Below are 72,089 nucleotides of genomic sequence, written 5' to 3' on the forward strand. Positions count from 1 at the left end.
GACATCAACAAAATATATTTAAATAAGTTTCAATTGTAACAGTGGCATGTGGCTCAATTAAATTCCTACACATGGTCTAATCAATTTTTGCTCAATCAAATTCCGCCACATGGTCTAATCAAATTACACCACAAAACTAGTGTGATTGGTGGTGGCCCTGATCCGCTGAATCTGCAATCACCATATATGACTTCAAATCTATTTAGTAGATACTACATCTACCCTTCTGATATGTTGGCCCCGCTATGGGGAACACCTAATGCAGAAATTAGCCCCATGTGCTTATTAGGTGGACCACACCATAAAAATAAAGACTATCCATTGATAAGGAGCATGATACAAGCAAGGTCGATGAGTGGATGCAGCTGATTTTTGCACCAGGAGATCCTTGCGACCGAGCCAAACCATTGGACGGGTTGGATGTTGCAAACACATGAAAGGTTGAGAAGTTAGGAAGCGGCGAGTGGACTGTGACTTGTAGTTTTCAGACCTTCTCATGTATGATGATCTTTAAATTGTCCATATTTTCCCACATGTGCGGTCCGCCTGATTGCCGAAGTAACTCGATCTACTTTATAAACGCTGGGGCCGACTGGATGAACGGCCGAGATCAAGATGCTGGCACGTGTGGTGAGAGAGATTTGGACCAGCTTCGCAATTTCGCATTTCCATCTATGTGCACAGTAAATGCGGGAGCGGATTAGGTGGGACTCGGATCCACCCCCTGACTGTGGGGCCTACTGTGATGTATGTGACTACATCCTCACCGTCCATCCATATTGAAAGCTCATTTTAGGGCATGATCCAAAAAATGAAGCAGTTCCAAGTCCCAGATGGACCATGGTACACGAAACAATGGTGACTGACTATTAAAAACTTATTATGGGCCACAAAAGCTTTGGATCAAGATAATATTTGTGTGGTCTCTTCATCAGTGTGTTTGTTACCTTATCAACAGGTTGGATGGCAAATAAATATTACGGTGGAATCTATGAAGATTTTAATGGTGAGGATTCAATCACGGCTGTTTCCTGTGGTGTGGTCCAGCGAAGATTTGAGCCAGATTCATTTTTGTCATAATGACCTAAAATGAGCTTTCAAAATGGTTGGACGGTGTGGATTTAAGGTATATACGTCACTGTCAGCTCCACAGTCAGGGTGCCCACCCACTTAGGTGGATCAGGGTTCTCCCCTAATCCGCTCCCAGTAAATGCGGGTTTCATCTCTGAAAAGTGGGGCAATGCTTCAATAATCGGGACCACTGCACTCTTGTGTCCCACGATCATCCTCATCAGTGACCTACAAATGGACGGTTACGAAGAGAAATAAAGCAACCGTCCAGATTCGATTAAAAATGTACAAATGAAGAGGCTCGGATCTTCAGATCTTCGAGATTCTTATAGCACGGTCCATCCATGGTGGGACCCAACAGACTCCTGGTCTGGATTACCGAAGCATGGTCAGCTTGCCCGATCGAAAACCGAAAACCCGCGCATATTGTGCGGTCGCGGATCGCATAAGTCCTCCGTCGTTTCAACCGAAGAACGAACGAAGGTAGGGGCGAGCTACTATTCTCTTCCAATGCTTTTGCATTTTCTTCTGTTCTTGTGATTGAAAACTCGCCGACGGAGTCTAGACCCTTCTCGATTAGCCCACGAGCATCGCGAAATAAAGAAGAAGAGCTTCTTCCACCTCTCTCTCTCTCCTTGTCGACAGGTAATCTCTTCGAAATCTCTTGCATTTTAAAATCGATGCAACTGGTTTTGGATTGGGCATTCTCGAAGGTTTTTTTTTTTTTTTTTCTCCTATTCGTATTGGAATTGAATCAAAGGTATCTTGATGGGGGGCTGAAGATCGAAACCAAAGAATGCAGAGATAATCGGGGTTAATTCAAATTGTTTTGAATTGCGAATGTCTTGAGCTTTTTTTGATGGTTTGATGTATGAGGATCATAATGGAAATAATTTAGAGATTCGTTTCTTTTTTATTTTTTTCATGGGATTCAATACCTTTTGCTGCTAATTTGCTTTCTTTTTTATTGGAATGTCTTGAATTGAAAAAAAGAAGAAGAAGTGAATTTGTCGAGTGTAAGTTGAAGTCAGAGCAATCGGGGATTTGGGTTCTCTTTACGTTTGTTTTTTCAATGGTTTTTCTTTCTGAATTGATCACGGTTATTTATTTATTTATTTATTTTTTAAAAATTTTTAAAATTTTTTTTAATGCTTTTTAATTATGGGTTTGGTGAATTAAATTTCAAAATCAAGGCAATTAGAGATTTGGGTTCTTTTTTGCTTTTGTCATTGCCGTAACTTTTCTTATTCAATTGCTCTACGGGGCCTATGTTTGGGGCTCCGAATTTGTGAATCTCTGGATTTTTTTTTTTTTTTTTTTTGAATTTAAATTCTAAAGATATTCTCTTGAGCTCTTTTTCTTTTGGCTTTTTCTTTTTGAAGATTGTCTCTTGAACTCCTTTTAATTTATGAGATTGAAAATCTGAGTCAGCAAGGTCTTGGCTTTATTCAATATTTCAATTCCTGTTTTTTTTTTTTCTCTACTTATAGTTATTATCAGTATCTTTCCTCAACATTTATAGGGGAGATGTCTAATGCTTTGAATTGTGAATCTTTTGAGCTGCTTTTGATGGGTTTGGTGAGTGAGAGTTCAAAATCAAGGAAAGGAGGGTTGGGTTCTATTTTTTTTTTTTGGTTTTCGTTTTCGTGCCTTCTTCTTGATAAGCTGCCTACAGTGGTGATGTTTGATGCTCTGAATTATGATTCTCTCGAGTGTTCGTTATGGCGTCAGAGTCGAAATCAGAGCATTTGTAATTTTGAGTTTTGTTCCCTCTCCCCCCCCCTGCCCCCCCCCCCCTTTTCCCCGTATAGTTTTCAATTGTTTAGGGGTGATGTTTCGTGCTTTGAGTTTTGAACTCTTGAGATACTTTTGATGGGTTTGATGAATTTGTTGTTTAGTTGAGAAAGAATTGATGATTTGATTGATATTAGCCCTCAATTTCAATTATTGATGCAATGCCTTATGTCTTGATCTTCTCCTTTTGACTAATATCAAAATCACAATCTTTCAACATATAAAAAAACCTCAAAAACTTGTGGAGGTCATGCATTTGAGAGATCTTTCTAGTACATCTGTTGGTTGTAACTCTTGGAGCTAGACTGAAGATTGAAACTTTATTTCTAAATAAGAAAAAAAATGTTAGCTGAAATTGTGGTTGGTCTAAATTTTCTAGGTGTAGCGAGTGGAAGTACAAAGAGTATGGCTAATGCTGCAGAGTGCGTCGAAAGGGCAACCAGTGACATGCTGATTGGTCCGGACTGGGGAGTCAATATTGAGATCTGTGACATTATTAACATGGATCCAGGGTATATACTTCTTGCACCCTGCCTTTTCTTTTGATGCACATACTATCGTTGATGGCATGGACACCTTTCTCTCTATTGTGTTAAGTTTCGTTCTGTCTCTTTGTCTGTTTCTGATTTCATTTATTCTTGTTTAGTTTTAGCCGACACCAAACAGCTGGGACAAGGTGTTATGATAGTGATGATGTTCTGGTTTTAGTTTCTTAGAATAAATTGTGTAGATGTGTGCTTTGCATTAATTGTTTTCTTTTGATCCTGAATTTGTTTGAGACTGCAGGCAAGCTAAGGATGCCATGAAGGTGCTTAAGAAGCAGCTATTAAGTAAAAACCCCCAAATACAACTTCTGGCTCTTGTTGTGAGTTTTTATCACTTTACCACTGTCTTGCAGTTTTGTCCTTTGAAGATGGACAGTTGCAAGTTTTTTTCAATATATTTATTATGTTAGATTTGTAAGAAATTTTATAATAAAAATAAGCTGATCCCAATTAGTTGGGAGAAGCTTAGATGTTGATGGTGTTTATATTAGAAAGAAGTTATGTTACAGTTGATAAGATCATAAGCAAGAAACTCCTACATTCAGCAACAAAATTTTCACTCTTGAAAAAAGAAGCAAGTGCTAATGGAATATGAATCTAGTAGGCTTTCATTTCCTAGAAGGGATTAAACTCTAAAGCCACCATTCTCCTGCTTTCCTTTATTTGTGGCACTGGTTTCCACAAGGTAGTGGTGTGCTTACTCTTTAACAGGTTTTCTAGGAAGAATGGGTACTATAGCTTATATTGGATATTTTATATTCTATGGTGTTCTCTTAGTTGTAGATGTTTGTTTTGGGAAATGATGATTCAGGTGATAGAGACTCTCACCAAAAATTGTGGGGACAGCGTGCATGTTGAGATCATTGAATGTGATATCTTAAATGAAATGGTGAACATAGTGAAGAAAAAGGTTATCTAGTTCCTCCTTGCATTCATTTATAATTGTACATTGTAACCATTTATGTGCTTTTGCGTATCTGAGCTCTGTTTTCTGTACTGATTCCTCCAAATTTGTCCTGCAGCCAGCCTTAAATGTAAGGGAGAAGATATTGATTCTCATAGATACGTGGCAAGCTGCTTTTGGGGGAGCCAGAGGGAAGTATCCCCAGTACGACGCTGCATATAATGAATTGAAGGTGCACACTTGAGCTCCATCATCATCATCTTAGCTTGATTTAAGGAAAAAAAAAGGCTTGATTGCATGTTGGATTTTTACAATTGGGTTTATAGCTCAAATAGATTGTATATGCTCTATCACAAACATGTTTGGTGTTGAAATTGATATCTTTAAAGCTTTACCCTAAAATATGGACTGAAGCAAGTCAACCAGGACTGAGTCAGGGAGACTTAAATGTGTCAAACTGATTCTGGATTGGGTGAAGATTGAAGAAAGCAATGGCTGAACTCCATTGCCTTTTCCCCATCTAGCCTATCTGGAACTGTTCAAAAAATGACAAAAAGAACCCCCCACCCCCACGGCTCTCGAACGCATTAGCTGTCCGCTCTGTGGTAGAAGCATACTTGAGTTTGTGGCTGAGTTGAATTGAGTTTCGTGCATTACTGATTAGGTGAAGTCAAGTTTTCAGACCTTGCTCTGGTCAATGAACAATTAAAACGAACGGAGTATCCAACGAAGGTCTATTGAGATCATCAAGTTATAGGCAACGGATTGCCTTGTGCACTGTGTTGTCAAAGAAAATGTTGGCTACGGTTCCCGAACTAATAATACATTGTGTTCTGTGGTAATAATTTATCCTGTGGCTAGAATTGCATATTGCAAACAAGCACACTGGTGAAGGACCTACCAAGACACCCATAGGTGTTGCAGTCTTGGATTGTAATGGAATCCCAGTATGCTTGCATGCTCTCTCAATGAAGTATAGTGTTTGTCAGTAGTCATCTTGAGGGGTAATATCAAACTATATCATATTATGTATTTTCCTTATCTTTCTGCCTCTATTTATCTTATCACTTCTTGCATTTTCCATCATGGTCTTGCTACTTGAAAATATCACAGCATTGACACAGCATTTTCAATCTTTGCTCTATTGATATCTATCTGCATACCCTTGTAATACCCTTGTGTGTTCTTTGTTTTTTGTATTTGAATGTACTCAATTATTCAATCTTTTTGTTTTCTTCTTTCTGAGGCTTGCCTTTTAACCTTTTACTTGGAAAAGCTTTGCATTGATTCCAAATGACATTTTGACAAAATAGTGTGACGATGACCTCGCTCCTGAATAATATGATCCGGCGGATAGCTGTCTTGTATCAACATCTAAGCATGTGGATTGGATGACCATAACATGCTCCTTTTCTTTCATGCAAGCATAGTTAAGAACACATTGCAGGCTTAATGTTAAGGAACTGTTTATTTATTTTCTCACCATGATCAGGATCAGTTCTTATTGATAATTGACAGTCTGCTGGAGTAGATTTTCCACCCCGTGCAGAGAACACTGTACCCTTGTTTACTCCTCCCCACACCCAGCCTAGCAGACACCATTCTGATGCTTCAACATACAATGCTACTGCTTTTGAAGCTTCCATTCCATCGAATTCGTCTGCTCTCAGGTAAGTTCGCACAACATCCAGTACTGAGTTTTATTGATATGAATTTCGTATGTCAAGTGTTGCAAGAGCCTTCCATTTTTCTCTTCTCTCAGTTTTGGAGGGAGGGAGGGACGAGTTGCACAGGCAATTTAGCTGAGTTGTGCCTGACTCAGCTGATAAATGCATGACTTGGCTGGTACAAGACACACTTGTTGTGACTCAGTGAATATGGTGGAGTCCTGGTCGGCCTTGTTTTTAATCCTTGGCTGCCATTTTTAGGCACATGAAGTTGAAGTTTATATCACGACGACACAGCCATGGATGTGGGTTTACACTGTGCAACTCAGTAAGCTACACTTCTGTGAAGCTGTTAGACAGTAACTATTCCACATGGCTATTCATCTTTATATCTCATCTTATTCAATAAGGCCTTGTAAGAAGCCAACGAAATTCTCTCTCTTCTTAGCAAGTTTCTTCCATGATGTTAATTTCTTCTTAATACGCATTCTTATATTCTGTCAGTCTTCAAAAATGCAAAAAGTCACATTTTCAATCTCATTTTTGCCATCACTTTTTGTGCCATCGACACCATGCCAGCCTGTTTAGTACTTGATTTCATGGTGTAGAAGCTACACCATTATTAATGTTGACTTGAGAAATCTGTGAATACATGACGGGGGGTGCTTGTGTACACATATATATGGGGAATTGTGCTATGAGGTTAACCTCATGGGAAGATATATATGGGAAAGGGTACTATGAGGTCGACCTCATGGGAGCTTCCCATGAGGTCAGGCTCTATGGGCCACACTATGATCTGTGTCAGACATCCACCCCATCAATTAGATGCACCCTTCCATGGTGGGCCGTGGACCTAAAAATCAGGCCAATCCATGACTTAGGGGGGCCACACCGCAGACAACAGTTGAGAGTGGATACCCACCTATTAAAACCTTCATCATTGTTTATAGGGCCCATTGAGATGTGGTCCAGACATACAACCCATCCATTATGTGTCCCACTTGGATGGGGGTTCACACAATGTCAGTTGTATCCAAAACTCAGGTGGGCCTCACCAAGTGCTTTTAGATTTTTTAGATATGATTTCACATGGTTTTAGATGGTGTGGCCCACTTGAGTTCCGGATATGGCCGATTTTTGGGATATCCCATAACCTAGAGGGGACGCACCAAATGCATGGTGTGGATTTCTGACATTGATCACGGTGGGGCCCATAGAGCTTGACCTCATGGGAAGCTCCCATGAGATTGACCTTATAGTACCATTTCCCGTGTGTGTGTGTGCGTGTGTGCATGCGGCAGTGTCTTTTTTCCCCAAGTAAGTGTGTGTGTGTGTGTGTGTGTGTGTGTGTGTGTGTGTGCATGCGGGTGTGTGACTTTTTTCCCCAAGTGACCTTTTAAGGTTTCCTATGTAAAAAAGATATTGGTCTCATTTCGATCATCTTACTAAAGTTGTTTGTAATGTAGCATGGCAGAGATTCAAAATGCTCGGGGAATTGTAGATGTCTTGACGGAAATGTTTAGAGCCTTAGATCCTCATAGTTCCGAGGTAATCCCTTTGCTTTGATCACTTTAAAGGATTTCAAAAGATCATCAAAATGCAGCTATTGCTTCTCCGGAGATTTGACTTGAACTCCCATTCTATTGCTAGAATTATTTGTACTGAGAAATGGAATGTAAATGTTGGATGTATTATTCGTATTCACCCAACTTTATGTCTTTTCATGTGTTTGTGTATAAATCCAAGGGTATTTTAGTCACTAATTGTTGGGCTGTAGTATTTTATGGGCAAGATGTGCCCCAAATGAAATTGCTTATTCTCTTGGAGAAACCATATGGCTCTTTGGAACGCCCTCTCTCTTCTCTCACTATTCTTGTATCATGGCATTTAGGCAAATCTCAGCTGACTTCACTGCATTTCACTGATTTTATCATGGTATTCCATTCCCTCCATTTTCTCTGTTCTCTGTTTGAAGCTTGCAGCTGCAAGTATTAATTTTCTTAGTTATTTTCTTCTGCCTTAAAAAACCCTGAGAATCTTTGTGAAGAAGGCAAGCACATTATCGGTTTTTCTTTTCATAACCTTCAATTGGGACTTCAGGTGCATTTCTGACATCCCAAGTTCCTGAAATGATGCTTGGCTATTTTGTAGGCATTGGAGCTGCATTATTTCTTGCTGAAGCACATGACCTTTTTGTGTTGTCTCATGTGTACCTTTTGGTTTCCTGATTTATTAATTGATCTGATCTCAAACTTGTTGGCCAAAAAGGTCCTTTCGAACTCATTAACTGATCTGATTTCTGTCCAAACATGTTGGCCAAAAATGTCTTAGCATCTTTTCTACAGCTGTGTTTAGGATCTAGTGACAATTTGATACAGTGCATCACGTGGTTTGTTTCTTCTATCTAGACTACATGTGCAGTGTATCCATCTCCCTAACACATTTGCCAAGCTATTTAAGTGTGGTTAACATATACCCAGTTATGCTACTAAAGCTGTTCTCAAATCCACAAACATCCCCTTAAACATATATTTACAACTAGCTCAAATAGCGGTAACCTGATTCTCATCCACTGCTTGCTAAACCAGTACACATCTCTGTAAATTCATGGTGCTTAGATCCAAGAACCGATCCCCATAAATAACTGAAGGATGATGAAGATTTGTGACTAGTAGATTTATTTGGCTTTTCTAGAGTTTATCAATTGCTTCTGATGGTTAATATCATCTGGTGCTTACTAGTTTTCCACGTTATTGCAAGACATGTGAATAGAGAGGGCTGCATCGTTTTCTTTGTTAACTAAGTGCAAAGAAGCTCTTAGAATCTTGTCTTGAATGAGTCTTTTTGGTAATCTGAGCATGTTACAGGCACGCACTCCTCTCCCATGATAATTAAATGATATATTGATGGGGTATGATTGGAAAATGTGGAAACCCCAATGCTAGCTGTCTAGATCATTTAATTAAATTGAACTAAACTAGGAGGGTCTTGACTCCACACTCCAACCTGTAGCCTCCATTATAGCCAAAATCTCAAACCACACTCCTTATGGGGTGCAGAAATTGAGTTCTATCATATGGGATCTCTCTGACATGAAATCCATTTTCCGTTTGTGTGTGTGTGTGTGTGTGTGTGTGTGTGTGTGTGTGTGTGTGTGTGAGAGAGAGAGAGAGAGAGAGAGAGAGAGAGAGAGAGAGAGAGAGAGAGAGAGAGAGAAATTTGATTTCCGCAACTTTATTACCCATGTTTTGATGAGCTCCTTTGCCCATCTAATCCGTAATCTAATTTTGAACTACCATAGAATTTTCTAAGTCCTCTTCAACCCATTAGAACATGGAATGTGTCCCTTAGCCTAAAAGCCTTCCTAATATACCAAGAAACCATCCAAAAGTCTATTAATAGACCCTTCTCTCTTGAGAAAAGGTCTTTGGCTCTTGTTCCCCTCAACCCCTTCTTGTCCGCCTTTCTTCCTACCTTCAACCCGTCCCTCACTAGATAAACCCTGCAAAATAGTGTAAAGAAACAAACGGAACAGAAGGAAGTGTGCTTGAGTGCAGAATACCATAGGATTCAATAACTCTTGAACCTTCCCTCAATCAATAGTGACTAAGGAGAATGCTGTAGCCCACCCTGGGTGGAGAAATGATTCCTGTAACCACTGACAAGAGAGAATTCAAGTAGTCTTTCTTCCTTCCTAAGGCTCCAAATCTCGCCTGCATGGAGAACATTGCAACTCAAGACCTTCCATCGAATCGAGCAAGATGGAGTTCCCGGCACAAGACTTGCCACATCTCTTTGTTTATCAGCGACTTCTGATTCTTATTTCTTATTTTCTTATTCCTGTGAATTTGATTCCAAGGATTTTATTTCCCTCTTAAGTGGAGACTGTAGACCAAGGTATTTGATAACAGTAATGGTGGCCATAACGGCCGTTATGGATATATATATATATATATATATATATATATATATATTTGAAAAAATCTATTTCAGTCCCATAACAGCCCGTTACGGCTGTTATAGGACTGTTACGAGGTCGTTAGGGGTCAATTTTTTCACGGCTATTACATAACCGTTTTGGAATACCTTGTTGTAGACTCAAGTGGAGAAGGTGCCTGACCTCTTCTCTGTCTCTGAGATCCTTATCTGTTTATTGGGGAAGGGACCATTTAAAACATTATTCAGTCAACAATAATTTTCACTTAGAAATTGACTGAATGGTTTTCTAGCCATCCATGGGAGTTTAAATCTCAAAATCTAGCTAATGGTGACTCCTCCTGATTCCTATTATGCCTATGATCTTGCGGCAGATTTTCTGGTATGTTTCACAGAAACTTAAAATGATTGTGGCAAATCACATTCAGTAACCTTATTCTTCTTACAGTTTTGTTTTTGTGCTGGTTAGTAATAGTAGTGAGAAATAATTAAATTACCGCAAGGGCTAATAATGAATGCATGAATGGAACTCTTCTTCTGGCTCTAATTGTGCTTCTCATGGGCAGGGTGTAAATCAAGAAATAATTGTTGAACTCGTGGAGCAGTGCCAATCTTACCAAAAGAATGTCACGCTTCTTGTGAGCAGTACAGAGTATGGATATGTTCAGAATCTTTAATGGGTTCTCATCATTAGTTAGAAGAATGATTTACCCACTAACTATGCCGAGTTAATTTACCTTACAGAGATGAGGAACTGCTGCGTCAGGGTTTGACATTGAATGACAACTTGCAGCGTGTGCTTCGCCAACATGATGATATATTGAAAGGAATCTATCCAACAGGCACTAGAGCGACGGAAACTTCAGTTGCACCTCTTGCTAATGTAAACCATGAGGATGATGAGTCAGATGATGAATTTTCACAGTTAGCTCACAGGTAGGGTAATTCTGAGGTTGCCATTTTCTCACACCATCAAACCTACTAAATGCTACTTTCCACTTTCTATGCAAATAAAAGCTTTGGTGAACTGGCAATTATGATTGCGATGTCTGATCAGGAGTGGCAATGGCCCGGGTTTGGGCCAGGCCAGGCTAGGCCCTGGCGGCCTCGCCTGACATTTAATACCCAGACTCAAGTCTAGGCAAGCCCCACATGGGCATATCATAGCAGGCCGAAGCCCAAGTCTAAAAAAATTAGTTGGGCCAGTGCCTTGCCTGACCTGGTTCAGCCTCAAATTTGATAAAATCCCAGTTTCCCACTTAAATTTCCTAATCCACCCATTGATCAAGTGGGTCACACATGTGCAAAGAACTTGACATTTTAGAGGAATGAAAACAACAGTTTGCATGCTTACAATGGATTGGAATGGCATATTTGTGGGATATACCCTAGGCACGTATAAAGTCAGGTCGGGTTGGGCTAAAATGATTTGAGCTCCGGCCCGACCTGAAAATTGATCAGCCTTGCATGGTGTCATGATTCCAAGGGTTTAATAGCCTAGTTTGACGCGTTCCATCAGTTTTGTGGCTTTTGACGTATTGGTTGGGTTCTTAACCATTGGTATTAGAGCTAACATCACGTCCCGTGTTCGAGTCACGGAAGGGGCAACCTGTGGAAAGGGCAACCTAGACCAGAGTGAAAGCCATCACGGCATGGAAAAGACTACCTGGACAACCAGAGTGCAGCCGCCAAGTGGAAAGGGCTACCTGGATAGTAAGAGTGCAACTGCCATGGCTTGGAAAGGGCTACCTGGAAAAGAGGCTAGAATGAGTGCCGCTGGAGAGTGAGCCACCACAGTCATCGGCTGTGGAGCATGGTGAAATGTTACAATCCCAAGGGTTTAATAGCCTATTTTGATGCGTTCGATTAGTCTTGGGGCTTTTGGTGCATTGGTTAGGTTCTTAACAATTGGTATCAGAGTCAATATACCAAAACCTCAGGACTAATGGAACCCGTCAAGCTAGGCTCTTTAAACCGTTGGGATTGTAACATTCCACCATGCTAAGCAGCTGATGTCTGCTGCGGTCCACTCTATGGTGGCACTCACTGTGGCCTCTTTGCTAGGTAGCCCTTTCCAGGGCATTGAGGCTGCCCTTTGGTTTTCTAGGTAGCCTTTTCCACTTGGTGGCTACACTTTGGTTGTTTAGGTTGCCCTCTCCACGCGATGGTGGCTTTTAGTTTGGCCCAGGTTGCCCTTTCCACAGGTTACCTCTTCCATGACTTGAGCACAAGACGTGGTGTTGGCTCTGATACCAATTGTTAAGAATCTAACTAATGTGCCAAAAGCCTGAGGACTGATGGAATGCGTCAAACTAAGCTATTAAACCCTTGGGATCATAACACATGAGAGCGAAGCCCGGCCCGTGGGCCAAGCTAGTAGGTCCAAGCCCATCCCATGGGCCAAGCTAGTGGGTCCAAGCTTGGCCCAAGGCTGGGTTGGTGAAGTGGGCTACCGGTCCATTGCCACCACTAGTGAATCCCGCAAAAAATATGAAAAAGGGTGTTATGCATTGCTGATAGATACCCAGGCTTGCTATGGTGGATCTTTTGAAATTAAAAGTCTCTCGTTGATTGGTGCTTCGTCTGCTATTCATTCCTCATTATATTACTTTTGCTTATTAATAAATTAATTACTTGAAGGAGAATATGTAAAATCTGAACAACTTGCAAAACCACTATATAGTTGAAGATCAGAAAGCTCTGACCATGATACATACGCATTGCATTAGCCATAATGTGCACCAAAGAGTGGTGCAGCCCTCAAAAATCCTAGAAAAGAAGCTTCCTGAAAGACAAACTACTATCTGGGAAAATATTAAAATAGAAAGGCCCAAATCAGGTGGGAGTTCATAAGGAAAATGAGTTCCTCAAGGCAATCGCACCATGGGCCCAATATTCCACAAGGTTTTAGGTAGGGGTTTTAACTAGTGAAAGGCGAGTTTTAAGATTTCTCTAGTCGGGTGCTCGAAGTTCAGGTAAAACTTTAGAAAACCTTGAAGACAATATTCAGCAGTAAAATCTTCTTAGATACTCTCTTTAATTAATTAATTTATTTATTTAAATGAAGGCAACTTCATTGACGAGCAAGGTGCAGCAAAAATGAGAAGATATCAATGTTGATCTCTTGATCGTTTTTGTAACTGACAGCCCAAAAGAAGACCTCCAACCAATTAAAAAAAAACTATAGTTAACAATACCCAGGCACCATGCAGTATTACCAAATTGCCCTCATCTCAAAGCAGAGACCATCTCAAATCTTTCTTCTATGGATGGGTGACAAAAGATTTATTTGAAGATATACAAAAATCACGTCAAGGCCTGTTTGATAGGCAGTAATTCTAAGAAAAAGAAACAAACTTAATCCTGATTTTCACAGGTGATTTCATAAGAAATCAAAGGATTCCACATTTAGGGGTTTGTTTTACAGTTGGAAACTGCATATGCATGAGGTAATAGTCATCTTGTTTCCTGTGCCTGAGAAATTCAAGAATGGAAAAAGGCTAATGATTACTTGCTGGAATCCATAGTTTTCCAAACATTTCAACAGATGGAAAATCTCTTGTCAAACAGAACTCGTTTCTTTTACTTGGGATTCCTGCTTGTCGAACAGGCCCCAAAGGAAATGAATTTCCATTACAAAGCGAAGATTCCTGATCACCATCAACACAATTGAGATGGGCCCAACATTTATTTTCTTGGTGTCAAAGGGGAATGGAACATTGGTCTTAGAAGGTATTTGGTCTTGTCACACAAGAAAGCAAGGTGCCTCTGCCATGGTTTGACTACCTCCCCCTAACCCATAGAGGAATTAGTTTGGGTCCAAATTTCACATGAAGTGATCTGGGCCGCAAGCAAGTGCAGGCCATTGCCAAGTGCTCTCACTTTCACTCTTGACAGACAAATCTAAGCATGCCGGAGTATCTACGGTACTTACCAATACAGACATGAACTAGTTGGCATTGGCGACCTCAAGAACCTAAGAAATGAAATAATTGAAATGGCTTATAATGTCACTATAATTGATATTTCTCCCAGATGTCTAGTAACAGATTAGAGCTTTTCCACCCTCCATTCATTAGTACAACGTGTCTTTTACGGTTCCTCTAGGATCTCTGTTATGCTGAATTTCTTCATGTTTTACTAGCTATGTTTCAATCATGATATGACAGGTCTTCAAGGAACAGTAGGCATGGACAAGACAGCAAACCCGCCGATGCTAGGAACAAACAAACATATGTTACTCCACTGATTCCTCCGCCACCATCATCAAAGAAGGCCACCCCGGATACCAGTTCAGTCGATTATCTCAGTGGTGATGCCTACAGATCTGAACAACCGTTTGAACTGCCAAAAACGACGACTTTTGGAGATCCACTTTATCCAAGTGCAAGTGTGAGCCCATATTCAACACCCACACCACCTCCATCTTCACCTCCCTCTCGCAGAAACGACTCGACCCCTTCACCACTCACTCCGCAGCTTCCTGATCATGTCAAAGTCGAACCATTGCGAACAGAAAAATCCACTGAGTGGCTCCCATTGTCCGCTTGGGAGGCCCAGTCTTCTGGCTCCTTACTTCCCCCACCATCTAAATCTGATCAGAGACATCAGTTCATCGGGCAACAGCAGCAAGGCTCACAAGGCAGAGTCTTCCACTCCAGTGGGTCAGGATCATCTGACGATGGATTAGCAGGACGGACCCAGAATCTCTCTCTTCATCAGACATCCCAGCCTTCGGTACCACAAGATTCATCACCCTTGACCATGCAAAACAAACCAGAGGACTCCCTATTTAAAGATCTGTTTGATTTTGCAAAGGTAAAATCATCTTCTTCAGCCAAACCCGGTGGTCATTGAACATATGAGTTGCTTTTCTCAGCTAGTGTGGATTATTTGTGTTCTTGCTTCATTCTTTGGTTGTTCACTCATTTGTCAGGCATTATTTGAATTGAAGACTTAGGTGCACTTGAATAAGCTCATTCGCTGGGCATTATTTGAGCAGAAGACTCGGTGCACTTGAATAAGGACCTTTAATAGTAAGGGAGGGAGGGTTGGCCCAGTTAATAATGGCATAGTATCCATGGGAATAGGCCAAATTCAAGCATATCTTGTACCATTACCCTAAGGGAAAGAATTGTGTGCTGAGAGTCAGTGAACTCCATCTCACACCATTCACAGACTGTAGGTAGGAAATCTTAACACCATTTTCAATATTGAAATTTGAATTCTCAAAATGTGAAATGTAGATAGATTCCTCCCTACCATCATTAAATGGTTGGAGATATGGTTGCATAACTTTGGATGAGCTATGCGTGCACCATAAGTTATCTTTAGGGTACATGTAGATTTTTGTAGCCATGATGTTGTCATGTGTGCTTGTTAGATGTGATCCTTATGGTATAAAGAAAAAAATTCTCTTGAATGAAATGGTGCCTTTGTTTTTACTTGGTACTTTTTTTATTCTCCTGCTGACCTGATGCAGGCAATCTGTGCCCCTATCTCTAGTACATATAACTATCCTGCAGCCCTAATGCAGGCAATCTGTGTCACCTATCTCTACTACATATAACGTAAGTGGCCATGGGCAAAATTTTCTAAGCAATTAGTTTTGGTGAAAATTTTGGGTTATAAAGGAGATCATCGGCATCATCATCCAAGCCTTATCCTAGAGTAGTTTGTTGTTTGCATGAGTATTGTTATGCCATTCCACTTTATCAAGGACCATCTCCTCAGTTGAACTATAGTTGTCGAGTCTTCTTGCATGATTTTTTTTTTTTTTTGCCCTTTTAAATCAATGGATGAGCATTTATGTTATTTTATAGAGCTGCGCGCGCACATGGTTGTTGGACAATGGGTTTTCCCTTTTCCCTTTAGAGAGGTAAGTAATCCACATATCATTGATAGAGATAAGTTGCAGTCCCCAAATCAGATTGGTTGAACAATCCCGACCTCTCATTTGTTAGAGCTAAGTTGTGTTTTCCTTTTTACCTTTACAGAGGTAAGTAATCCGCATTTCATTAATTAATGCTCACCGTTGAAAACTTCGTAGGGGCTCAAGTTTTTTATTAACTTTATATTTGTGTTTTCCCTTATGAACTGGTTGGATGGCAAGTCTCAGTGACCTTGTGAACAGGTTGAATGGCAAATAAGACATCATGGTAGGCTATCGGAAGTGTTCAACGGTGGGCATTAAATCCCCACTGTTTTCTTTGGTGTGGTCCAATTGAGCTTTGGATCTACATCATCTTTGAGCTCATGCCCTAAAATGAGCTGGACTAACGGATAGACGGCATGTATAAAATGGATAAAACACATACATCACGGTAGGCCCCATAGAGCTTGGGCCACGTTGTGGCGTGTGCTGCAGGCAATCTACTTCTATGTGGACCTGGCGCAGACGCAGACCTGACATTAGAGTTAATACCAAATCCGGATATGTTTGAGTCATGTTAGGGAGGATACAGCTGTGGGGAGTGCAGTGGAATGTTATAATCCCACTTAACTTTACCTGTTCCATCAGGGGCTTTTGACCTATCGGTTTGGTTCTTGACAGGGCCCCCACGCGATTAGGTAGTCCTGGACACAATTTGTCATTGTTTGTGAGCCATTCATTAGGTAGGGTACACTACAGACATGCCACGGACTATAACTAATGTTGGTAGGCCGACCAGAAATGCATACGGACATTGCGGTGGGCCCCATGGGAAAAAATGGATGGCTAGAAAGAAAGAAAAAAGTCTGGCAATCCAAATTCACTGTATATTTTTGGTATGGGGCATGGTCACGGTGGCACTAGTTAATGGATGGCTCAGATCTCTGATACGTGCGCCATCCGACATGGGAACCAAGATCGCACGGCGTCTATCAAGTGGGCGCAGCATTCTATAGAAACCTTTGATACGGCGATTCCCAACCAAAGTTACCAAATTACCCTTTCATTAGAAATGGACTGATTTGGAAGACGAGAACTATGATTACGTGTTGAAATTGACAAACCGCATCTGAGTACGGTGGAAACATGCCATTCTTAATTAATTAAATGTATAATTATAAACACCTCCCTTCAAATTTCTGACACTTATAAACACCTCCCCTCACACGAGTCGTGTTAGTACAGTCATCTTGCTCACTCGCCTCGGCTCAAAATTGTATTTGGAGCAAGCGAGCTGGTTTTTGGAGCTTGAAAAAAACTTTTGAGTCGAGTTTGAACCTGCCCGAGCTTTGACTCGACTTGATCAAACCTCAGCTCGAATTGACTCGGCTTGGTGACTCGGTTATTTTGATATTGATGCTGCTCACCGAGTGTCTAACGAAATGACTTAACAAAGTGTTGTTTTGGGTGTTTACATTCTCCGCGGGATTGTGGGTGGCAAGGAAAGAATAGAAATGAAATAAATCATAACAAAAATAAAAAAAATAACTTTACATTATAAGACTGCCGCTCATATTTTGATATTGATATTGCCTGCCGAGTATTTGATGAAATATTGTAAAGTATTGTTAATGTTTTGCATTTTATGAAAAATTGATGATGCACTTTGCTTGAACGGGCCTGAGCGGAGCTGGCTAGTTAAGCTTGAGGACTGAGCCGAGCCGAGTTTGAGCTCAAGTTAGCTATTGGCTGAGCTGAGCCGAGCTCTGCCAAGCTCGACTCGGTTTGACTAGTGTAGAATTACCCTCCCCTCTGGTTTGGATTTTTTTTTTTTTTTTTAAAAATTGTTTAAAACCCTTATTTTTAAAGTTTGTTTTGAATATGTGTGTGGTCCACCATTATGTATAGTCTGACGGTGTCCTTCAACTATAAATATTAGACGCTAAAAAAATCAAGTTAATCCAATCACCAGTTGGGCCACTGCTCCCCAAAACACCCCAAATTTACATGGCGGATCACCTTGTGGTTGGATTAGCCTGTTTTCAGGGTCTGTTAGTGTCCTGTTGTCGTGACCATTTTAAATGGGTTAGATGGTATACATGCACTTAAATGATATACATGCACTATCGTAGGTCCACAAGTCTACAACTAATATTAACTTGAGAGTTTGGTAAAACAGTTAAAATTTTCAAAGATAACTTTACTAATAAAGGTTTCCCAATCAGTTTCAGTATACCATATCAGTCACCACTTGTATATCACCCCATAGTAGATGTCTTTAGGGTCAATACAAATGTATTGTTCATGCCCAATACAAGGTGATACATGATGGTTTCAGACATTAGGTTCAACCATGGCACTATAAACCAATGTGGAGGTTCTTGCAATAATCCAACTCAAGGTGAGGTATTTACAATTACCCCTTTGATTAACCTAAATAACGGCTTCTAGAAACTTTCCATGAAAGGAATACTAAATCATTGGCAAGAGAAAGAAACAAGCACTACCGTGAGTACAAACTTTGAGAGAGAGAGAGAGAGAGAGAGAGAGAGAGAGAGAGAGGTGGTGCATGTTTATTTTTGCCGTCCATTTTATAGTGAAGATCAGTGGTCCCATCCATTGATGGATGATCATCACCGTCCATTTCATGAAACCCAGCAATCTATGCCCATTGATCATAATCATCGGTGGACCATGTTCCATTGTTATTGAATTAGACAATTTCCATTAAGAAAGATAATAATACATACAAGAGATGGGCAGTCTTAACAAATTTACACGTATCTATTTCTAACATGTACAACAGTCCATACATATCTTATACTCTTAACATATATATTCTAACGCTTGCTACACATTAGCAGTGACTTCAACAACTAAAAGACTACATTTCATAGAAACTGAAAAGACACAAGAAAAAAAAAAAAGATAAAAAAAAGCGCTGTTTACATGCATATGAACGTGCCAAACACAAGGCGATAAAACCCACAATATCACAGACGCCGTAGCCGTAGCTAGCCTTCATATTCCTCCCAATCCCATAGTATAAAATGAACGATGGATGGTTCGAGCCATGATCTTCAACTTCCGAAACAAACGTTTAAAAATCCGGCGCTTGATGGCGCCTCTGGCGGGGATTGCACGTCTGTTGTTAGGATCCCCTGCAGCCTCGATCGCAAGTGGGCCATGGACCGAGCCATCTATATTCTCCATGGTTGCACCTGCAAGACCAAAACAAGAGTCTCGATGATTGGATTTGATTGAGTAAAAGCATATATAGAGAATGTGAAAACGTAAGATAGGATTGAATGGCCCATATTGAAAGTAGGTACAAAAAGACGGTGCTTTCAGGAGACTAAAGTAGACAAAAAAAGAACAAAAGTCTTTGAAAGTGGGTACAAAAAGGCGGTGCTTTCAGGAGACTAAAGTAGACAAAAAAAGAACAAAAGTCTTTGATTTTGATGCTATTTATCTAATCCTTATCAAAGAATTATTTTTTCGCTAGGCTCTGATTATTAGTGGAGAGAAGTAAACTTATCTATGAAAAGAAGAATCCACGTGGACACAACGTTCCAAGGTGGATCACATGCGCGAGATCTCAGCTTTCTATCTGAGCTGGAATTTGGAAATTCTGCTTGCATCTTCTGACTCGAGATTCAGGGAAATTCTCTGACTCGAGATTCAGGGAAATTCATTCCTGAGGTGGACCGCAATTACACATAGGGAACTGATGGTTGGAAAACTTTCTTTTCCACCCGTCCTATCGTTTTCTATGGTCTGGCCCACTTAAGGTATGAAGCGCGCTTCTTCCCGACGGTGGGGATAACGTTGTTCTTGTGTCCGAATGTTATATTTATCTACCAATCAGGTCTATTTATTTGCTGGGCACTGGTGTGGATGGCACGTGTATAAAAAATTTACAGCTATTAAACGATCTCTATCTATCTGATCGATGGGTATTAAAGCAACGGTAGATACCGAAAGTAGTTAATAATTAGAAGGAAATAGATGTTTCGGATCGTATTTTATGATGGATGGACCCCAGTTCATCATGCCATGTCTGCGGTTCTCTACTGGTTAGTAATGATCGGCGCCATCCATGATGTTGTGATCTTGATCGTTGATTTTTGAGTTAAAGATGGACGGTAGAAAAGAATATGATAAGTGCTGGCACGGAACTGGAAAAGCTCCGCCAATTGAATGGAAGGATCTTCCATCAATCAAGTCATTTCTGAACACTGCTATCCCAGGTGGGTGTACCAAAACGAACAGTCTAGATATGAATCCATGCATCCAATTCAGGTGCGTCGCACCAGGTCAGGTAATTAGACGGCTCAGATTAAATCTCTCTCCATTACAAGATGGTTGAGTCGGTAATGTGAACAGTGTGATAGTGCCCCAGTTTGTACACGTAGTGCATAAAGTTAGTTCCAACCCGCAAAGGGTCCCAGATCAGACGGTTCTAAACGTAGGATCAGTAGCCTACGTATGAACGGTTAGGGAGGAAACGGAACAACAGTCCAAAATAACATTCATTGATGAGATGGGTGGAATCATCTAATGTAAAGGATTACTGGAGCATAATCCATCCATTGTTAGGTCCATTATATCGATGGTTTGGATCACAGAAACGCGTGCCCAGCTCGTAGAAAATAGATGCATCAGTGGTACCCTATGCACGTTCTGATGCATCAGGACCGTATGGTTCCACCGTGGGATGCAAGAATTTGAGGTCCGTTTGGTAGAAGATGCATGCACAGCTGCAAATCTTATTCTCGGCTATTTCTCGCTCACTGAGTTAGTTAGGAGACGCTACGATTTTGACGTTTTTCTTGGTATAAATAGAGCTGTACACGATTTGAGTTAGCTTGGTCGGCTCGACTCGACTGGGAAAAGCCCTACTTGTCTCGACATGAAATTGGATTCGAACCGAATTTGGGCTGAATTTTGGAGCTTGAGGAACTCTGAGTTGAGTTTGAGCTTGCTTGTGCTTAACTTGACTCGGATTGAACCTCAACTCGAATTGAATAGGCTCGGTGACTCAGTTATTTTAATATTGAGGCTGCTCACCAAGTGTTTGATGAAATCACTCAATGAAATATTATTTTGGGTGCATACATTCTCTATGGTATCAGTTGGGGTCAAAAAAGGAATTAGTACGAAACAAATCACTAGAAAAAACTTTACATTATAAAGCTGTCCTCAAATCTTAATTTTGATACTGATTGTCAAGCGTTTGATAAAATATCTGTAATTGTTGTTGCTGTTTTGCATTATGTGAGAAATTGAAAATGTGCTTTATGTATTTGACAAAATGTCGCATAAGCTCAAATTTGACTCAAACTTGCCCGAGCTGTTAACTAAATCGAGTTGATTTGGCTTGTCAGGCCCTAGGATCAAGCCGAGCCAAGTTCAAGCTAAGGTTAACTACTGGCCGAGCCAAACTGTGCTGTACCAAGCTCGACTCGGTTCAACTCATGTACAACTTTAGGTATAAAAAATCTCGTTGAAAATAAAAAAATTTAAAAGAATTTAATATATATCACTAAGGGTTGTTTGAATGTTTATAAATGAGACATATTGTAAATTACACTAAAAAGATGGGATTTCATTTATAAGCATTTCATATAGAGTTAATTATTATATTTTTAAAGATTGGCTTTTCATTCATGAGACTTAAACAATTTAAAAGCTATTCCAACAATGATGATCATTAATTTACTTATAAATCATTTTCGTAATGTGACTAAGAAAAACGAATTATAAATTGTTTACACTTATAAATTATTTACCACTTGAATCATGTATGGACATTCAAATGACTCATAAGGATGTGTTTGGTTGCACCAAATATCACAAAATTTCCTGATTTTTTTCTGATAAAGTTCATGGTATCTGGGGCAACCAAATGCCTCCTAAACCATTTTAAAATTTAATAATACAAATTGAAGTATTTTAACTTCTAAATAAAATTTCTCTTAAAGTTGTGATAATTTCACCGTAAAATCACAAAAAGAAAAAAAAAAGAACTGCCGAGATTTTGAACATGTTGTGATGATATCGTTTAATCAAGATTCCGCAAAAATAGTAATATTCTCAGAATCTGGGCCATAGTTGTCAACGCGGTTTCTTGGGTCGCAAGTGGTGGAGAACAAGTTAAAGAAATGAGATTGACATAATTAAAGATTGATACTTTAGTTTTTTCTTTTAATGACACGTGGTATCTTAGAATTTCAACATATAAGCCAAGATGAAGTAATTACAAACAGTAATACGTGTTATTCTGTCAGCTCTTGGAAGTATACAACAGAAGCCCAATGTAGTAGTTGGGATCTACCTGCCTTTTGTCCACCTCAATATTGACCAATGACTTTGCTTAAATCTCCTCCTCCCCATACATTTGTCTTCATCTCTCCTTTTTATTTTTTATCTGGCTTTGACATAAACCCCTTTCCCTTTTCGCCTATCCTCAAACACTGCTACTTTCATGTATTTCTAAATATGCTAGCATGGGCCGCATGGCGGAGAACTCAAAAAATCATTTGTTAGTAAAAGGAAATGACTATTTTGCCTTTAGTCTCTACTAAGATAATGACAAAAAAAGAAGAAGAAGAGCTTTTAAAGGTGAAATTCCTCTAATGATACACAAACCCACACAATAATTGATTTTGACCATTGGTTATGTGATTGGACGTAGTAAGCACATTCCCAGATCAATAAGTGGCATGTGGGACCATGTTAATTGATCTGGATCATTGGTTGATGGTCTAGACCGATCTAGAGACTCTAGACCATCTTCTTGATAATACACTAATAGTACCTAAGGCTCAGTGATGAGAAGGGTTTGTGTAATGGACGAGTAAGTCAGGGTTTATTTAAAAATATTTAAAAGATAAGGGATATTTGGGTATAGGTGAAAAGGCAAGGGGTTTATGTCTCAAAAAGCACTTTTATTTATTTATTTATTTTATTTTTATCATTTGCTAGTATGGTGTAAACTGATCATAGGTCCAATATTGTTAGTTAGTACATTGAGATGGGTCCCACACTGCTGTGTCAGTGGAGGATAAAGATCATTTATTTGGTGGGCCTTGTGGATGGCACATGATCGAAACATGGCACTGGTCCAACAGTCTAGGGAACATTTGGTGGGTCCCACCAGTGATGGGACACTGTCAACGTATCAGACGGAGCGGGCAGTAGTCAGCAATTAAGGATTAATTAACAAACAAACATACGCTCTCTCCGTTGCTTCCACCACTTTATTAATAACCGTGTCTTCCAGACATTATAAGTTTTCAATTCTTAAGAGATGACAAGGTTTATATATATATATTAAATTGAAGGATCGAAACGCGTGGTAGTTGGACAGTGCATTTTCCCTGTTCTGCCTTTATAGATCGGTAAGTCATCCACGTATCATTGATAGAGCTAAGCAGTCTCAAAACCAGATTCGTTGAAGAATATTCCTAACCTCTTATTTACAGATACTTGATTGCAGAAGTAGCACCGTTGGATATTTTAGCTTTTAAATAATTCAATAAATGTCCACGATTCCAATAGTGTAGTTTTGTTTGACTTAATTATTTGCCATCTATGTAATTTCTAAGTGCTTGCGCATCATCCATCGTATTCTTCCAGAGTATCCAAAATTTCCTGGAAAGGGAACGCCACTTTCCTTTGCTCTCCGCCTGTCTACATCAATGTCCATGGCACATCCCAAAGCGGATTGCCTACAGCACCCACAGGATATCCCGGTCCACAGGCTGTGGGGCCCACTGTGATGTATGTGTTTTATCCCTGCCGTCCCATAAATGATGGGGATTGAAAACTCAAGTAAACCACACCAACACCCGGATCCATAGCTCAAGTGGTAGACTGGGTGAAAGATACCTCGTTTCAACATTGAGGTCGTGGCATTGATTCACTAGTGGGGGTGGCAAACAGTGAAGTGTGGACTAACAGTGGGTGTACTAACAAGCTAACCAAAAAAAAAAAGATAAAGAAAAAAAAAGTGGACCACACCACATGGGATAGCGGGGATCGACCACTCACTGTTGAAAACTTTTCGGGGCACAAAAGTTTTAGTCAAGCTTATGTTTAAATTTTCTCTTCACTCAGGTCTAAGCAACCCTTATGAACAGATTAGATTGCAAATAAAACATCACAGTGGGTCCTATGAAGTTTTTAACAGTGGGTGTTCAATTCCTACTGTCTTCTCTGGTGCAGTTCACTTGGGTTTTGGATTTGCATCATTTTTAAGATCATGACCTGATAAAATGGATAGATGGTGTTAATAAAACACATACATCGCAGTGGGCCTCACAGAACTTGGGCACGCCCATGAGAAAAATGGATGGTCAGAAAAAAAAAAGTCCGGCAATCGAAATTCACTGCATATTTTTGGCACGGGGCATGTTCACGGTGGGCACTACCTAATGGATGACTCAGATATCTGATACGTGCGCCATCCGACATGGGAACCAGGCTCGCATGGGAGCTATCATGTGGGCTCAGCATTCTTTGGAAACCTTTTATACGACTATTACCAACAAAAGTTACCAAGTTACCCTTCCAAGACAAATTGACGAAGTTGGAAGACGAGAACCATGATTACGTGGGTGTCTAACATTGAGTGTGGGTACTGACATGGGTGTCTACTAAGAAGCTAACCACAAAAAGAAAAAAGAAAAAAAAGAAGAACCATGATTACGTGTTGAAATTGACAAACCACATGTGAGTGCGGTGGAAACATGTCATTCTTTAATTAAAAATTTACCCCTATTTTAAGAGTTTGTTTTGTCCATTTGCGGCCCACCATTATGTATAAATGGCAATCACCCCCCTCTGATAGTGTCTCTCCACTATGAATATTGGATGCAAAAAATAAAAAAGAAAATCAGGTGAATACAATCATTAATTGGGCCACAGCCACCCAAAACATCCAAATTTACATGGCAGGTTACCTTATGGTTTGATCAGCCTAAATTTTGAGGTCTTTTATTTCCATGTTGGAGTGAGCATGTTGAATGGGTTAGATGACATACATGCATTATGGAAAGTCCACATGTCTACAACTAATTACTCAAGAGAGTGATAAAATCTCATTTTTTTCAAAGATAAATGTACCAATTAAGGTTTCCAATCAGTTTTGGTGTGCGTACTAGAGTCGGTTGCCACTTGAATGATAACTAAAGATGGTACAAGAAAATCGGCAATGGATCAATAAACTAAAAGGGAGATATTTGCAATAATCCAATTCAAGACTGGTATTTACAATTTCCCCTTTAATTAACCTAAATAACGACTTCTAGAAACTTCCCATGAAAGGAATGCTAAATCATTGGCAAGAGAAAGAAACAAGTACTACCGTTTACATTGAAACAAAAGTAGGACCCACACGGCTGCTTGCCTATGTGTACACGCGTTGTACGGCCGACGTGGCATACAAACTTCAGAGAGAGAGAGAGAGAGAGAGAGAGGTGGCATGTATTTATCTTGGTCGTCCATTTTATAGTGAAGATCTATGGTCCCATCCATCGATGGATGATCATCACCATCCATTTCACGAAACCCAACAATCCATGCCCATAGATTATAAACATAGGTGGACATGTTCCATCGTTACTGAAATAAAACATTTCTATTAAAAAAGATAATAATACAAACAAGAGATGGGCAATCCTAACAATTATACATATATACATCTTTAACATGTACAACGGTACATACATATCTTATACTCTTAACATATTCTAACACTTGCTACACATTATCAGTGACTTCAACCTGATGGAACTAAACAAAGTACATTCCATAGAAGCTAAAAATACACAAGAAAAAAGAAAAATGAAAAAAGAAATAAGAGGTACGTACTGTTTACATGTACATGCACGTAAAAAAACAATCAAAGCGACAAAGCAAACACATCATAGACGCCGTAACTCTAGCTACCCTTTAAATTCCTATCAATCCCCAACTATAAAATGAACGATGGATCGAGCCATGAACTTCAAGTTCCGAAACAAACATGCAAAAATCCTGCGCTTGATGGCGCCTCTGGCGGGGATTTCAGGTCTGTTGTTAGGATCCCCTGCAGCCTCAATCGCAAGTGGGCCATGGACCGAGCCATCGATATTCTCCATGGTTGCACCTGCAAGAACAAAACAAGAGTCTCGACGATTGGATTTGATTGAGCACAAGCATATATAAAGAATGTGAAGACGTAAGATAGGATTGAATGGGTCATATCGAACGTACGTTTTTGTACGGTGCTTTCAAGAGACTAAAGTAGACAAAAAAGAATAAAAGCCTTTGCTTTTACTACTATTCGTCTAATCATCATCTGAGAACATTCTTTCGCTAGAAACGGATTGTGCCCATCCTGCCCTGACTATATAGAAATCGGTGCAGGCAGGGGCTCCGTGGGCCCACCGTGATGTATGAGTTTTATCCCTGCCATTAATTCATTTTTTGATCATTTTAAGATATGAGCCCAAAAATTATGTAGATCGAAGGCTTAGGTTGACTACACCATAATAAACAGCCCTAATAATGATAGCCACTATTGAAATCTTCCTAAGGCACACCCTGATATTTATTTGGCATCCAACTTATTAATAAGGTTACATGGATATGGATGAAGAGAAAACACACAAATTTAAGCTTAATCCAAAACTTCTGTGGCCCTAGAAGTTTTTAATGGTGTGCGTTCAATCCCTACTATTTGGTCCACTCGAGCCTTGGATAGAATCGTTCAGAATGGATGAACGGCGCAGATAAAAGCCATAGATGAAGGTGGCGGAGGTCCTGCCTGGATCTGTCCAGGCGAGGGCAGGACGCAAGGCGCCGCCTCTTTCGCTAGGCTCCGATTACTAGAGGACAGAAGTTTTATTTATGAAAGGATGCATCCAGGTGGACGCAAGGTGGAGCACATGCGCGAGATCTAAGCTTTCCATCTGAGCTGGAACTTGGAAGTACTGCTTGCACTTTCTGATTCGAGATTCAAGGAAATTCATTCCTGTGGTGGACCGCAACGTACAAAAAGGAAACTGATGGTTGCAACAATTTCTTTATCAGCCGTCCTATCGTTTTCTATGGAGAGGCCCACTTAAGGTGTGAACCGCGGCAGCGGATTGGGTACTACCCCAATAGGACCTAGCTTAGATACAGACGGTCGTAGCCGGGCTATGTGAGTGCTGCCTTGATGTATGTATTTTATGCACGCCGTAGATTCATTTTGAAAGATCATTTTTAAGGTATGAAAAATAAAAGAGGCGGATATAAAGAAAGAGTAAGGATGGAACGCCTGTCGTTGAAAACTTGTGGCAGCTGCACAAGTTTTGGATGGAACTTATATTTTCCCTTCCTACAGATTTGTCTGACCTTATGGACGGGTTGGATGGCAAATAAACATCACAGGTGGGCCTTAAGAAGGCCTCAATTGTGGTCATTATTGTCAGCACTGCTTCTTGTGATGTGGTCCACTCAGGCCTTCAAGCTCGTATTTCCAGCATCTTGATTCAGATTCTAAATATGCTGTGCATCTCTAAAAGATAACACCTCCTCTTTTTCCTTAGGTTAGTCTTCATCTCTTATTTTATTTTTTATTTGGCTTTCTACATTCAACCTTCCTGCCTTTTGACCTATTCCTAATGCACCATTACCTTTTTAAGTATTTCAAAATAAGCTCCACAAATGCAGAGAGCTCAAAAACCAACCGTTAGTAAAAGAAAATGACCATTTTAACTTTTGTCTCTATTAAGAGAATTAAAAAATAAAAACCTATCTGATAGGGGTGTACACGAACGAGCTAGCTCACACCCACACACACCACAAACCACAATGTGAAATAACTGATTTCGACGGTTGGTTATGTGATTGGACATAGCAAGCACATTCCCATATCAATATATAACTGGCATGTGGGACCATCTCTGTGAAGATACACTAATAGTAGGTATAGGCCAGTGATGGTAAGGTAAGAGTTTATTTAGGAATATTTAAAAGATAGGGTATAGGTGAAAGGGCAGGAGTTTATGTCTCAAAAGGCCTTTTTATTTTATTTTATTTTTGTCATTTGGGGGTATAGTGTCAATCGATCATAGGTCTATTGTTAGTTAGTCGATTGAGATGGGGCCCACACTGCTGTATCGGTGGAGGACAAAGATCATCTATTTGGACCCAGCTTCGGGCTGGTCTTGGACATACTAACTAGGCCTATAGGCTGGGTTTGGGCCTCGAATGCATGGCCAATCGAATTTCAAGTCGAGCTTCCGATTCAAGTTATTTTATACCGACCAAACCTAGCAGCCTGGCTAGACTCAACTCTACCTGATTATATGTTATATCCGACGAATATGCCATTGTTATCCTCGGTTAAGCAACACATCCATTTTGAATGTTGACCATGGTTTCATCCTTATAAAATGTATATTTCTTTGTGCATGTGAGGCCCACTGATTAACGGATGGATTAGAAAAAGTCAAGTGTGAAGCAGGTATTTTATCGATTTTCAAGCCACGTTGGCTTGAGCTGGTCACGCCACGGGACAACCCATTTCAAGCTCCAGCTTGGTCTGATATGCTGGGCCCATGCTGGGTTGGGCCTTGGGTTGAAAGCAATAGTATTCGCCTGGGCTTGTCCATACCCAGCCAATTGCCTCCCCAAGCAGTAATCCACACACACAGATACACACACATACAATGCATATATGTAGAGGCAGGGCTCAAAATCCGAACGGTCCTTGTGATGCAGCACCCCATAAAATCCCTAGGACCAATTTTCACCCTGATCCAAAACTCTGGTGGGCCATAGCAAAGAAGGGTGCAAATTAAGGGAGTAAAATATTTTCTTTTGCCATGGCCCATCAATGTTTTGGATCAGGGTAAAAGTTAGGCCTTATGGGTTTCATGAGATGCTACGTCATTTGGACCATTGAGATTTTGGGCTTACATAACGTATGATGAGTTCTCACGAGAACTCATGACAACCGTGTGTAGTTGGGTGGGTGTGTGTGTGTGTGTAGTTGAACATCAACACTGTGCATTTGATAGGTCCCCTTTATTTTATGGGATATCCCAAAAATCACCCGTATATGGAACTCAGGTGGGCCATACCATCTAAAAGCATGTGAAGACACACATAAAACTTATAAAAGTATTTGGTGGGGCCCATCTGAGTTTTGGATGTAGCTTAAACTTGGTATGACCCCTTGTCCAAGTGGGACACACAATGAATGGTCTAGATTTGTAAACCACATCTCGGTGGGCTCAATAAATGATTATGAATGTTTTAATGGGAGGGTAACCCTTCTCAACTGTTGTATGTGGTGTGGCCCACGCAAGTCATAAATTGACTTGATTTTTTAAACCTCTAGCCCACCACGGAATGGTGCATCTAACTAATGGGGTAGATGTTCAACACACATCACGATTGGGGCCCACACAGCTTGACGTCATGGTACCATTTCCACACACACATATATGAATGTGCTATGGTATGGTCAATCACCACTCTTTCTTATGGTATGGTCCAGTTGAGATTTGGATCTGCTTTATCTTTTAGTTTATGCCCTAAAATGATTTGGTAAAACGGATGGACGGTGTGGATATAGGATACATACATCAAGGTAGGCCCCACGGTAAGGGTCGCACCATCTTGGCTGAGGCCGGGGCGCACCTAATCTGCGCTGGCTCTGGGTGGCCCTATCTCTATTGCCAATCAAATCCGGCCTTGTCTGGTCACCGTGATTATCCCTACTGATTCCATCACCTGTATTGGCAGTTTTTACCTGTCATGTTTTTTATTTTTTATTTTATTTTTTCCTATTAATGATATGTGGACCACCTAAAGGCAACGGTGCTACAACTTGTAAAGAGAAACGACAAAACGGAATTTATTGCTTCATGTTATATTCTTTTAATGTATTATTTGTTTGGTGGGCTTAGAGACCCTTAGAGAAAAGACGGACGCATGACCAATAGTCATATGACCATAGTCCCGTGTGGTTGTCTGTGGAAAGCGTATACACGCAGGCATAAACGTTCCAGACTTCAACCGGCGCTCTTGTGAAGAAGTTACGCGTCCTTTAATTCAACGCTCAATCACCTTTTATATATATAATAAAAAGAAAACATGAAGTGTCACTCTCGTCACCCTTATCATAATGCTATAACTTCGGTAAGAAATTTAAATCCAGACGCAAGCGCACTACACGTGCCAGCATTTGCACATGTGTCCAATCCTAAAAATAAGACCACATACACTTACAAAAAAAAAAAAGAAAAAGAAATTCTAGGAACGCATGTATGGTAATGGGGTTGGCCCGGCTTTGCACAGGGCCTGGACCTAGTAGCTTGGTCGGTGGACCATGGAGATATCAGGTCCCCTGAGAGTCACCCATCATTATTTTGCCTTGGCCTAAAAATCAAGATGGTTTGTTTATATAGTGGACCACAACTGCACAGAAAATGTACTCCATTGACTTTTCGACCACCCCATTCATCACGTTGGCTAAATATATTACAAGGACAAACGCTTGAATGTGATGACATGGACATATATATGTTTGATTGAGACCCTCTAAAGTGGATCTCATGGCTAAGATTTTCCTAAGCCTAAAAGTCCAACCAGCTTGTTTATTTTAATTTTTTAATTATTATTATTATTATTTTATATGCATAGACCCTCACACCCGCACACACCATTAGTAAAGATCCAACGAGTCAATTTATTAGGTGGGCTAGACATATGAGACAAAATTGATAGTTAGAAACTGAGAATCTATGGTTCCCTTTCAATGCACCCAATGAATGTTTTGTATGCTACAATAGATATACCATGTGGACTATCTAACAAGCGCCTTAGATTGGAGGGTATTTGTAGAAAAGCTGAAGTTTTAAAAATAAAGTTATTGATTTTTACTGTAAAATAGGCTTTTCTTTATATAACTGACCTAGTAAAACAACTTGAATATATCAACCATTTCTTTATTTTCCAATTAGGTTGAAATTGATGAAAGAAATATTTTGTTGTTTGTTCAAAAATTTCTAATTCTCTAGTGGACTTTCATTTGAAAAGGGAGGAGATGGGATTTAAAAAGAAGAAGAATTGAATATTAACTGTTCTAGTATATATATATTGCAAATTGCATGACAAAAATGAGAGGGAGAGAGAAACATGCATATGTTAGATATGTTCATTCATATGAATTGCATAACAACATGGAAACGGCCCTTTACCAAGAAGTCTTATGAAATCTTTCCTCTTCGTCCTCAAATACATTTGAAAACAACTTGTAAACTCTATTATGCCTATCCTTCATTGGTTGTCCATGAATCCACGCTTGCATGCATATGATGGGAAGTGCCTTCGTTTTGTATTGTGAACTGAGCTACTGAGCTAGCCTCCTCCTATTGCGGGTGGTTTACTTCCTGCGTCTTGTGCTTGTCTGTGTCTATATATATATATATATATATATAGAGAGAGAGAGAGAGAGAGAGAGAGAGAGAGAGAGAGAGAGAGAGAGATCCATTTTCATGAAGATCAATGGTCTATTACAACCCTATTCGGCTATAATGATTAATCATATTTGGAATATTATGAGTGTACATTTCTTGAGAACCAACGATCTCTGACCAGTGACCATAGATCATCAGCATGCCTTGACAGGTTTTTTTACTACCTCAAATCAAGTTCAAGCCGATTGAAGAAGCCTGAAAGTTGAAATTACATTTCGTAGAAGCTAAAACGATAAACAAAATTGCTTACATTTATAAGTAAATATCAGAAAAAGGATGACTAAGCAAACATAGCCGAGACATAAAACATAGACCCCATAACCAAGCTAACCTCGAAGCTCCTGCCGATCACATAGTATCAAATCAACGGCCGATTGAGCAATGATCTTCAACTTTTGAAAAACGCATGAAAAAATCTGACGCTTGATGCGCCCTCTGGTGGGGACCAGACGCCTATTGCCGCCATTGCTTGCAACTTCGATTACTAGAGGACCCTGGCTTGAACCATCCATCTTCTCCATAGCTGCACTTGCCTGACCAAAGAAAGAGCTACAAAGATTGTAGTCGAGTGAATATACACGTTAGCCCATGAACCAAGTCTTAGTGTGTGTCTATATATATATATAGAGAGAGAGAGACAGAGAGAGAGAGAGAGAGGAGACGTCCAACACAAGGCAACGGAATTTTAAAGTGAGATGAAGGTAGACAAAACTGAAACCCAGGTGAATGCTTGCACGTGCGATATATGAGCTTTTCATGGCAATTGGAACGATTTTGTCACTGTCAGGTGGGCCCCAATGATGGGACGATTTTTATTTATTATTTATTTTTGTTTTCATGGGATGTGGCTGGCCATTCGTAGGTGTGAAATGGCCTTATTTTTGGGCCAGAATATCTAAACAATGTGGATCACATGATGGATGGTTTATTTTTCAAGAATTAATGCTATTAATATACAATCATACTCATATGATCTGTGCATGAATTTGACGGTGGAAAACAAAAACAGTTCACACTGAACTCCACAGCAGGATAAACTGGGTTTTATTTTTATATGGTAATCCATCCGTCCTTCTGATGTATATGGGTGGACCCGATCGACACATCACTCTGCCACGTGTCCTGTGGAGAGTTCGCCCTACCATATTCCGTTTCTTCCAGCTCCACCATATCATATCCCCTCCTCGTTAATTTATATGGTTGGTTAAAAATAAAAAGGAATTATAGTGTACTAATGCTACATGGTACATGTAGGGCCCATTCTTCGGAGATCCTGACCATTGACGGGTGATGGCACAAAAACTTCCCAGATCAGACGGTTCTAAATTAACCTAGGATAAGTATCCTACGAATGAACGGTTATGGAGGAAACAGAAAAATACTCCAACATAAACATCATAGATGAGATGGGAATTGGGAGATATTCTGGTACATATATACTCCATCCATGGCAAGGTCAATCAATTCAATGGTCTGGATCACAGAAAATGTGCCAAAAATGTCTGACCGGATGCACCAGGTTTTTTCAAGTTCTGTGTATGGAGATGGGGAGACCGTGCAATTCCGCGTTGGAGGTGTTGGAACGTCGGTTTTTGGAAGCTGCATGGGTCCCACGCGGTCGAGACGCCTTAAAGGTATGGTATTGACCCAAGGGTTTGACAATTGGCATCCATCCGGCCAACTTCCAAGCTTTTCCACTCTTCCCAAACATGGAGGGGAATTGGCACAGTACCGGATGCAATTCCATCCCACCTAAGACCATCTAATCCAGCCGGCCAAACAGGCCCTTAGGTATTTTCAATTTTAAAGTTACATACATGTGAGGATGAATTAATTACAAGAGATGACGCTGTCACTCTGTCAGGCTTTCGAAGTATACAACGGAAGACCGATGTGGTATTTTGGATTTACCTGCCTTTGGCCCACTTCATAGACTAATGACCTTGCTTAAAGTCTTCTCTCATCCCATACTTTTGTCTTAGTCTTCCTTTTTCTCTCATCCCATACTTTTTTGTCTTAATCTTCCTTTTTCCCTTTTATATATATATATATATATATATATATATATATATATATATATATATATATATATATATATATATATATATATATATATCTCTCATCTCTTCTTTCACAGTGTTGGTCAAAGCTGAATTTTATATATATATATATATATATATATATATATATATATATATATATATATGTGGGAAAAGGTACTATGCGCTCGACCTCACTATTAGCTCCCGTGAGGTTGAGCTGTGTGGGCCCCACCGTGATGCGTGTCGACCATCAACACCGTGAATTTGATGGGTCCCCTTTACATTATGGGATATCCCAAAAATCAGCCGTATACGGAACTCAGGTGGGCCATACCATCTAAAATCACTTGAAGACACCGTTAAAACATATAAAAACACTGGTGGGGCCCACCTGAAATTTGTATGCGTCTGAAACTTGGTCTGAACCCTCATCCAAGTGGGACACACATAATGGATGGGCTGGATTTGCAAACCACATCTCGGTGGGCCCAAAAAATGGTTATGAATGTTTTAATGGTGCACGACCCCTCTCCACTTCTGTATGTGGTGTGGCCCACACAAGTCACGGATTGACGTCTATCAATGCCGAGGTGGTCCTCGAATTTCGTGTGGGCCCAAAGAGTTTCTAACATGCACTTTAGTTTCTACATGTGGGACCCATGGTTCAGTGATCCGGACTGTTGGTATGACTTGCCCCACTCTGGATTGTGCATCTACAAAAACTCTCCAAAATCCTTCAATTCGCTGCTATAAATCTACTGCAGCAGTCCACACGCAAGTATACCGAGAAAAGGCAAAAGCTTTGATGGCCAGGATCTCCCAACCTTGTTGAATTTTGGTGAAGCGAACTAACCTTTCAGTTTCATGAAGATAACTTGGCTCGCAAGCTACCATAGGTGCCATCACAAATCATGCAGGTAACTTGGTTCGTTAGTCAGCTCGGTCCACTCCCAGGTGAGGCCAACGTTTACCATACAAATTATCGACAGTTGAGCCAAAAAAATGGACATGTTTTAGCATGCCATCACAGTAAATCTGTAAGACTGACCCACCCGATGAGTGGACCTGATTGACTATCAGGCCTCGTTATTTACAATGTTGAACCAATCTAATGGATTGGCTTGGATCACACATTTGGGGCCAAGCCAGCACCTGTCGCTATAGGTGGGCATCAAGTCGAGTCGGATCGAGTTAGGTCCAACCTGACTCGATCCGACTCGGTACCGAGTTCAGCAGGCCTAACTCGATTCGAGTCCGGGTCTTGGTTGGGCTGACCCGAACTGAGTTTGACTCGATCAAAGATACCGAGTCGGATTGAGTTGGCATTGATTCGCATTAGGTTATCAGGCTTGAGCATTGGATATGCTTCAATTTTGGGGATAAAATGGATGGATGGAGGGGATAAAATACATAAATCATGGTGGACCTCCCAAAATTTACTCAGTGCGCAACTCGCTTCCATCTCCACTATTTCCTATGTGATGTCTATCCTCTTAATATTAAAAAAACTTTTTTAAAAAAACCGGACAAACAGACACACCTGATGGGCCACTGGCTGCCACTGTTGGACGGGAGAGGAGAGAAGGGAGAGAGAAAGGAGGAGGAGGAAGGCCGGAGGTTGTTGCTGCTTGCCGGACGGGACGGGATGGTTGGCCGATGGGTGCCGGATAGGAAGGGTTGAGACTTTTTTCGGATTAGAGCATGCGGGGGTAGGGTAGAGAGATTATAAATTAGTTTATTAGTTTACACAAACACACACACACACACACACCTTACCTGACAACCTGAGTCGAGTCGGTTTTAGATCGGGTCGAGTCTGACGGATCGAGTTTCGGGTCGAGTTACTGGGTAACTCAAACTCGACTCGATTTGAGTTAGGAATGGGGGAAGCCTACTCGGTTCGGGTCGAGCGGGTCCAAACGAGTCGGATCGAGTCGAGTTAGGCGAGTTGAGTCAGTTCGTACCCAGCTCTACATGTCGCTATTGTTCAGTAAACCTGAACGTTCATCTGCAAGCTCTACTGTGGATGGGGCATGCTGAAAGACAGAAACTATATTTGAAATATTAATAAAATAAAAATAAAATCCCATGCCTGACTGGCTTAAACCACACCTTAGAAATAGGCCGATGGGGGATGTCAGCGTAAAGGGTGTGGCCCACCTATTCAGTGAATCGGCCTGATTTTTGAAACAGGTGATATTCATGGCGTCACCTGATTTATGTAGCTATCAATCATTTAGTGCCGTCCAAAATTTTGGTACCTGGGAGACCTGATGTTCGGATGGGCTTTATCTTTCATCCTAGTTAAAACGGTGGGTATATAATTCCAGAAGAGCGACTCGATTTAAACGTTCGCTCTGAAGCACGCGTTGACATTTAGGACCAGTACTGAAGACGACACATGCATGATTCGATATCTATTCCCAACCTCAAATATCAGGAAAAAAAAAAATTGATTTTTGTAGGCAATTGCGGTTTTTCTTAACTGTCCATTTTTCCTCTAACTGATCAAAGTGATGAAAGCATCCAACGAACAGAATTTTTTAAAATTCATACCCATCCATAGTAGTGGCCATAAGATCAATGGTCTGGATGAACGGAACATGGCTTCCATTCGTATATAATGGTACCATAGGATATTATTTACCTTAAAAGCTTCGTGAGATTCACGGTTTTTGTAACTCATCGGGTCCACCACAGATAGTTCGATTGGACTCATAACAGAATAAGACGTCGGCATGCATTGATATGTTCACTATTCACATAGTCATTGATGCCTCGAATCTCACAATTCCTCAATTTCCCCGTCAATATGGCCCCACACGGATTGGTTTTGATAGGACGCGGTGACACGTGTAACAGCTATTGTGAGAGGCAGGTTTCATTGTATCTTAGATGATGATCTGATCCGTTCATATTCTCATTACTACCATTTTGGAAACTAACATTTTATAATCAAGCTTCATTAATCATCCTAACAATTTACTCTTCTATCTACATATGGGTCGTCGAAAATTTACTTTTCAATGTTGTAATATTATCTTGTTACACATTTACCCGTTGATCGAATGCTTCTCGTGATGGCCCATGCAGCACGGAATTTGGTATGTCTTCGTACACAGTTACACGAATTGCTTGTAACCCTAACTTAAAGCTTTGTAGGGTCCATCGGGAAGTCCACGTGGCATTCACTCTGTCAATCTCTCTGGCCAGATCATTGTAGAATGTGAGCCAAAACATGAGGGGAAAAAAAACGCAAGTGGACTAAATTGGGAATTGATCGTTCACCGTTGAAACATTATGGGAGCCCACAAAAGTTGTAGATTAGGATTATATTTGTGCTTTCCCTACATCTGAATCACCTTATGAATGGGTTGGATGGCATATTAGGATTAGGTGGGCCTCACCAAAGTTTCAAATGGCAGGCCTTCCCATCTCTATTGTTTGATGTGGTGTGGCTCACTTGAGTTTATTTATTTAATTTCTTGAGATAACATTCTAACTTGGTGCTGTGAAACTAACGGAGGGAGTAGATGCCAAGTAGACATTGGGTAACATGAACACATTACAAGAGGAGTTACACTTGTTTCCATGAGAACAGTTTGTGTCACGTTTCGAAAGGGAGTGGAATCTACATATTATAGTGGATTTCATACAATCATTATCATAAGCCCGGTAAAAAATTGAGGGCAGAGGCCTCTCTCTCAACTGTTTATTTATTTATTTATTATTATTTTTTTAATTTTTAATTTGGGTATAATAGTTCAAGTAGATCTCATATACATATCATGGTAGGCCCCATAAAAAAATCAAGGGTGCGTCCCCTATGAAATTCTCTCTTTAATATATCAAACATTAGGTAGAAGGATGCCCACACTTGATTTTTTATGAGCCCACCATGCTCTATATATATGTTAGATCTATTCCAACCATTAGATACCTAATCTCATGTTAGGCCTTGTTGCCAAAAAATCTGAGTCAACTCAGCTCATTGTCATGGATTAATAGTGGTTGTCTTAAAACCATGATCAGAAGCCTATAAATCCTTGTATTCTTTATTCTTTTAAAGAGAAATACTTTGATACTGTAGCTGATTGTGATGGATGGAACACAAACGGTTAGAAATTTATGAGAAATTGCATCCGTGGTATACATGTAATTCATTCAAAGTTGTCTAAATTATGGGACTAGTTTTCATGTATCATGACACCTAAAATTACTCCTATATTTAGTTATTGTTGGTGTTGGTTTTCGATAGTTGGAATGCGGGCGCTATAGAATTGAATATGCGGTTCAATTCAAACTGAACAACTATGACCGTAAGCATTGAGATAAGCAAATACATAGTATATGACTGAGATCTAATGAGATTGGTCACCTATTCAGCCACTCGCTTAATGTGTAAACGGGATCATGCGATATTTATAGGGTATGGTTCGTATTTTGATGATGGGTTATACCTTTGACTTCCGTACAAAAGGACTTTTCGATACAAATGAAATATAAATGAGAAATGTATTCTTACTATCAATCACGGTGGGCAGGTGCAAAACACCTCTTTGAGTGAAGAATTGAATCTAACGTATGAGCGTAGATTCAAATTATATCTAGGATTACTAACTACTTGATTATCGCTATAGATTGCACTATGAAAAATATAAACATTATATAGAAAGTAAAAGATTATATTAAGAAATGCAATTGACTGAGCAGGAAAAATAAAGCGATTTATACTAGGGAATGTAAAAGGACTAGTAATTAAAAGATAATTAAAGGATACACAATGTTTGGTTTTGATTGGGTTGGTACGAAACAAAATCTTCCTGTTGAATTCTTCTATTATTTATAACTTTACCTTAACCATTTAGATCCTTCCCATATTCTAACGTCAATTTTTTCATAACTGTTCAACACTTTATGTCCTACTTTGCTTTTACTCTTGCGCATCCATCCTGTAATCCTTTCTAAATGATCACTTTTCCATTGGCCGTTTAAACAATGACGTGTCATTATTTGATGTACTCTAGCTATATTAATATAAAATCCTCTTCATACGTTTCTGCATATCTTCTAATACATAATGCAGATTCATCCAAATCACACGTAACTTGCTATGATTAATTCTCGCGAAAAATAACAATAATAGAGATAAACAATTATCTAACCTATTATATTGCTGCTAATTGATTGAACAATTAAAATGGAAAAAGTACAATGGTTTTTCTATGAAACAAGTGTCCAATAACCAAAGATTAGGATGGTTCAACAAAGCTAACTTTTAGATTGAAGCTTAGAAACGGTAGGTTCCACAATTTAGTCAGTTTACTTTTAGTTAATGGTTGCCACGTGAACCATTCTAAGTGCCTGTGTATCAAGCACCATATGCAGGCAGAGTATCAAATAACTCCCCTTAGTTTAATTACCATTAACTGGTATCCAGAATCCGGAAATTGAATTAGAATGGAATTTTGAAGAGCCACTTGTACCACACCGACTTTTATTTAATTATTTATAGAAGTACTTCCACTTTTATTGTTAACACCATCCGATCATTCTACTTTTGGGAGAAACCATAATACAAAATTGTAGTATGCAACACATGTAGAAAGTAGGGGTGATAGCTTCCATTGCCGCAGCAATCAAGATGGGTGGAGATATCGACTGTTGAATGTCATTTCCTGGGAGAACGGATTCGGTGAGACTCCGTAATAATTGTTTGTCAGTGACAGACATAGAAAGTAAGGGTGCTTCCACACTGGGGTCTTGCTATCGATCCGTAGTGGGGGTGGCTAATAGTGAAGTGTGAACTGACATCGGATGTACCAACAAGCTAACAAAAGAAAAAGGGTGCTTCCCTTGCTGCAACAATTAAGATGGGTGTACGTATCGACTCCTGAAAGTCATTTTCTAGACCTAATTTGTGTGGGGTCTTTTCGAATTGATAGAAGGGAATTTTCACACCGTCCAGTTTATAAAGAAAGGTAACTAGGAATTTTATTGCCTCCGTAAGTTATTTTTTTGTTATTATTATTATTTTTTCAGTCTAAGGTCCATCTGGTTGGGCCACAAGTTTAGGTCCACCTAGTGGATAAATTCTAGCCTGTTATGTGAATGTGACATCCAACCGGTCCAATAGGGTTGAGCCCACCATGAGGAGCACCTATTACAAAAATCAGCCCCATCTACTCAGCAGGTGGGTCACACCTAAGAAACAATGTCTAGCCCTATATACTCATTAAGTGAGCCACACCCTAGAAAACAATGTCTAGCCATTGATAGGTAGAAAAATGAAAGACTGGTTGGCTGATTTTTGCATAAGGCTAGATGGTGGGGCTAACCTATTTGATGTAGAACCTGTCACAGACACGTTCCTAGCATGGTTGAGCCAAAAGAAGATGGACCGTGAATTGACTATAACTTTTGATCCGGGTATCGTTACGGGGTGCACAACCTATCAATCTTTACTGAAATGGGCCATCCGAGGTGAATCGACCCACTTTGTGGGTCGCATTTGTCCGTTTCGTCAGAAAAGGCGTGCTTTCAGCTCAAAAACGAATTTTTAGAAAAATTTTACTATTTTTAGTAATTCCGATTTTTTTAATATTTTTTAGAGTTTTAGATTTTCTTTCCTTTTAGAAATAAGTTTTAGTTATACTAGGACTCTTCTAGAGAAAGTTTATTTGCAATTTTTATTTTTAGAAATTAGGCTTTAGAAGAGTTTTATTAGAATTAGGATTTTTATTAGAGTTAGAATTTTACTATTTTTGGTAATTACGAATTTTAGTTTATTTTTTTTTTCTATATTAATGGTGTAAGGACACACATTATGAAATCATCAATTATTCATCAATCAATTTCGAATTTATTAGAATTTATTTCTATTTTCTGCTTTCTTTCCTCGTGGATTCGAGATGTCTCTGTGAGGAGTCCAGAGAAGTTATCCTCTTGAGGAAGACGGTGCTCGAACTCACGCCCTTCCCTGCGTTTTGGTATCAAAGCGATGTTTCTCCTCGGATTGATGGCTTCTAACGACGGTGAACAATCCCATGGGCGGTGCGGAATTTACCTTTAACGAGGCAAGACGGCGAGAGAATCGCAAGCCATGCAAGGGCCGCAGGCTTCGATCGCATGGTGGATCGTTTGGCGGAGGCCTTGTTCATGGTGGTGATCCACCATCAACAATTGCTAGAATTAGTAATCATATTGATCATAGGGCGACGCTATCAGTGAACCACAGGATCCCTCCTAATAAAGTAGGATCTAGCGACATGATTTTACAGCATCCTAGACCATTGATCAGATGGATCGGATGGATCAAGAATTCAAGATGAAAGTCGATCTTCCTAGTTTTAATGGTCAACTCTACTTCAAGGACTTCCTCGATTGGTTGCTTAAAGTCGAACGTTTCTTTGACTACATGAACATAATGGAAGAAAAGAAAGTTAAACTCGTGGCCTACAAGTTGACGGGCAGAGCTTCAGATTGGTGGGAACAACTTCAACTCGAGCGAACGAGACGGATGAAGGCGCCAATCCACACGTGGTCGCGGATGAAGAAGTTATTGTGCATGCGATTCTTCCCTACCAATTACGATCAAGTATTATTCCAACAAAATCAAAATTATTGGCAAGATAACCAATCATTAAAGGGTTATGCAGAGAAATCCTATTATTTGTCGGCGAGAGGTGACCGGGTCAAAACGGAGTTGCAACAAACCACAAGATTCATCAGTGGAAAACATGTGACCTCTATGGGAACGGTGAGCCAACTCAAGACTTCTAAAGTGGAGGGACAATCTCTCATGACTGAACAGGCCTTTGTTAAACAATCTGAGGAAACGGGAGACATATATGCAGTAGTTGAAGAGAAAAAATATGTGGAGCCTGTAAATATCCTAGAGGATTTGGAACCAGTATCGCAGGAGTTCAAGGGGGTTGTACTCGATGAACTCCCTAATAAATTACCTCTCATACGAGATATGCAAAATCACGTTGATCCTATCGCAGGGGTAAGTCCACTTAATTGCTCACATTATCAGAAAAAATATGAAATCTTGAAGACAGATGTGAAGGAATTAATCGATATTAGTCAAGTCAAGGAAAGCATGAGTATATGTATCGTATCGGCTCAAAAGCTTAATGCCAAGTACAAAAAAAAGTTTAATGAACATTGGCGTCAGAAGTTATCTCAGACTCATGTGCCAAGTCTCTTGCGCAACTCGAGGACGAGTTTTTTTCAAGTGGAGGGGTCTGATGTAGAACCTGTCACAGACACGTTCCTAGCATGGTTGAGCCAAAAGAAGATGGACCGTGAATTGACTATAACTTTTGATCCGGGGCGCACAACCTATCAATCTTTACTGAAATGGGCCATCCGAGGTGAATCGACCCACTTTGTGGGTTGCATTTGTCCGTTTCGTCAGAAAAGGCGTGCTTTCAGCTCAAAAACGAATTTTTAGAAAAATTTTACTATTTTTAGTAATTCCGATTTTTTTAATATTTTTTAGAGTTTTAGATTTTCTTTCTTTTTAGAAATAAGTTTTAGTTATACTAGGACTCTTCTAGAGAAAGTTTATTTGCAATTTTTATTTTTAGAAATTAGGCTTTAGAAGAGTTTTATTAGAATTAGGATTTTTATTAGAGTTAGAATTTTACTATTTTTGGTAATTACGAATTTTAGTTTATTTTTTTTTTCTATATTAATGGTGTAAGGACACACATTATGAAATCATCAATTATTCATCAATCAATTTCGAATTTATTAGAATTTATTTCTATTTTCTGCTTTCTTTCCTCGTGGATTCGAGAAGTCTCTGTGAGGAGTCCAGAGAAGTTCCGTGGATTCGGAATAGTTATCCTCTTGAGGAAGACGGTGCTCGACCTCACGTCCTCCCCTGCGTCACTATTGGACCGATTAGATGTCACATGCACATGAAAGGTTGCAAGTTAAATGCTTTTGGACGTAACCTGTGGTCCAGCTGGTTGGGCTCGAGACATTCTCTCTCTATTTTAATAGCGGTACAAAAGGATTCATGTCATCTGGTAGTTAGTTCTTGAGTCGTTAAGAGAAGATTGAGACCCGATCCCAGTCACGTATAAATGCACACATAAACGTTCAGACCCCTTCTTCCATGGCCCTTCTGAAGAAGCTACGTAGACACCTTCCTTGTAGTTTTTCAACGGCCACCGATTGTTTGTTTTTACTTGTTTCTTAAAGAAATTCTAGACTGTCACTTTCTTTTGCTTAATTAATGGTGACTCTCTTTCAGCAAAAGTAGTGACGTACTACCAAATCCAAACCGTCCATCAGGTAGTCCCTGAATCTAATGGGCTATAACTCAAAATTCGCACCTAGTGAGTAACCTCAACCTTTGATAGGACTAAATATTCCATGACCAAATGCACTACACACAATAACGTGGCACATGTAACGCTGGCCCTGGTACGGATATGGGTGGCAATGGGTCAGTTTTGATCAGTAATTTGCATTTGTCCAAGCCCAACTATTTACTCACCGGGCAAACAATTGATCTGTGCCACACCCAGACGCATGACCCATTAGCCAAGGCAAAAGCAAGAGTCGATTACAGCTCTTTGTATTTCGAAAGACAATTCTCTTTCCACGTGTCTTATTATTATTATTTTTTAATTAGAAAAAAATGCATTGACCTACGTGGGATGATTGCACTCAACGCCGTTTGTGTTAGGATTCTCCCATGTCAATCAAATTAGTGTAATAGCTGATTAATCATGCAAGTTCACAATGTATGATAAGATCAAATGGAATCTAGGATACCCTATTCCCATTGAATGAGTCTACTTATAATCATTAGTAGTACGTGTGAAACTTAATCTATAGGCGGAATAGGCTCACGGATCTGTCTGTGCATGGGACATGGCGATCAGGGGTTCAGATAGCTTACCTAGCTGAGACGCCGCCATGGAAGCCGGATAAGAACACCCGAATACCAGAATTCCTTTAGAGCTTAGGATCTTCCTCTCCTTCACACCCTTTATGCAAATCAGTAGATGGGACTCGAATTTTGCTGTAGTGTAGGATTGGGGACCCAGCTCTCTTTTATAGAGTCTGTGGAGAGGGAGTTTGAAACCCATCACAACTCTCTCTCCCATGCTCCACGTTGTAGCATCCTAGTTCAACTCAAATTGCTGTCTGCGTAAGATGAGCTGTTGGCTTACGCTGGGGTGACGAGCCTACCCGTAATGACCAATGAGAAATCATAAAGGTTACGAGCTTACTATATTATAAATGGAATGGATGCTGTGACCGCACCAAGATTGCGTTCGCGTGACGACTCTTTCATCAATTGTGGTTGTCCTCCACCATGTCGCTGAGGTGACTAACCTTATGTTATCCATGCTGTGTCATCCGGGTTCTTTAAGATTGGTTAGGTCAGTGTTAGTCCTACATTGGCTAGGGAGTCGTCGCTTGGGTGATGAACCCAAAAAATAAATCAAGGGACACAGGTGAGTAGTCTCTACGACCGCCCTGAGCCTTGTGATCCGTATGAAATTAAACCATGATAAAATGGTGGTCCTCTAGCTTCCCTAAAATGCTGGATGAACGGAATTTAATAACTACTCAGCTAATATACACATCAATCGCATTGCATTAGATAAGATGTTGCAATTAGGTAGTGAAGTCGCTTATGAGGGAGTGTTGGTATTTGCAAAATAGGCGTTGTCTTCACCATAGGTTTGCTCTCTATAGGTGAGGATTTGATTCCCCTCCTTAGCGTTACTTCAAAAACTTGTTCACACCCCAAGTATAGGGTTGTGATGTAGTAATAATCTCGGTAAGACCGAGGTTGAATCCACAGGGACCGAACCTTGTACGTAACTGAAAGTAATTTGAACTAGAACTAGGCGAAGATTATGAAATCTAAATTAGAGGCTTTTAAGAGGGTAATGGTGAAATAGTAAACTAAAACTTAGAAAATGCAGATGTGGGAAACTAGGGTGCCAAGGATCCACTTGTAAGATCAGGGAGATCTTATGCTTGATTCAAGTACTCAACTGGACTTAAAATTCCATCTTTATCCAGTTGGAAGATATAACCATGCAAATTAAATCTAAACTTCCTTTGATATAGTTTTTAAGAGATAAGAAGGATGTAAATTAGAATAGATTCCGTCACAAGACCATGCCCATGAGACAAAGTAAACAACAGAATTAAGCTAATCCACAACCAATCTGAGAGATATATGAATGTTAGGAAGGATTCCATCATCCAACTATGTCCAAGGGTCGATGGTGAACAACAGGGCTTCCTATCTTCACAATTATAATATTGAAAAGGAAATACTCAAAGCCATCACAGATCTATTGTAATTTAAGTTACAACAAACCATTAAAAACTAAAGGCATTCCTTATAATCAAACTAGAATCAAATTCAGTTCATCTTAAATATGAATCAAAGGCGTAAAGAAAACTCCCTATCTCACTACAAGCTTCACCTCTTAGCCCTAGCTGAGAGGTTTAGCCTATCACAATCATGATGAAGCTAAAGAAAACATGAAAGAAGGAAGAACTAAAAGAAGGAAGGAAGAGAAGGGATGAAACCGTCCACGGCTCTCTCTCTCTCTCTCTCTCTCTCTCTCTCTCTCTCGTGCTCCACTCCACACCAAGATCCCAAGATGATGCCCATCACATTCTTCTCCCCCTCGTTTTATAGATGTTGGATGTCGGTCGAGTGAAGTAGGTGGCTGGGAATGAAGTTTACGCAGCAACAGCCCTCCTTTGGTAGTGTCATCGCAGCAAAACCGCCTGACGCAATTAGTTTCAACAAAAAAGAGACCTGATGTGGAATTTGTTCCATTCAGGCTTCTTGGTGGTGATTGGTTGCCCCATGGGAGGGTTTTGAACGGCCAAGATCATTAGATCAATCTTGGCCATGGATGCAGAACAACCCGGATCGTCCAGGACTCTCCGTACATGCGTAGTGCATAAGAAATCTGAAAAATGGATTCTTTCGGCATTAGTGGGGCCCACGATCGATGTTATTAGAGAAATTCACCCCGTTATTGAATTCGTTGCGAAAAACCAGTCGGAAAGGAGTAGTTTTGGTCGAGTTTTAGTGCGGTCCACTGTATCAAATCAACTCACCTTTCACCCTACATTTTTCGACGATCCACGTGTGCGTGTTTGCATGGGGCAAAAGGGACACGTAGGCGAGGGTTACCCCTCCCTTCTGGACACAATTGATGGTCCAGATCATCCGAATGGATGATGGGTGGGGCCCACAAGCATGAACCAGTAGACCAGCGTGAGGACGCTGGTTTGTTCTTGGATTTTTTTGAGATTTTATCGGTCAGAGACGATTGACTGTCTTTGCTGTTCATAGTGCACAGCGGGTGCACGTGAGTGGGGTGCACACACTGTAAGTGGGGCCCACTGAAGTGTTGGATCAGTAAATCCACACCGTCCATTCGTTGTGTCATCCCGTTTAAAGGGTTAAGACCAAAGTTGAAGCATATCTAGATATCAGGTGTGCCCCAGATCAGTGTATCGTGGGATGATCTATCTGTTGGGCCACTTCCTCAAGGATCCAATGACTGAAATTTGACGTGTACAGTTAATTTATGGTCCTAAGGCTATATATAAAGTTTCGAGCCGAATGAATGGTGGGAACCCTATGATCTTGCATTCTGGATGATTTTTAGGCCTCTTCATCATTGATCACTTGATTTTCTTGGATCTTTGGCATGTAAATCCTTCGATCTTGGTCCCATGGGTCTGTCTCTTGCCTTGGTGCTTCTTGAGCGTTAAATCCATGCCTTTAGTATCCTTTTCAGTCCACGCTCGTAAATTCACATTGCAACACAAACACGATTAAAATAGGGCATTAAACAATATCATGTTCATAAAAGCAGGTAATAACTGGGGTCTAATATGTAATATTCGACCTTTAACACAACCCCCAACTAGCATTTTGCTAGTCCCGAGCAAAGTATCCGAAAAATAAGTTGAGAATTACAAGACAATTTGTATAAACTCGAGTGATTTTTTGAAAAACAATCCAGATACTAGAATTCTAAGATTCATGAATGTTGGGTATTACTTTCTCATAGACTTAAGCACACGGCAAACTTCATAATCAAGTTCAAAGTATTAATCCATTAATTAGAAAAAAATTCTAAACATTGAGTTTCATGGGTGTATAGTGCAATCTCAACTTATCCTTATTAAGAGATTCAATCGTTAATGTCATGATAACATAGATAATCAAAAAGGGTATTTAGGACAACCAAAACCTAAACCAAAACTTGTCTTACAGTTCTTCTTTTCATTCTTCCAACTTTTGATTTTTCTATTAAAAGTAACGCCAATGAGGGGAATCAAATCCTCACCTATAGGGAGCAAACCTATGGTGAACACCATTCGCCCAACCCTTTCCACAGGTAGCTGTTCTTATTTATTTATTTTTTTAATTCTTCTTTATGAGCATGATGAGTAAATTTCTCAGGCTGGTTCCTTTCATGCTTAGTGATTACCAAGTTAATCCTTCAATATCAAACTGAAACCTCAATGTGTAAGCGGGATGTGACATGTGAAATCATAATTCAATCAATGTTTACCACTTCTAATCATGAATTAATAATTCGAACTCAATTGTAAAATCTGTCAGATAACTAAATCCAAGATACGTAAATCCCCCAACACTCCGTATCATATACTTCTCGAATCACGATTATCCTTCAAAATCACTTCGAATTCACAAGAATGTCCAAAAAATGTTAAAAATTTTAACAATTTTTGCTCAAGACAAAAAAAAAACACTGATTAGGTAACCTAATCTCCCACCCCTAACCTAAAATTTACATTGTCCTCAATGTAAAAGATATGAGCATGCAATGCACATGAGATAATGAAATTGAAAGAGAAGTGATAAGAAAATAGTACCTGACAAGGAGATTAAACGGCTTCTTCTAGAGAGATCTCAACATGAAAGCGGGTCAACACAAGAGTGAAATCAATGAAAGCAAACAAACCTAATGGCATAAAACCGACTATCCTAGATTGGCATAAAGCAAACTACTCTAGTACTATGAAAGCAGCAAATTCTAATTCTCAACCGTGAAAGCACGAAAAATCTACTCAGTCATGCATCCAGGTTCTTCCTTCGGCCAGTATTTTGGTTCTCAAAAGGTTTCTCAACAAGATGAACCAGAAGCCCTTTTTACAGTAGGCTTGGATGTCCTGGAGCATGAATGTCCAGAGAAATTAATGGACCTTAACATAAAGTTTCCTTTTAATCTTCTGAAGTGTCCATAGTATATATGATTCACTTGTGGTAGAAAAAATTTCGAAGTTAGTACACCATGATGAATTAGAGACTACAACTAAATGAAATTCAAAAAAATTTGTAGTAGGTGGTGTACTCTCAACACACGCTGAAGTTTCACTCTTTGGTTCAATTTTCAGCTCCTCCTCCTTTAATGGTAAACATAGATCAGGATCTGAGGGAGGAGGTACTTCAGAATAAGGGTTCTCTCGGTCTGTGACAACTACCGAGGTATTGTCTTGCGAGGCATCCGTTATTTCTTGTATCATGGGATTGTTTGAATTTGTAAAGTGTGCCAAGCAATTATCCAAAGAGTCGAAACATTCAATTGAAAGGAGTTCATTCATCTTATCGAGATCTGTGATAATATATCTAATAACTCCTTTATCTTTTTCGAGAGTAGAAAGGAACATACTCTCTTATTTTTGTTCAAGGTGGGAAGAAATCACCATCGGGTATGTCTCATTCTGACCTAATTAGGCATATTCCAAATCAGAGGGTAAAGGTTTTAGGTCAAGTTTCAGTGCTTTGAAGTTAGATGGTAGAGGCATTGCCTCGTTTTGGGGCAACTCTTCAAATTGTGGTCTCCACCAGTTAACTTCAAGTACCAGCGCAGTATTAAACATGACACCCATCTTCCTAATCATGTCATCATTAAAATCATGAGAGTGGGCTAGGCACATCTATAGAGGGTCAGAGGATAAGGTTAGAGGCGCTTTATCTTCCACAAAAGAGTCAATCATGTTAATATTGTAGAAGTCGTCATCATTCTCGAACCATTTGCCAGTATTAAAAAAGATATTTAACACCAATGTCATATTCTTGAAAGACATACTTATGACTCCATTCCTGCAATTAATGATTGCGTTTGAAGTGGCAAGGAATGGGCGACCAAAAATGACAGGAATCTGAGTGCTCATGTTACTGATGGGTTCTGTATCTAGGACGATAAAATCTACTGGATAGTAGAATCTGTCAACCTAGACCAATACATACTCGATTACCCCTTTCGGTACACGAACTGAGCGATCGACAAGTTGTAATATGGTTGGGGTGGGTTTTAATTCACCCAAACCTAACTGTTTGTACACCGAGTAGGGAATCAGATTTACGCTCGCTCCTAAGTCAAGAAGTGCATGCGCAATATGATAGTTCCTGATTACACATGATATGGTTGGGCGACCAGGATCTTTGAATTTTCGCGGCACATCTTGTTTTAGGATGACACTCACTTTCTTAGTCAAGAAGAATTTTTTTTGAATATTTTGCCATCTTTTGGTTGTACATAAGTCTTTCAGAAATTTGACATATGAAAGTATTTGTTTTACGATATCAAGTAGAGGAATATTGACATTCACTTGTTTCAACACCTTTAAAATATCCTGAGATTTAGAGAGATTTTGGTGCAACCAACCATTGGAAAAATGGAGCAATTGGCTTATCTTGAAGTTTTAGTTCTAATTCTAGTGGAGCAATGCTAGGTCTATCATTGTTATCCTCTTCCAGGTCCTTAGGCTTTTCAGCCCTAACTGGAATAGTTTTGTCAATGGTCTTCCCACTCCTAAGAGTGGTGATAGATTTAGCCTGCTCCATCTGATCTGAAAAGCTTAGATCACTTATCTCATATTGCGGTTTGAGATTGGGAAGAGGTTGAGCAGGAAGCATCCTCTTTCCCCCAATCATTATGTGTGACTCTATCCTTTGAATGGATAATGTAAGTGATCCTATTGCTAATCTGATATCTTGGTTGAATAGCTCTTAGTCTCGAATGTGTTTTAGAACTGGATCCTCTTGAGGTTTCCCTTGATTTGGAATTTGATTGAAGAAACCTTGAGGGGTAGCAATTTATCCATTCCTCCAACTGAAGTTTGGATGATTTCTTTAACTAGGATTGTACGTATTAGAGGTGGATCCATTGAAAGGTCTTTGGTAATTATTTACGGCATTAGATTACTCAGTCAGTAACTCTTGAAATGTAGATGTAGTTGGACAATTTTCAGTTATGTGACTGTTACAACCACAAATACCGCAAACAACTTCCTTACTCTTATCTTTCCTTGATTCTATGGCCTCGAATTTCTTTATGAGATTAGCCGCTTTAACATTGATATCATCATCCTATTTTAGTAGGTATACTCCGCCCCTTTCTTTTGATTGAGTGGGCCTAGAAGTGGTACTCGATTTTGGGTATGTGTCCCTTGATTGTGCGTTTTCAGCAAGTCTATCTAAGTAATCTCATACATCATCGATATTTTTATTCATAAATTCTCCATTGTACATTGTTTCAACTAATTGGTGCATGGAAGATGTCAGTCCATCATAGAAAAAGTGTGTAATGCGCCACATTTCAAAACCGTATTGTGGGCATGAACTGACAAGATCCTTGAACCTTTCCCAATATTAGAAGAATGTTTCAACCTCCTTTTGGGCGAAGTTCATGATTGATTTTCTAAGGGTGTTCATTTTGTGATATAAAAAAATTTTCTTTATGAACTCCCTTGTCATGTCATTACATGTGCCAATAGATCGGGGACGTAGTGAATGTAACCATGTCGTAGCTTTCTCTTTCAAAGAAAAGGGAAAGAGTTTCAGCCTGACCGTGTTCTCAGACACGTTAGGAAAGTATAAAGTTGCTATGATTTCATCAAACTCTTTCAAGTATAGATATGGATTTTCAGATTCAAGCCCATGAAAATTTGGAAGGAGTTGGATCACCCTTGGCTTGATATTCATGTCTCCCATATTTTCTGAAAAAAATATGCATGAGGGCATGCTCACCCCTGCTTATTGTAAATAATCTCGTAAAGTACGAGGCGGGGGTTCTTGATGCACCTCATTCTTATCCTGGATGTCCTCCACCCTAGGTCGGGGTAGAAGAGGTTGGTTTGCAGTCATCACTTCAATTAACTCTAGGGATCTCGAGTGGTGTCTAGTCCTGTGATGGATTGTCAACCCCTCAACCAATCCTCCTTCAGTCAAGAGACGTCGAGTGTTATTACGGACCCACTTGGGCATGAAACACTCGCAGCCCTTAATTCAGATTCTAAACCTAAACCTAAGAGAAAGAAAGGAAATAGAAATCTAAAAAGAAAGAGAAAGAGGTTGGAAAGAAGTTACCAAATTCGAAGTTCCTAAGTTAAAAACCTACAAAATAAAACAAATCAAGTTAATTTCTAAAGATAGAAAGTCTAGAAATAGCAATAGATCCTAAAATAGAAAGTAAACTAGTTTCTAAAAACGGAAAAATTCCTAAAAGAAAATATAAAATTTCACAAACAAATTAGGAAAGTTCTAAACCTAAAATAGAAAGAAAGTTTCTAAATTTAGAAAGTTTCTAAAAATAAAATCCTAATTCTAAAAATAGAAAAAAAATAGAGAAATTAGAAAGAGATTACCAATTTAGAAGATCTATCTCAGAATCCTACAAAACAGGAAAGTTAGGTTAGTTTCTAAAAATTAAACAAAATAATCCTAACCTAATAATTAGAAAAAAAACCTAAACTTAACCTAATTCTAAAACTAATTAATATCAGAAAACGTAATCGTTAATCCCCGACAACAGTGCCAAAAACTTGTTCACACCCCAAGTATAAGGTTGTGATGTAGTAATAATCTCGGTAAGACCGAGGTCGAATCCACAGAGACTGAACCTTGTACGTAATCTAAAAGTAACTTGAACTAGAACTAGGCAAAGATTATGAAATCTAAATTAGAGGCTTTTAAGAGGGTAATGGTGAAATAGTAAACTAAAACTTAGAAAATTCAGAGGTGAGAAACTAGGGTGCCAAGGATCCACTTGTAGAGATCAGGGAGATCTTATGCTTGATTCAAGAACTCAACTGGACTTAGAGTCCCATCTTCATCCAGTTGAAAGATATAACCATGCAAGTCAAATATGAACTTCCTTTGATATAGTTTTCAAGAGATAAGAAGGATGTAAATTAGAATGGATTCCATCACAAGACCATGCCCATGAGACAAAGTAAACAACAGAATTAAGCTAATCCACAACCAATCTGAGAGATATATGAATGTTAGGAAGGATTCCATCATCCAACCATGTCCAAGGGCGATGGTGAACAACAGGGCTTCCTATCTTCACGATCATAATAATGAAAAGGAAATACTCAAAGCCATCGCAGATCTATTATAATTTAAGTCACAACAAACCATTAAAAACTAAAGGCATTCCTTATAATCAAACTAGAATCAAATTCAGTTCATCTTAAATATGAATCAAAGGCATAAAGAAAACTCCCTATCTCACTACAAGCTTCACCTCTTAGCCCTAACTAAGAGGTTTAGCCTATCACAATCATGATGAAGCTAAAGAAAACATGAAAGAAGGAAGAACTAAAAGAAGGAAGAAGGAGGAGAAGGGATGAAACCATTCACGACTCTCTCTCTCTCTCTCATATGCTCCACTCCACACCAAGATCCCAAGATGATGCCCATCACGTCCTTCTCTCCCTTGTTTTATAGATGTTTGAAGTCGGTCAAGTGAAGTCGGTGGTTGGGAATGAAGTTGAAGCAACAACCCTCCTTTCGCGGTGTCATTGTAGCAAAATTGCCTGACGCAATCAGTTTCAGCAAAACAGAGACCTGATGTGGAATTTGTTCCATTCAGGCTTCTTGGTGGTGATTGGTTGCCCCATGGGAGGGTTTTGAACGGCCAGGATCATTGACGCAGAACAGCTCGGATCGTTCAGGCCTTTCCGGGCATGCGTAGTGCGCAAGAAATCGGAAAAACGGATTCTTTCGGCATCAGTGGGGCCCATGATCGACGTTATCAGAGAAATCCACCTTGTTTATTGAATTTGTGGTGAAAAACTAGTTGGAAAGGAGTAGTTTTGGTCGAGTTTTGGTGCAGTCCACTGTATCAAATCAACTCATTGTTCATCCTGCGTTTTTTGACGATCCACGTGTGCGTGTTTTCATGGGGCCAAACGGACACTTAGCGAGGGTCATGCCTTCCTTCTGGACACAATTGACGGTCCAGATAATCCGAATGGATGATGGATGGGGCCCACAAGCGTGAACCAACGGACCAGCGTGAGGATGCTGATTCGTTCTTGGATTTTTTTGAGATTTTATTGGTCAAAGACAGTTGACTGTCTTTGTTGTTCATAGTGCACAACGGGTGCATGTGAGTGGGGTGCACAAACTGTAAGTGGGGCCCACTGAAGTTTTGGTTCAATAAATCCACACCGTCCATTTGTTGTGTCATCTTGTTTAAAGGGTTGAGACCAAAGTTGAAGCATATCTAGATATCAGGTGTGCCCCAGATCAGTGTATTGTGGGATGATCTATCCGTTGGGTCACTTCTCCAAGGATCCAATGGTTGAAATTTGACATGTACGGTTAATTTATGGTCCTAAGGCTACATATAAAGTTTCGAGCCAAATGGATGGTGGGAACCATGTGATCTTGCATTCTTGATGATTTTCAGGCCTCTTCATCGTTGATCACGTGATTTTCTTGGATCTTTGACGTGTAAATCCTTCGATCTTGGTCTCCTGGGGTCCGTCTCTTTCCTTGGTGCTTCTTGAGCGTTAAATGCATGCCTTTAGCAGCCTTTTCACTCTATGCTCATAAATTCACCTTGCAACACAAACATGATTAAAATAGGGCATTAAACAGTATCATGTTCGTAAAAGCAGGTAATAACTGGGGTTTAATATGCAATATTCAGCCCTCAACACATTGATATTGCTTGTGAGGGAGTGCTAGGTTGTAAGGGCATGCATCATGTTATAATTTCATACATGCATCTGACAAAAATATTTAGAAGTGATTGTCTACCTGCTTTTTCATTATCTATGCTGATTGAATCGATAACATGTGTAACTTAGAACTAATGGAATCACTGAGCTAGCTAATCACTCCCACTTGGGATGGTGTTTTAATATCAACCAGATGATTTTATTGATGCATGTACTATTGAGATCTCAGACGGGTAGGCTTAAATCGACCTGCACCACCGTCACTCTGTTTTGGAGGATTTGACAAAAACTAAAAACTTTACACTTTAATCATTTTGAGTATGTATATTGTGGCTTGTATAATTCTCATTTGGGCGGACACCACTTTCAGAATTGTACATTTTAAATATTAGCCATATATTTATGAATTTAGTTACCTCTACTAAACTTTTGATACCGCTGATTTTAAAGCTACTCTGATTTTGATTATATGTAAATGTTAACCGGACTATGCGTGCACATGGGAACTCGCTCACATGCATTTTCACTAGGTTCACACTTAGGAACTTGGGATCAGAATCTTCGTACTCAGGTACCGATTTTTGAGGCATGACATGAAGTTTTAGTTTTCTTAAATGAAATCCTATTTATTATGTGGTACGCTGTAAGTAGTGCTTCACCTATAAACTCAGTTTCAACTTTGCTTGTATTTTCATTGATTTGACCATCTCTACTAAGGTCCTGTTATTTCTTTTTGCTATATCATTTTGTTGAGGTGTGTATGGTGCAGTGCACTGGTGTACTTATCTGTGTTCTTCATATAAGTTGAGGAATTCACTTAAGAAGTATTTACCTCATCTGTCATTGCGGAGAATTTTTATTTTCTTATTTAATTGATGTTTTACTTCTGCTTTATATACTTTGAACATACTTAGTGCTTTATCTTTGTTCCTTAGTAGGTATACATACACGTATCTAGAGCAATCATCAATAAAATTATAAAATATATTTTACCTTCACGAGTAAGAACGCCGTTCAACTCATAGATATTAGTGTGCACAATATTCAATACTTAAGATGATCTCTCAACACTTGGAAATAGTTTCTTTTTTATTTTGGACCATATGCACACTTCACATTTATCATTCTCATTATTAGTATATGAGATTAAACCATTCTTAACCATGAATTTTAAGGTATTATATCTTATACGTGCTAATCTACCATGCCATAATGCTAAAGATTCAACCATATAGTAAAAGTGTCACTTTCAATTAAAAAAATTAATTATGCTGTTACAAGTATATCCCTTTTCGACAAAGTTTTCATTCTTTGACAGAATTAACTTGCTTGATTTGTATACTACATGTATTCTAGGTTTTTCCAAAAGATCCGTAGAAACTAAGTTTTGACTCATGTCTGGGACGTGTAGTACATTAGTCAATATCACCTTTCTACCAGAGGTAAAAACCAGTTTCATGGTTCCTTTGCCCACGATCTTCGATTGGACTTCTTATCCATTTGGATTTCTTGACCATTAGTAACATCTTCATAGGTTTTGAAGGTTGACCTATCGTAGTGGACATGGACTGTGACAGCTGTATCGTACCACCAACCGGGGACTTTCTTTTGGATCATGTTAATCTTAGTGATCATGGTAACTATTTCATCCTCAAATGCACTTGCTTCTTTCTTTGATTTGCGAAATCAACATACTTGAGCATAATACTCAGTTTTTCCACAGACATGACAAGGGCATTTGAACTTTTCGTTCTTCTTTTGTAATTTCTTAAATTTTTCTTTATTGGGTTTTAGGGAATCGTCCTTATCGGGATTCTTGTTTTGTGTCTTTTCTACTGCTTATACTTTGGACGATAAATTTCCATTTTCAACATTCTTATCATGATTGCGGGATTTTTTCTCAATTCTTAAATGTTTCTGGATTTGTTCCGACATGTAGTCTTCGGTCTTATGCCACAATTTCTTCCTATAATCTTTCCATATTGGGGGCAATTTTGTGATTATAGTCCCGACTTGGAATGATTCACGGAGATAAATTTTAAGGGCCTTAATTTTATTTACAAGTAACTGTAATTCTTAGATTTGGGGCAACAATGATTTATTATCTACCATGTTAATGTCGAAGTACCTGTCTACATGGCTATTAAGAACTTATTAGTGCCTTCTTCTTTGACCTCGTATTTAAAATCTAAAGCAGTCTAAATCCCTTTTGTAGATGTAGTTTGTGTGTATGGATCGTACAAACGGTCAGATAATGCGTTTAGAATGTGTCCATGACATAACAGTTTAGGAGTGTGTCCAAATCTCAGCTCGTTTATTACAAGCAATAATTTGTTCGGGTGTGTCCTTGTCAGTTGCCTTAGGCAATTGCTGAAGATCAGGATCTAAGATATATAAAATCTTCAATATTGTCGTCAGTAGAAACTTTATCTTATCTTATCACCTAGTAAATTTGGTTCCATCAAACCGATCGAGATGAATCAAATCCTGATTCATTAGTTTGATGGAGGATACACCTTTGATTTCCATTACAATAATGCTTTCAAAATTTTGAGAATTTGATAATCTTAAATTATAGATTTCTAATTACGGTAAAATAGAAGGAAATTGAAAAGTGAGAAATATTAAGGACAGGCTGAAGCATGTATGATCACGCTGTTCTTAAAGCATTATTGGTCTTTTCTTAAAGTAATTGAGACTGCTGACAGGTTGCAAGCAAATAACTTATAGGATATGACGAGCCTATGTGTGGTTTTATATTTGACCAGTACAGAACCACTAGTGGAACTCTGTAAACACAGTTTTGCTGGTAGAAGAAAAGTAAAACGAAATTTCCCACATTGAAAAGAGAGATAGGAAAAATAAGTTTTGCTTTGCTGGATTCGACCACTACACTGGTCTACTTCTTACTGGCTTAAACTACTATACTAGTTTGATTATTATAGATTTGCTGGCTTATGTTCGAATTAAATCTACTGGCTTGATCAGGAAAGCACTTGGAGCTTTACTAGTTCATATGAGAGGATGAGTCGAATGGTTTGTGATGATAAAATGAACTAGCCAAGCTTGGTTTATACAAGCATTGGTGGGTGGACATTTTGGTTTAGGGTCATTATTACAATGACCGTTTTTTACTGTTGGTGAGAAACTAGCTGTTATTTGCCACTGACGCTTCTACAACCACATTCCCTCATATGCCCACACTCTCGCAATGAGCCCGTGTCTCGATACTCTTCTGTTTAACTAAGCAAATATTAAGGTACTCAACACCTTATCACCTTATTTATTAAGATGATTTTTTCTTCTCTCCTATCTAATATGATATGAGACCATTCCCAAGGGCAAGGCTTTTTACAAACATTTATATGTATTATTTAAAATATTTTTTAACAAAAACATTTTTCATAACAAATCATTGGGTAATGTAAAGTACAGACATGCCACAGACCATAAATAATCTTGGTAGGCCGACCAACAATGCACAAAAGGCATGGCAGCGGCCCATGAGAAAAATGGATGACTAGATAAAAAAAGTCCAACAATCCAAATTCACTTTCTAGCATGGGCGTGTTCGCGGTGGGCACTAGATAATGGATGACTTAGATCTCTGATACCTGTGCCATCCGACATGGTAACCGGACTCGCATTGAAGCTATCACGTAGGCCCAGCATTCTATCGAAACCTTTTATATGACTATTCCCAAACGAAGTTACCAAATTACCCTTCCAATAGAAATTGACTAATTTTGACGTGTTGAAATTGACAAACCACATATAAGCGCGGTGGAAACATGTCATTCTTTAATTAATTAAAGGTATAATCTTAAACACTTATAAACACCTCCACTCCTCCCCTCTCGTTTGAATTATTTCTAACATCTGCCCTGTGCTGGAGACCTCGGAGGAGGAATCTGCAGTAAATTTAAAATTTACATTTATTGTAAGAGTTTGTTTTGTCCATGTGTGGGGCCCACCATTACGTATAAATGGCGCTCAACCCCCTCTCACAGTGTCCCTCCACTATGAATATTGGATGCCAAAAAAAAATCAGGTTAATAAAATCATTAATTGGGCCACGGCCACCCAAAACATCCAAATTTACATGGCGGGTCACCCTATGGTTCGATCAGCCTGATTTTTGAGGTCTCTTATTTCCATGTTGGCATGATCATGTTGAATGGGTTAGATGACACACGTGCATTATGGAAAGTCCACATGTCTACAACTAATTACTTAAGAGAATGATGAAATCTCATTTTTTCAAAGATAAATGCACCAATTAAGGTTTCCAATCAGTTTTGGTGTACGTACCAGGGTCGGTTGCCACTTGAATGATAACTAAAGATGGTATAAGAAAATCAACAATGGATCATTAAACTACAAGGGAGGTATTTGCAATAATCCAATTCAAGACTGGTATTTACAATTACCCCTTTAATTAACCTAAATAACGATTTCTAGAAACTTCCCATGAAAGGAATACTAAATCATTGGCAAGAGAAAGAAACAAGCACTACCGTTTACAATGAAACAAAAGTAGGGCCCACACGGCTGCTTGCCTATGTGTACACACGTCGTACGGCCGACGTGGGCATACAAACTTGAGAGAGAGAGAGAGAGAGGGAGAGATGGCATGTATTCATCTTTGGTCGTCCATTTTATAGTGACGATCAATGGTCTCCCATCCATTGATGGGTGATCATCACCGGCCATTTCATGAAACCCAACAGTCCATGGTCATTGATCATATGTAATTATTGTTGGACGCATTCAGTTTTTATTTTTATTTATTTTATTTACGAAACTATTTTATTTTTGGTTGAATTCCATCAAAATTTTATTGAATTGACAAGATTTACAGCCGTTCGGGTAGGTCGGAACAAAAAGGATTGGACCACACCTATCATATGCGAAGAGAAGATAAAGGCTGCACAAAGATTGACAAACAGCCATTCAGTTTTTATTGAAGTAGATAATTTCCAATAAGAAAATAATACATACAAGACATTGTCAATCCTAACAAATATATACGTATATATCCATCTCTAACATATACAACAGTACATACATATCTTATACTCTTAACATATTCTAACACTTGCTACACATTTGCAGTGGCTTCAACCTGATAGAACTAAAAGAGTATATTTCATAGCAGCTAAAAATGCACAAGAAAAATTAAAAGAAGAAGAAAAAAGAGTATGATGACCATACTGTTTACATGTATATGAACCTATAAAAAAAAAAGGCAACAAAACAAACATATCATAGATGCTGTAACCCTAGCTAGCCTTGAAATTCCTCCCTATCGCATAGTATAAAATGAACGATGTATCGAGCCAGGATCTTCGATTTCCGAAACAAACATGCAAAAATCTGTCGTTTGATGCTACCTCTGGCACGTCTGTTGTTAGGATCCCTTGTAGGCTTGATCGCAAGTGGGCCACGCCCGGAGCTATCCATCTTCTCCATGGTGCACCTGATAGAATAAAACAGGAGTCTCGACTGTTAGAGTTGATTGAGCGCAAGCATATATATAGAGAGTGTGAACACGTAAGATGAACGTGCTAAAGGTCGGTGTTTTCGAGAGAGTAAAGTAGGGAAAAAAGAACAAAAGTCCTTGATTTTGATGCTATTTATCTAATCCTCATTAAAGAATTATTTTTGCACTAGGCTCCGATTATTAGTGTACATTTATCTATGAAAGGAAGAATCCACGTGGACACAACATGCCAAGATGGAGCACATGCGCCGGATCTCAGCTTTCCATCTGACCTGGAATTTGGAAATATTTCTGCTTGCACCTTCTGGCTCCATATTCATGAAAATTCATTCATGAGGTGGACCGCAACGTACAAATAGGAAACTGATGGTTGGAAAACTTTCTTTTCCATCCGTCCTATCATCTTCTATGGTGTGGCCCACTTAAGGTGAAGCGGATTGCATCCTGCCCCACTGAGACAATAATCAATCCAGGCAGGGCTCTATATTTATCTACTTGGTTCATCCATTTTAACAGATCATTTGATAGCACAAATTAAAAAATGAGGTAGATCCCAGGCTCAAGTGGACCACACTGAGGATTGAATGCCCACCATTAAAAACTTCTTAAGAGCCACAAGGGTTTTGGATCAAGCCGATGTTTGTGTTGTCCCTTTATCCAGGTCTATATGACTTTATGAATAGGTTGGATGGCAAATAAACATCTTTCAACTGTGTTCTACTTGAGTTTTGGATTCTAACGATTGTTTAGATGTTGGTAAATGAGATAAGTTGTAAATAATTTAAGATAAAATAATCATTTATACATGCATTTGGATGATTTTTTTTTTTTCAATTTTGTTTTTAGTTTTTAATTTTTAATTTTTTTTTTCTTTTTCACTTGTAATGGTTTACAAGCTATAAATGATTTTATAGCATTTACTCCATTTCATTTATAGGCAAAATAGTGGGCTGTCATTTAGGTTTTTGATCATTTAAAGCCTAGTGGACTTAAATAATTTATAAGCTATTCAAATATAGACAATCATTTATTTATAAATCATTTATAGCTTATAAACAATCAGGACATATTATAAATGATTTACATTTAGCACTTAAACTATTTATGAACATCCAAATGACCCATAATGATGTGTTTGGCGTTGCACCAAATATCATGCAGTTTTATAATGTGAGTAAAATATCACAAAATATCAAGAAAATTTGTGATATTTGTTACAACCCAATATGTAAACAATTTTAAAATTTAATATATATTATAATCACAAATTGAAGTATTTTAACTTCTAAATAAAATTCTCTTAAAATCACAATAATTTCACCATAAAATCGCAGGGAAAACAAAAGCCACCAAGATTTTGAACATCTTGTGACCATAGATTATGCAAAAATAGTAATATTCTCAAAATTTGGGTGATATTTGTCAGAGCCGATTCATTGCCAAAGCGGTGGAGAAGTCGTTAAAGGAATGGGATTGACACAAAGATTGATACTTTGGTTTTTTCTTCAAATGACACTCGGTATCTTAGATTTTCAATTTCCAAGAATGTATATACAACAAGATGAAGTAATTGCAAACGTTAATACGTGTCATTCTGTCAGCTATTTGAAGTATACAACAGAAGCCCAATGTAGTAGTTTGGAATTTTGGATCTACCTGCCTTTGGTCCACCTCATTGACCAATGGCTTTGCTTAAATCTCCTCTCCTCCCCTTACATTTGTCTTCATCTCTCCCTTATATTTTTTATTTGCTTTGACATAAACCCCTCCCATTGGCCTGTTCTCAAACGCTCCGCTACTTTCAAGTATTTCTAAATATGATAACATGGTGGAGAAATTTAAAAAAAAAATCAACCGTAATTAATAAAAGGAAATTATGGCCGTTTTCCGTTTAGTCTCTACTAAGGGCCTATTTGATGGGCTGTAAATATATATAGTCAAACTAATCAGGTCAACTGTAAATAAGTAATAATTATTTACCTTTATATTTTGTGGAAATGTTAGACATATGCAGAAGTCTTGCCTTGAGTACAGTGCTACCACGCAGAACTTTATGGGCTTTACCATCATCTATATGTTTCATCCGTGCTGTCTATTCATTTTTCCAGATCATTTAGGGGATGAGGTCAAAAGTGAGACAGATCCAAAGCTCAAGTGGCCTACAATAGGAATAATTATGTCCGCTATTGAACCCACGGCTTTCTATAATGTGGTCCACTTAATCTTTGGTTTTGCCTCATTTTTTGAGGCATGAGCTATAATGATTTAAAAAGATGAATGAATTGTGTGAATATAACACACATCATCGTGGGCACAAAGAGTTTTGATTTGAAAAGATAGTGAAATTTGCAACATGTGAGGTCGAATTTTATCGTTAAAGTTGGCAAAAACTATTATTATACTTTTACCCCACATTATCACCATTTACCTCTTATATATATATATATATATATATATATATATATATATATATATATATATATATATATATGCACCAATAACAGGCGCACCTTTGAACACGTGTCTCGTGAGAAGAACCGGTGCAGCTTACCATTTTTCAAATATATATATATATATATATATATATATATATATATATATATATATATGAAAAATGGTACTATGAGCCTTAGGCTATATGTATATGCACACAAAATTACCTATTTAATAAGCTTTTAAAGGTGGAATTCCCCTAATAACACCTGAACCCACTTAAAGCACATTTCCAGATCAATAAGTGGCATGTGGGACCATGTTGATTGATCTGGATCATTGGTTGATGGTCTAGACGGATCTAGAATCTAGACCATGTACGTAAAATGCACCATTGGTATGTTTGGCTTAGTGATGGTAAGATTTGAGTAATGGATGACAAGGAAATGGTTTATTTAATTAAGAATATTTACGAATATTTAAAAGATAGGGTATATTTGGGTACAGGTGAAAAGTCAGGGATTTACATCTCAAAAGCCCTTTTCATTCTATTTTATTTTTTTCATTTGGTGGTATAGTGTCAATCGATCATAGATCCATTGTTATTTAGTACATTGAGATGGGGCCCACACTGCTGTATCGGTGGAGGACAAACACCATCTATTTGGTGGGCCCTATAGTGGATGACACATGATCGAAATATGGGACTGGTCCAACATTCCAAGGAACATTTCGTGGGTCCCACCAGTGATGGGACATCGTCAATGCATTAGACGGAGCCAACAGTAGTAAGCAATTAAGGGTGGTAAAGGACTCGGTAGCTTACGGGCTGGGCATCCAATGAATACATTGTATGGTAAGATAGATACACCATGTAGACTATCCAATGAATGTCTTAGATCCAAGGGTACTTGTCGGCAAGTGGGAGTTTCAAAAATGAAGTTGACAAGTTTCATTGTAAAATAAGCTTTTCTTGGTATGATAACTGACATGGCAAAACAAGTTGAATATATTAACGATTTTTTTCACTGTTTCAATCGTTTGGAATGGACAAAATAAATATTTTGTTGTTTATTCAAAAGTTTTTTTTGATCTCTAGTGGACCTTCATTTGGAAAGGGAGAGGATACGACGAGAATGGGAGATATTAGGACGAAAATAGAAGAAGAGCAAGTATTGATTGTTCCATTATTCCAAATCATGTTATAAAAATGAGAGAAACATGTATATGTGGGATATGTTCATCCATGTTGACTTATATGATAATCACGGAATGTGCCGAATAATCAAATTATTTACTATGTAGATATAACTCCCTGAATTTTCGCGACTTGGGTTTACACTCGTGCTTGAGAGTTTCAGGTGTTAATAAAATAATAATGAAATACTTCAAAATTGTACTTTTTTAAAATTTTTGCCCAAACAATCTAACACCTTCATGATAAGATGAACCATATGATTCTTCGCTCTTGATACCATCCACCCGACTCCGTATATGGGTGTACCTGATCGACACATGATTCTTCCGACCTCACTGTATCATCTCCCCTCGTCAATATATATGGTTGGTTAAAAGAAAAGAGGAATTATAGGGTCCTAACGCCACATGGTACTTGTAGGCCCATATTTTGGAGATCCCGACCATTGATGGGTGATGGCACAAAAACCTCCCAGATAAGACGGTTCTAACCCTAGGATAAGTATCTTAGGGATGAATGGTTATGGAGGAAACCAAAAAATAGTCCAAAACAAACATCCATAGATGAGATGGGTAGATTCATCCAATCGGGAGATTTTTTGGTACATGATCCATCCATGGCAAGGTCCATCAATTCCATGGTCTGGAACATAGAAGCATGATTTATATATGAGGTTGAGCTGTATAGGCTCCACTGTGATGTATGACGGACATCAGTCCCATAATCAGATGCAACCTTCCATGGTGGGCCACGAGCCTACTAATCAGGCCTATCCATGACTTAGGTGGGCCACACCATAGACAACAGTTGAAAGTGGATATCCACCCATTGATCGTTTATTGGGTCCACTGAGATGTGGTTTAGTAATCCAGCCCATCCACTGTGTGTCCCACTTGGATGAGGGGTCACACGACCAAAACTCAGGTGGACCCTGATAAGTGTTTTTAGATGTTTCAGGCATGATTTCAGATGGTGTGGCCCAGTTACGTTCCGTATACGGCAGTTTTTGGGATATCCCATTATACCTAGAGGGGACCACCAAATACATGGTGTGGATGTCCGATACACATCCTCATTAGACGTGGGTGTGTGTAGAGGGGGATGTACCAGGACCCTATTCAACTTCTGACGTATCGAGACCGTACAAATTACACTGCTGAGGGTGTAGAAGTTTAGGTTTTAGGAAGCTGCATGGGTCCCACACGGTGGAGAAGGCATCATAGGAATGGGATTGACCCAAAGGGTTTGACAATTGACACCTTAGATTTTCAATTTTAAAGCTTATATACACGTTTGGATAGATTAATTACAAAAGATAATGCTTATCTCTCTATCAAGCCTTTGAAGACTACAAGGAAAGACCAATGTTAGTTTGGATTTACATACCTTTGGCCCACATCATTGACTAATTACCTTGCTTAAATCTCCTCTCCTCCCTTTACTTTTTTGACACAATCTTCCCTTCTTCTTCTTCTTTTTTTTTTCGTTATTTAATAATAATAATAATAATAATAATAATAATTATTATTATTATTATTTTGTGATGTGTTTTATTGTGTTAATCGATCTTAAGGTCAATTGATTAGCGAGTCCATCGAGATGGGGTCCACACTACTTTATAGGTGGAGAATAAAGATCATCTATGGTTTGGAACATGGTAGTAGATGGTATAAGATCCGAATATGACTCTGGTGAATATTTAGTGGGTCCCACCGTTGATTAGAACATCATCAAGGTGATTTGGCAAGCATAAGCTCCTTGGTGTAAACGGGGCAAGATCTCCAGCCCAAATCTATGTGGCTTGATGCCTCTCGACCTGACCCATTTAATCGACTTCAAAACTCATTCTCAAACCCAACCTACAGGCCCTTACACTTAGCCACATCCAGCTCATAGATGGATGGGCCAGATCATGGACAGTCCACTTTCTCCTATACTTAAAAATAAAATAAAATAATGGTCACTACTAGATTAGGGCATCGAGTCGAGTCAAATGGAGTAAGGGCTAACTCGACTCGATCCAATAGGCCCGACCCGAACTCGATACAGAGTACCCTAGCATGCCTGACTAGATCTAAGTTCGGTCCGGCCTGGATTGATCCGGACCGAGTCCGATCTAGTCAGAAGTACTGAGTTCGTCGAGTTGGTACCGAGTCGGATTGGGAGATAAGGGAGGGAGGGAGTGGAGAGGAGAGATAGGAGGAGGAGGAGGAGGGTGATGGTGGTGGGTGGTTGCCGGGCTTGAAAGTGGAAGAAGAAGAGGATGAGGGAGAGAGAAGTTGGGATTAGGTTGGGGTAGGGTTAGAGAATCGGGTCGAGTTAGATTTTGGATCGAGTCAAGTCTAACTAGATCGAGTTAGGTTAAGTTACTTGGTAAATCGAACTTGACTCAGTTTGAGTTCGGATTAGGTGAAGCTTCCTCAGTTCGAACCGACTCACCCATTCAGTTCGAGTCGAGTGGGACGAGTCAAGTTAGCCGGATCGAGTCGTCCCGTGCCTACCTCTAGTCACTACTCTTTTATGGGGAGCCCACAAGACCAATCTTCTGTGTTACAATGTAGCACCGAACAATTGACCTTGATCCACCAAAGTCCACCTCTATCAAAGTTCGTAATGGTCAACAATCAAACGTGTTCAAAATAACACAGGCCACGTCTAAATTACAAAGCAAGGGGACACGTGGCATTTAATAAGGTGAATTTACAAAAGGTCCACTTGGAAAGAGAATAAGCATGAATTGAAATGGCATCTATTAACATTGGAAAAATCTCACCCATTGGATGTTTACCATAGGCGTTATTTTCAATTCTTACTGTAGTTTTACGGGCATTGTTAATGCCCGAAGACGTCTAGGACGTCTATCAATGCCGAGGTGGTCCTCAATTTCGTCGTCTTCAAGGAGGTAGACGCATTGTACGAAGGTGGGCCCAAAGAGTTTCTACCATGCGCTTAAATCTGTACATGTGGAGCACATGATTCAGTGATCCGAACAGTTGGTATGACTGGCCCCACTCTGGATTGTGCATCTACAAAAAATCTCCTAAATCCTTCAATTAGCTACAAGAAAATCTACTGCAGAGGTAAGGGATTGGATGGGTAGGATCTTTCAACATTGCTGAATTTTGATGAAGCCAACTAACCTTTCATTTTCATGACTAAAACACCCTCTTCATTTTATGATATCACCTACGGTGACGATTGAACTTGTGCATGCCAAAACCCATGTAGGCCATCAACAAGCTACCACACCTGTCATCACAAATCATGCAGACAGCTTGTTTCGTAAGCTCGGTCCACTCAACAGGTGGGCCAAGGTTTACCATACAAATAGACAGCTGAAAAAGGTTAAAATTGGGCATGTTTTAGGAAATCATCACAGCAAGTCTGTAACACTGTGGCCAATCTAATGAGTGGACCTGATTGGTTATTAGGCCTCGTTATTTTGGAACAGGGATATTCATGGTGTGGCGCTGTTTTTGCACGGGAGCACCTGATTTGTGTAGCTACCAATCATCTAACCGTCCAAAATTTTGGAACCCTGTTCGGATGGGCCTTCTTTTTGGATGCGGATTAGGTACTGACAGGTTGCGTAGCAAGACTAGCTAGTGAAGTGACGTCACCAACTTTTGTGAGCCCCACCATGATATATGTATTGTATCCACACTGTCTATCCCCTTGGAGAGATCATTTTAGAGCATGAGCCAAAGAATGAGTCAGATCCAAATTTTGAGTGGGCTCCACCACAGAAAACAGCAGTGAGAGTGAGGGCCACCGTTGAAACTTTCCCAGTCCACCGTGATGTTTATCTGAGATCCAACATTTTCATAAGTTAATACAAGCTAAAACACAAATATCAGCTTGATTCAAAACTTATATAGCCTCTAAAAGTTTTTAACAGTCTACGTCACTCTTCCAACTGTTTTCTGTAGTGGAGTCCAATCAAGCTTTGGATCTCACTCATTGTTGGCTCATGCCTAAAATGATCACTCCAAATGGATTGACGGTACTGAAACAACACATACATCATAGAGGGAACCACAAAACTTAGTGACGTCACTCGGTAGCCAGTCTTGCTGCTCAACCTGCCAGTAGCTAATCCTAGCGAATCCGCGTTCGTTAGGAAGCGGATTTGGCTGGTGTACTACACAAGTTATAGCGATGGTGTACAGACGTCGGTAAGTTCTGTGGGTCCCACCATGATGCATGTGTATATCAAATCCGTCCATCCATTTGGCGAGATCGTCTTAAGGCTTGAGCTGAAAAATAAGACATATCTAAAGATCAATTGGACAACAGGGGATTGAATGTTTACCATTGAAACCCTTTTAGGGGTCACAAAAGTTCCGGATCAATATGAAATTTATCTGTCTTATTCATCCATGTAAGGATGGGAAATAAACGTTCTAGTAGGCCCTATGAATTTTTTAGTAGTGAAAATCATTATCCTCGCTACTATATTTGGTGTGGTCCATTTGAGATTTGGATATGATTCATTTATTGTCTAATGCTCTGAAATGATCTCAAAAAATGGATGAATGGTATGGATATAATAAATACATCATTGTGGGGCCCATGTAACTTTGATCTCCTTTGAACCGTTGGTACAACTCAGAGCTCGAGGGCCGTCGGCGCTTGTCAGATGACACGTATCTACACTAGCTATATATATAGCTGGTGTGTGGTACACCAGCCAATCCGCTTTACCCTTCTTTAAATAGGTATGGGGCGAAGACGAGCACTAACGCTCCTGGAGCTCCAGTTGTACCAACGGATTAAAGGAGATCAAAGTTATATGGCTTCATAATGACATATTTATTATATCCACACTGTTAATCCATTTTTAGAAATTATTTAAGAGTACTATCCAAAAAATGAATATTATCCGAAGATTAACTTGACCACACCACAAATAGCAGCTGAGATAATGATTTGCATCGTTAAAAATTTCATAGGGAAATACAAAGACGTGATGAAGAGGAAAAACAAATTTCATATCGATCCAAAACTTACGTGCACCATAGAAGAGTTTCAATGGCAGACATTCAACACCCGACTGATTTTTTTAGTGTGGTCAACTTGATCATTAGATCTGTTTTATAGTTCGTATCAAGCATTAAGACGGGCTCTCAAAATGTATGAACAGTTTGGATATAACAAATATCTCATGATGGGACCCACAGAACTTGCTGACGTCAATACACATCAGCTATATAGCTGGTGTGCGGTACACCAGCCAATCCGCTTCCTAAATAGGTGGGTAATTCCAATGAATGGCTTGAATGTAAACATGTCTCTTTGAAGCACGCGTTGACGTTCAAGACCAGTACTGAAGATGAGACATCATCATGATTCAATATTTATTCTATACCTCAAATATCTTATTAAAAAAGTTGACTTTGTTGACAATTTCAGATTTTCTTAACCGTCCATTTGTCATCTTACTGATCGAATTAACAAGAACATCCAATGTAACAGAATTTACTTCATTCATCCCCATCCATGTAGTGGCCATAAGATCAATGGTCTGGATGATCGGAACATGACCTCAATTCGTATATAATGGTACCGTAGGATGTTATTCACCTTCAAGTATTAGCGAGATTCACGGTTTTATAAGTCATCGGTTCCACCGCTGAATGGAAGAAGGGAATCGTCAGACAATCTATAATCATACGGCATGGATTAATATGTTCATGCATCTAATCTCACAATTCCTCAATTTCCCTGTCAATATGGCCCCACAGGGATTGGTTTTGATGGGATGCGGTGACACGTGTAAAAGCTATCCTAAGTAGAGCTTGTATCGGTCCGAATCCGATCGGATCGGGTCCAACTCAATTTGATACGAAATCTCAATGGCTTGGCCCAAACTTGATCCGATACAGGACCGAGTCCAGGTCACCTGACTCGGACCGATCCGATGCATGGTTGGCCTAACCCGAACTGAGTCCGACTCGGTCAGGGAAACTGAGTCGGATCGAGTTGGGTACGATTCGGATTGTATGAATTTAATCCAACTATTTCATGTGGTGTGGTCCACTTCAACCTTCAATATACCGCATTTTTGTGCTTAAGGCCTAAAATGATATGTTAAAATGGATGAACGACGCCTTAGATAAAACATATACATCAAGGTGGGCCCCACATGGCTCTGAAAGAACTGTCCGTCTACCATATTTGTGCTTTTATCAGACATCATGAGTAGTGTTGATGTGCACTGCACGAAAGTGAAGTGACGTGCTTTTCACGCAAGTGCAGCTGTGCATAGTGCATTGTTGATTTGCTGTATTGACGTTAGCAAGTTCTGTGGGTCTGATCATGGCTTATGTGTTATATCCAAATCGTCCATCCATTTGGCGAGCTCGTCTTAAGGCTTGAGACGAAAAAAAGACATCTAACTATCAAGTGGACCACACGAATTGTTTAATGGTGAAAATCATTCTTTACTGCTATTTGTGGTGTGGTCCAAATGATCTTTAGATATTATTCATTTTTTGGATAATGCTCTATAATGATCTCTAAAAATATATGAACGGTGTAGATATAATAAATACATCACTATGGGGCCCATATAACTTTGATCTCCTTTGAACCATTCGTACAACTCGGAGCTCGAGGAGCGCCAGTACTCGTCTTCGCACACAACACATACCTACAACAACTATATAGCTGGTGTGTGGTACACCAGCAAATCCGCTTCTGGCTTTCTTTTATCGTATCGAGTAAACTCTGTTGGAGCCCACTGTGAAAATGCATGTGGTTTATCCATTCCGGATCGGGTCGGATCGAATCGAATCGGATCCAATAAGATTGGATTCCAGATCGGATCGATCCTGATAGGTATGGATCCGAACTCAACCCGAAAAGCTTTCGGATCTGAACTGCCCTACTCGATCTGCATCGATCCAAGTCGTCGGATCGGTTCTGATCGGGTCGAATTTGGTCGAATCGAGTCAGATCCACCGGATCGGGTTAGGATTGCCCAGCTCTAATCTTAAGAGGCAGGTTTCATTGCATCTAAAGATGATGATTTGATCCATTCATATTCTCATTGTTCCCATTTTGAAAGCTTCATTCATCATACTAACATTTTACTCTTCCATCTATGTATGAACTATCATACACAGTTTCCAGTCCAACGAATGCTTCTCGTGACGGCTTATGCAGCATGGAAGAATGTAAAACTTCACCGTTGCAAATTATCAAGATGATCGATCAAAACCCTTACATGGATAGAACCATGCGAGTAACTTCGTGGGAAGTCACACACTTCTCTCTTAGAAAGAAAAGGGATTTTGGTGTTGCCTAACCTAAAGCTTTGTGGGGTCCACCAGGTTGTCCATATGACATTCACTTTGTTTATCAGTATGGTTGGATTATTTTATGATATTAGTTTAAAAACGAGTAAGATAGAGAAACTCAAGTGGGCCAAACTAGGGATTGAACGTTCATTGAAACGTTACTGGAGCCCAAAAAAATTCTAGTTGGGATGATAGTTGTGTTTTCACTGCATTCTGACGCATGGAAGGACGTGTAGAGGTCCAACACCATCTTCCTGTAGGATAATTACTCCGAATCCACGGAGCTTCTCTGGACTTCTCACAGAGATGCCTCGAATCCACGAGAAAAAATAGAAATTAATTCTAAAAAATTCAAAATAAGTTTATTGATAATGAAAATTGAGTTTACAACTCTACAAAGAAAGTTACGAACCCTAGGGAAAAGTTTCGAAATTCAACTATAACTAAAACTCCCTAAAATCGCAACTAACTATTTATAGACGGTTGTGATTTCTACTATTGCTCATGGTTTTTGACCAAAAATAGTAAGTATCCTATTTAGCTGAAACATGATATTCCCCTAACTTTTCTAAGCACTTTTCATATTGGACACAATTCCTAAAGCCTAACGTACAAAGAATTACAATTAAACTAAAACTTACTAAAAATAGTAAAAACAAAAATAAACAGGGATTTTGACTGGCGATATGATGGAATCTCACAAATTCATCATGGGAAACCCAGCATAGCAAGGTTGGGTGGCTAAAGTAGCTCATCCTACCCCAAAATCATATATAGTACATTCGATAACTCATTTCAGTTTGTGAGATACATCCAATTTAAGTTCTGACAGTCTGGATCACCTCCATCTCCGATCGGGCCTTTTCTGGTCCATCTTGGGCATGAAATTTTTTGCGACCCCCTCTACATCACATTCTAATTGGAATTACCTTATGGGTTGGATGGCATATAAAGATTATGGTATTGCGCCTCATGAAGGTTTCAATTGTTGAGCTTTTCCATCCCCAGTATTCTTACGTCTCAAAATTCGATTATAGAGTAAGCACCCTCATACTCAAGTTCTGGTTCGTAACTCATACATTAAGTGTACTTAACACATCATTTGACTAGTTTAATTAAATGCTAGGGTTATGTCTATTATAGGTTTCATCCAAATCCATTAATACACATCAATATAACATCATTCATCCATACAATCTCAACATTTAGAAACTAATCAAACGGCCTTATTTCAATATCACACATCAAACAATTCAACTTTCCATTTGTAAACTTTTTTCAAGTCTAAATAAATAAAGTCAATCCAATACTTAATGCTTAAAATCAATATCAACTTGAAACATATCTTAGTCAAATTGATCCGAACAAGAGAAATTAAAAATAAATGATTAAGAATGGTCCAATGTGGCCAATTTCTCTTCTGTCAGGCACAACTACGTCTCACGTGGGTCGTATTCGAGTTCAAAGGCATTCTTCTGTTCCTGCATCAGCTTGTTAGCTATTCTTTCATTTGTACGGTTTTTCCATCAATGAAAATATAAACTGGTCAGGCTTAGTGAAATAACCCAATATGATTCATAATTATTAAAATTAAGATAAAATAAACAGAATATACACAATAACATAAATTCAAATGATGTGTGAATACATCAGATGAGATAGTCATCCATCTACTTAGGTTTGATAATCATCAACCCGCTGCATCCATCCGTTGAGTAAGCTTCCACTTTTCATTAGGCTTGGACATCACCCGCATCTGGTATCGCTTCTGGTAGGATCGATATTCTCCTATGGAAGTCCCACGTGATTGACAATAATGTAATATGTTTGTGTGATGGATGATATATAAAATCATCATTTCTTAATTGTTCATATCAATGGTTTTAATTAGTGTGTACACATATTAATTCATAACTTAAACAATTAAATAGGAGAGCAAAATTATCATGTAGCATATAATTACATACATTAGCATACCAACATCATTGCAATAATATATTAAAACGATACATCAATCAAATAAGCATTACAAGCAAATAGATCTCAATTCTGATTAGCATGATACACGTTGGGATTACTCACCTATGCCTAGTAGTGATGAATTCACACAATAGATATGTTGATTTGAGTTTAGAATCCCTATTAATCATATAAACAAAGTTACCATTTGATTTGATTATTCTATATAGTAGGGCCCATCTTCAATTGATTTTACTAAAGTGACTCACCCTTAATCCAACAACTTACAAATGGTTTAAAGAGTGTGTATCATAC

At 39.2% G+C, this 72,089-nt stretch overlaps 1 protein-coding gene across 1 annotated transcript; it reads left to right on the forward strand.

Moving 5' to 3' along the window:
* Positions 1–1,487: 1,487 nt before the first annotated feature.
* Positions 1,488–15,364, forward strand: LOC131242643 (TOM1-like protein 3). Its single transcript, XM_058241410.1, has 10 exons — positions 1,488–1,716; positions 3,245–3,377; positions 3,652–3,730; positions 4,222–4,320; positions 4,433–4,546; positions 5,833–5,984; positions 7,451–7,532; positions 10,487–10,572; positions 10,665–10,856; positions 14,090–15,364. Exons 2-10 carry the CDS (start codon positions 3,271–3,273, stop codon positions 14,775–14,777), a joined length of 1,599 nt encoding a protein of 532 aa, XP_058097393.1. The 5' UTR covers positions 1,488–1,716; positions 3,245–3,270; the 3' UTR covers positions 14,778–15,364.
* The last annotated feature ends 56,725 nt before the right edge of the window (positions 15,365–72,089 follow it).

Source organism: Magnolia sinica, chromosome 4 (assembly GCF_029962835.1).
Source record: "Magnolia sinica isolate HGM2019 chromosome 4, MsV1, whole genome shotgun sequence".
Lineage (NCBI taxonomy): Eukaryota > Viridiplantae > Streptophyta > Magnoliopsida > Magnoliales > Magnoliaceae > Magnolia > Magnolia sinica.

Coding starts and splice junctions, on each gene's coding strand:
- LOC131242643 (XM_058241410.1), top strand. CDS start 3,271: ATGGCTAATGCTGCAGAGTGCGTCGAAAGGGCAACCAGTGACATGCTG. Junction 4,547..5,832: donor CTGCATATAATGAATTGAAG/GTGCACACTTGA, acceptor GATAATTGACAG/TCTGCTGGAGTAGATTTTCC. Junction 5,985..7,450: donor TCGAATTCGTCTGCTCTCAG/GTAAGTTCGCAC, acceptor TTTGTAATGTAG/CATGGCAGAGATTCAAAATG.